Here is a 58,046-nt window from a genome sequence, read left to right as displayed (position 1 = left end):
TACCCTAGAATGTCATGAAGAGTGATCAGATGAATTGCAATTAATTTCAAAGTCCCTCTTTGCCATGACTATGAACCTTATCCCAAAAACAACATTTCCACTGCATTTCACCCCTGCCAAAAAAAGGACCAGCTGACATCGTCAGTAATTCTCTCATTAATACAGGTGAGAGTGTTGACGAGGACAAGGCTGGAGATCACCCTGTCATGCTGATTGAGTTAGAATAACAGACTGGAAGCTTTAAAAGGAGGGTGGTGCTTGAAATCATTGTTCTTCTGTTAACCATGGTTAGCTGCAAGGAAACACGTGCAGTCATTATTGCTTTGTACAAAAATGGCTTCACAGGTAAGGATATTATTGCTAGTAAGATAGCACCTAAATCAACCATTTAATGGTTAATGAAGAACTTCAAGGAGAGAGGTTCAATAGTTGTGAAGAAGGCTTCAGAGCACCCAAGAACGTCCAGCAAGCTCCAAGACCGTCTCCTAAAGTTGATTCAGCTGTGGGATCGGGGCACCACCAGTGAAGCTCTTGCTCAGGAAGGGCAGCAGGCAGGTGTGAGTGTATCTGCACGCACAGTGAGGCGAAGACTATTTGAGGATGGCCTGGTGTCAAGAAGACCAGCAAAAACCACTTTTCTCTCCAGAAAAAACATCAGAGACACACTGATATTCTGCAAAAGGTACAGGGATTAGACTGCTCAGGACTGGGGTAAAGTCATTTTCTCTGATGAATCCACTGTGTGGACAAACAAAAACCCACAATTTCTGACAAACTCCAAGCATTGATTAGGCAAGAATGGGCATCCATCTGTCAGTATGTGGCCCAGAAGCTGATTGACAGCATGCCAGGGCGAATTGCAGAGGTCTTCAAAAAGAAGGATCAACACTGCAAATATTGACACTTTGCATAAACTTAATATAATTGTCAATAAAAGCCTTTGACACTTATGAAATGCTTGTAATTTTACTTCAGTATACTATAGCCACATCTGACAAAAAGATATAAAAACACTGAGGCAGCAAACTTTGTGAAAACCAAAACTTGTGTCATTCTCAAAACATTTGGCCATGACTGTATTGTAAAATATTACAAGATTGGTTCTTATATGTTCCAGACTTTCAGTAGTCTGTTCACTACAGCAGTGTTTCTCACCCTAGTCCTCAAGTACCCCCAACAGTGCAGGTTTTCCATGTCCCAAGTGAAATAATTAGGACCACTTGTGGATTTTTTAAAATGTGTCAGTCCGTAATGAATACACCTGTGCTCCAGCACAGCAAAGTGATATGGAAAACATACTGTTAGGGGTACTTGAGGACTAGGGTTGGGAAACACTGCACTACAAGACTCACACCTAGTTGTTCTATAGACACAGATCCTGTGTGAGAGAATACAAAGATACAACAATTCACTGTTAGAATTGTTAATAAACTTCTATATGAGAATTAAAATCATTAAAAGATATGTTTTCTGCTCCATACATGGGGGAAGCCATAATCAACTGTAATATACAGGTTACTGCACTGTACATGCAATATGTAAGTGAATCAGTTGCTTTGTTTATAATTTGCAAGTTGAGCAGTTAACATTTATATTATTATCTTTATATTATAAACAACACTGCAAAATTGACAAACAAAAGCAGATTGGACTCTCCAGGTACAAAATGAACCAATAACTAGCTAAGAAAGTATTTACCTATATTTTGGTATCTGGCATTATAAAGAGTGAATAAAGCCTCTATTTCACATTGAATTATATCAAAGGTTGTGTATTATTGAGCTGAATAATATACATGAAAGAAATTTACTATTTATACAGGACTAAGTATGTCCATCCTGCTCTTTAACTCCTCTGCAGCAGGATGCCATGTTGGAAGGGAGGAGCTTCTCTAAAGGAGATCATAGTGACTGACAGCTTTGCAGTCTTCCTTTTATTGTGGGTTGGTTACTTCATGTATTGGGGGCGGAGCCACTGGTGGCCAGGGCCACTGATGTCCGAGCAACTCAGTCTAAGCTTTCTGACTTGATCCCATCAGGACACTGACTTAAAGTTAAGGGAGCCTCATGTGTCTGTAATGGAGTCGGGAGGTAATACGGTTTTAGCAGAGCTGGAATGTCAGCTTAACACTGACTAATATATCGTGGAATGTGGTACTTTACAAACAAATGAGATAATGATAATATTTTCATGGTTCATATATGAAAACGTCAATTTTGATGTTTAGTGGTCCTTTAAATTGTGATTGCTTTTAATTTATGGTGGTGGGACCTGTCCCTGGAAGTTACGATGGTCCTATTTGGACATTTAAGACTGCTCAATGACTAATGCAGGCAGTATGTCGCACTTTCATTTTCTCCTGCTCTCTAGATTTGTTGTATTTTCACCCTAGGTCTGTTACATTCAGGCCCAGACTTCCATTCTTTGCTCCCCCTTGCTCCAATTTTCTGTGCTACCCCATATCCCTCCCACCAGCAGCAGATCCAGTCACCGTAGCTCTGCCATTGCTTTCCCTCTAGATAAGATAAATACATGGACATAATGCATACCCTGATTTAGGGAAATGCTTATAATATGTAAATCATAAGTTATTAATGCACAATTTATAAATAATATAAAGAGTAAGGTAAAACGTGAGCAGAGTGCTGCCCTGGGCCTACGCGTCCTTCCCTGGTCACATAATTTATACACCATAAATTAGCACTATACATCTATGTTATAAACACATGTGAAGGACCTGATCACACAAAAATAGAGGATGTTCCAGATGGGGGATACCACATAAACGTCTGAGGGGGTCATATCAAGCTGTTGGGCCATCCGTTTCCCAACTGCTGTAAAGGTTCAAAGCTTTTCTTTTACACACCCCCTTATAATGGTAACTATTTGCCAAGTACCCCCAATGGGTTCTATTCCCATAGCAGTGCTTGTACTTGCATTCAATGTATTTCCATGTCAGTGGGAAATGACTCTTAAAAGCTGATAAACAAGATGACAATGATTTGCAGTGATTTGGGTAAACAATGTTACAAACCATATACCAAGTGGAATGGTATGGGATCTTTTACTTATATATTTTTGTATTTTTTGATATGTAGTTTCATATTGGATAATTTTATGTGATTTTAAGTTTGTTGCCTTCTGTCTTGCAACTGAGAGTTTTGTAACTTGTGCACTAGTTTTGGCGTTGAGCGCCTGATCTACTGTACGTCAAATTTGTGGACAGATGTACTTTGTAGAGACCCGACCAAACGGTCCTATACGATGGGGCCCAGAGCGTCACATGCTTATCATCCAATCGCATTTTGTGTCCATTTAGAATTGGTGTTATGAACAACTTAAAAGTACTTAACACCACACAAAAGACTATACTGGGCATACTCCAAAAAAGCAGAGATTTGCACCATACTTTGGTGCAAATCCAGATTGATAAATCCAGTTGCTGCGAACATACCTCAGGTCCTGAAAGTTTACAGAATGGCCTGGCCTTTAGTACATTGAAGGTACAGACTTTGGCTCTTGGCGTGTTCCTGGACACAGGACTGGCGTCGGATGATCCGGTAGGAAGATTTTTTTCAAAAAACTAAAATAATCCGTCCTTGCATCAAATCTTTTGTTGCACTGTGGGACTTTAATCTTGTTTTGGAGGCTGTAGTATCAGAACTCTTTGAAACCTAACGTGAAGTTTCACTTAAATGGCTCACACATTCACGTTACTATTCTTAGTGGCAATCACATGGCTTAACGGTGGAAGGAACCATTTTTGAACATGTACACCAGTATAGTAGGCTACGAACGAATCCTGCCATCTTTCCTAAGGTAGTTTCCACGCTTCATACTAATCGAGAAATTATATTTCCTGACCCTTTGTCCAAAGTCATCTAATGAAAGTGAGAAAAGATTGCATACTCTAGACCTGGGGGTAAATGTATGAACCTCCGGATTCTTCAACTCCGGCAAGTTCAGCGTCTTCAGCGCTTAAATTTAAAGCGGCGTTGCCTTGTAAAGGGAAACTTCCCTTTACAAGGCAGCGCCGCTTTAAATTTAAGCGCTGAAGACGCTAAACTCGCCGAAGTTGAAGAATCCAGAGGTTCATACGTTTCCCCCCTGGTCTGACAAATTTCTGTGCATCTCTCAAGAAGAAAGAAAGATCATCTCTGTACCTCCTAAAGGTCCATGTCAAGGGCAGACTCCATCCAAAGACACTCTTACAAGATGGACTTTTATGATTCATTCCACATGCTTCTAAGAGGAACGGACATGAGGTGGAAAAAATACTGAGGGCACATTCCACAGGGGCTTTGGAAGCCTCCAGGGCTCAGGCTTCAGCAGATAACTTTTTCCTGTCTCTACTCAGCTGACCCAGGGTTAACCCATTAATTAGGGCTGCCATGGAGAACTTTAAGGAAATTAAATAATCGTCCAGTATAATTTGTCTTATTTCTCCTGTGCCTGACTTTTTATAAGGGCTGACCTTGTCTCAGTATGGTCTCCTAATCCCTTGTAATTTGGACCTCATGTTTAAGTGTATGTCTAATGCTTTTCATCATAATTGCACTTATTGTACAGTGCTGCAGGATATGGATAAAATAATTTAAAATCTAACTTAAAAGTATTAGCTGTGTATACTAAACTAATACAATAAAAACACTAGAGTACAAATAAGGAATAGAAGATCAGGACCACCGTTCGTTGACAACCAGTAATGTCGAACATCTCAATGGTAGCATAATCTGCTAAATCTTTTTATCTGCAAGACTAAAAAAAAAAAAATCAAACACCGAGTTGTGTGATCCACATAGCCATAACGACAATAAAGTTATAAAAAAGACTTTTAATACAACAATATTTTTTCAAACAATATAAAAGTAATAAAATACAAGTGGTTTATTATGAACAATGTCATAGAAAGTAATCTATTCTTTACATATCTACAACAAATCTAAATATATATTCTATCCAATCTATTTTTCATTGTATAGATGGTGGGTTCAAGATGTTCCAAAGACTGACAAATTATACATACATATACGGTATATGTATTTTATAGGTGGACTGATCTGAAAATCCCAATGAAAGGGAATCCTTTTAGTATCAATCTGAAGCAAACACCATTTCTAATTCTGACATTTACACATCATGGTGAAGGAAACAATGATATCTGCAAAATAAGTCAAATACCTAACAACAATTTGTTAGATATACTCTCGTAGAGTGTATCTAACAAACAAAGTATTTGTGTGTGTGTGTGTGTTTTAATTTGTAATTTATTTATTTTTTTAAAAAAAAAAACTAGTGGATTGCCAGGTTACAGCACACTTGTGTACACTACAACATTTTATTAAAGCCCCTAGTGTAATATTGTAATCACTCCCCGGAACCTTTTGACAGAGAATACCAAGTATTGGTAATGCAGCGCAGTAAATATAGCTGCCGCATCTTACATAGTTATATGTTCCTCTCTAAGTACAGTTTGTACATTTTACCATAGTGACATAATGGGTATAAGTGTGTGCTGTACAAATTTAACCAAAACGGAAATATTTCTGACTTGTGCCAAATTTTTATTATTGACTCGACTACCATTGTGTACAGTGACCACAAGTGATATGTAGGCTACAGACCTGGAATTATATATCACTACCCAAAGCCGTCCACAAACAGAAAATATACGCAGGTTTGTACATTACATTTCACCTATAAGAAGCCATGTAAAGGCTTGTGCACATGGGTGTTTTTCCCTCATTAATCTTTTTTCCTTTTTTTTGTATTTATTGATGTATAAAAAAAACTTTAGCCTATGCGATTTCTGCTTAAAATACACAATTTTTTGTCATTTTATTCCATTGCATGACTTTGCAAGACTATATAATATTTTTTTCCAATTTTCACTATGCTTTTCTTGCAGCAATGAAAAGTATCTGTGCACTTACTCAGGTTAACTCAATCTCTGGGAAGATAGACATGACCTTAATATCATGGCAGGTGCAGTGACTTGTTTCTTGGCCTTGTTTAGATCACAACAAGAGACCTACTCAAAGGAAATGGGGCATGGTAGAGATCAGAGGATGTACCTGATGTTAACACTAATCGCAATGAAATACAGTTTGACAAATGATGCAGGCATGTTGTGTCCTTGCTGTGTGGACAGCATAGGTGGCATGAAAGAGATTATACGGTCTCTCTGTTGCACCATTCACCTCCTCTCGTATTTGGAATCAACAAGATAAGGTGCCCGCCTGATCAAATCCTAAAATGTGGTCCATCAGGATCCATAGTTTGGGAAACACTAATGAGAACATAGACTAATAAATACAAGTCATCAGCGAACACAAACTTAACGCGTTAACCTCCCCACAAAAGCTGCGTCCCATACCTGGAGTCCCACAGACAGATCCAGTCATTTAATAGGTGAACTGAATTGATCACTAAGGGCAAAATGACTGCATGCACACAGACTAATGCTGCCATCTGCTAACAGGATTCACCCCTGAGCACAATCAAGGCCTAACTGAAGCTGCTGTGATTGAACCAACCTATAATTTTGTACCTCAGCCATGTGGCAATTTTGAGCCATTTTGCTCTAAAGCAAGCCTGACAAACCTGTGGCTCTACAGGTGTTGTGAAACTACAAGTCCCAGGATGCCCTGCCAGCTATCAGCTGGCTATCTACTGGCAAAGGATGCTGGGGCTTCACAACTCCTGGAGAGCCACAAGTTGGCCAGGCCTGATCTAAAGGGACCAAATTGGTCACAAAATTGCAGTACGTTTAAGCCACGCTAGGCTATTGATCTACAGGGTTTATGTGCCATACTTTGACTATACTTTGCATAGTATTCTGAATAGCCCTTCATTTCTATTCAATTATCTCTTTCTCTACTCTACTGGCATGCAAAATCATTAATTAACCACTCAAAAATAGTTGTTCAATACTTGCTCAATATACCATTTAAAAATGACCATGACCTGTTGATCTTTTCTTTCATAATTTAATTCAAAATATATATATATTTTAAAAAAAAACAAACAAAAAGACACTGACCTAAACTGACAGCGATAATGCATTTATATCATGCAATTAAATGGATACAGTATCTGGAAAAGTGCTACACGATGATTATATTATATGATATGATGTTGCAACATAGACCGCTCCCACGTCAGCACCATAGTTACATAGTGGTGGCACAGTATGCACAGTGCATGCAGAGAGTGGTGGCACAGTATGCACAGTGCATGCAGAGTGGTGGCACAGTATGCACGGTGCATGCAGAGTGGTTGCACAGTATGCACGGTGCATGCAGAGTGGTGGCACAGTATGCACGGTGCATGCAGAGTGGTGGCACAGTATGCAAGGTGTATACCGTGTACAATTTCATCATCCTGCTGATGTTTGCGCTAAATTTTGATCCCTTAAGGCAAACAATTATTATTGTGGTGGAAGACACTTAAGTGTTTGGAATATCTAGTGATGTTGATGTTCCAAGAAGATAATTAATGAAACATTCCTTGATGAGTATTACAAAACCCACAGTACTCAAGTTTTCTGATTGCTGTATTGATATTCCAGAATCCTCTGAAAGGAATGATGGAGGAGAAAATGTAAGATATTTATATGTGAGTGCAATGTAAAATGATGTCCACATGTCTTGTGTGTTATAGTTGAGAAACATCTCGCACTCCATTCCAGTTGTGTGTATTAGAGGCTTATCCAAAGAGTGCTAAACTTTTCTAGATCCACATCCGATGGAAGTGGGAAAACTGTTATCTGATATTTATCATTCCAAATGTATCTGTCTTGTTGGATCAATTACAGCATAGAGCACACTGTTAAATAGAAATCCTTTTTACTCCTTATGTAACTGGTGAAAAAGAAAAAAAAAAAAAAAAGGTTAGAACACATTTAGGAAAATATTCATATATCTGATTTTCAGTGATTCGCTGCAGCACTTTGCTACTTTCCTCTCAAGCTGTATGTTCAGTATCTATAGAGCCTATAGTAATATAAAGCAGTACATAACTGTATAAGAGGTGACAGATCTGTATGTGGCTTCAGGCCTTTACCGATTTTTGGCTGGTAATAACGGCACCCCTCAGCAACCACTACTAGCTATAGTCCTAATGCATTTTTCCCCCTAAAAGAACATGAAATAATATATAAATATATCAATACTTCTACGTCTTTCTCCCACTACACAGAAACCTCAAATGCAGGAAAATGTAATCTAATGATTAAGTATCCCTTCAAAAAGATTTGGCTATTTCATGTAAAAATTGCGCATCTCCCAGATATCATCATGACCATTTATTTATATAGCACCACTGATTCGACAGAGAACTCATTCACCTCAGTCCCTGCCCCATTGGAGCTTACAACACACACACACACACTTTTTTTTTTGGAGTGTGGGAGGAAACCAAAGCACCCGGAGGAAACCCACGCAAACACAGGGAGAACATACAAACTCCACACAGATAAGGCCATGGTCGGGAATTGAACTCATGACCCCAGTGCACGCTGTGAGGCTGAAGTGCTAACCACCTAGCCACCATGCTGCCCCAATATGAGAAGATCCCTATATTTTAGTAGCCAGATATCAACAATAAAAAACTACATTTGAAACGGTGTAGTCAATTGAAAGGACTATCAGAGAGACTTTTATACACCCAGGGATAGATTTACTAAGCTGCGGGTTTGAAAAAGTGGGGATGTTGCCTATAGCAACCAATCAGATTCTAGCTGTCATTTTGTAGAAGGTACTAAATAAATGAAAGCTAGAATCTGATTGGTTGCTATAGCCAACATCCCCACTTTTTCAAACCCGCAGCTTAGTATATCTAGCCCCCAATGTGTCAACAGAGAGACATGGAATTTGAAAAAAGTCTTTTGGAGAAGAGGTCATATATCCTTATCAGTTTTTATATGAACTATTGTTGAGAAATGTTCTCGTTCTAGTGACTCATTTATTTGGACTACTAGCGTCTCACCTATGTTTCAAATGTAGTTTTTGTTTGTGTTTTAGTTTTACTCTGTTGTGGTTACATAGGGGCAGCTTGAGGTCCAGATTTGCGCTGTTGTTTATCTTCTCTTCATTCTATTATTTTTATTAGATATCAACAATAATCTATAAAAGGAAATGGCCAATTTTTGGGGTTCTCTTTTTTTTAATCCAAAAGCATTTATAAAACTTGAGATGTTAGCGGTTTCTGTAACTGCAGACACGGACTCGACACATGGAACTGCACCACGGAATCCCCCAACGTATTGTGACCTACAGGACTGAAACCCCTGATTCATATAAAACTTGAGGGTCACTTTTTCGAATCAATCCCCCTTCTATTCTTGCTGTGGATTTTCAGCTAATGACAAGCAGTAGCCTGGTATAGTCCAGCAACTATATGGGCAGTTAGAGTTCCACACCCTATCAATAATCTATAGTGTATAATCCAAATACTTCGGAAGACTGCAGTTCATATGGGATCGGATGAAGTTATCATTCACAGGGTTGAAGAATTCCACAAAATGAGATGAAGGCTCTATAATCTGCAGTGTAGTTTCTCTCAATCCACTCAGGGCAGTGCATAATCCACAGATGAGCATATTATAATCCACAACCACTCTTGCCAATCCTCAAATGCTGTGCTGAGAGATGGACAATCCCCTCTAATACAGACAACAGCCCTTTGGCCTGCCTACTTTATATAAGGAGATCTGATTATCTCTGATGTGTATGTTCCCACCCCCATTTACTGAACATTCCAGGTCAGATTTCATTAGAAGAAAGGCATTGTATTTAGCCCAGCTAATTTATTCAGTAAAGCTGGGTACACACTACAGGGTTTTTGTCCAATAATCAGCTCAACCAGCCGACATACGACCGCTCGTTTAAAAGTCGGGTCAGTGTGTGCAGTGACACGATGGTCGAAAGTCTGCCCAAATGGACGATTGTCGCCTCATTTGGTTGGTCGTACCGTTAAATATTTTCGTTCCAATCTCGTTTCCGTTGTGTAGTGTGTATAAACTTCCGACCGTTGTTGCTTCAGTGTGTATGAAATTGCAATCATTGCTCACGACAACATGGCTGTAAAAAGTCGCTAAAGGGACGTCCGCTCTTCCCTTTATCGTCTAAAACAAGGCTAGTGTGTATGCAGTCCATGGACCGAGCGATCAGAACATCTTGCATGTAAAATCGATCGGTATAAAAAGTTGGTGGAAAATTCTGTAGTGTGTACCCAGCTTAATACAGACAAAGACCACAAGCCAATCCTTGGAAGAAAACTTTCTTGACAATCCCATTAAATGCAGAGACCCAGTAAAATACCAAAAAAATAATGTTCACACAAAGTTCTTTTTAGCAATCATCACATGTACTTTTAGATACATATGTTAGAGGGTATATCTAACAAATGAAAGAACACAGTCAAGTGTTTCAAGTCAGAACAATGTATGAACAGGATTTCATATTCTGGTGCATTTCACCACAATCTTCCTGCTTCAGCTTGAGAGGAACCTCGAATCACTACTCTGTGCTGTTGGGGGACCTAGTTCAGTCTATAGCTTCTGTGTACAATTAATTATATGCATATGTTTTACTCAACAATAATAAAGTTGTATATTTTTATTTTATTAATCAATGATTTTACATGTGGAATAATGCATTTCATATAGACAACATTCAGCATAGCTATGGTAAAATTCTAAGGCTATTATTTTATCCATTTGTTTTTTAAACATTAAAGGTTCTATTAAGATATTCATATTTACCTTCTTGTGTGGCGGTCTATAGTTTTGTTGGACCCTCCAATGGTTATTGGATACCGAATGCTGTAATAAACACGTTGACGACCACAATGACGAATACAAGTCCTGTAGCTGCATTGTTAAGGTCGTCCAGTTTGGCGTGTTTTGCAGGATTATTGAGATCATACTTCACTGCAATAAACACAGACCACTGTTACATTCTGTAGTGTGTTATAAACATGAGCATTATATTTATGTCACTATTCACAGTGATAAACAAAATGTGCTTAGGGCAGTGGTTCCCAAACTTTTGCAGTTCGCGGCACCCTTAGAGTCTCCAAATTTTTTCAAGGCACCCCTCCAAAATAATTACTGAGCAGTTCTGTTTTAGAAGTAGTTGGGTCAAAAAATTGTAATAAGTATTTAGGTCAGGACAGAAATACTTATTTAGTTGTATGCAAAAATGCCCCTCTGCAACCAGACACTCTGCCCCCTCTGCATCCAGACATCTGCCCCCTCTGCATCCAGACACACTGCCCTCTCTCACACTGCCACCTCTGCCCTCTGTCCCCTCCTCTGTCAAGCTGTCCCTCCTCTGCTCTGTCACACTGTCCCCCTCCTCTGCCCTCTCTCATGCTGTCCCCCCCTCTGCCCTCTCTCACGCTGTCCCCCTCCTCTGCCCTCTGTCACGCTGTCCCCCCTCCTCTGCCCTCTGTCACGCTGTCCCCCCTCCTCTGCTCTGTCACACTGTCCTCCTCCTTTGCCCTCTCTCACGCTGTTCCCCCTCCTCTGCCCCTCTGTCCCCCTCCTCTGCCCCGCTGTCCCCTCCTCTGCCCTCTCTCACGCTGTCCCCCTCCTCTGCTCTCTGTCACACTGTCCCCCCTGCTCTGCCCCGCTGTCCCCGTCCCAGAGTGTCACGTTAATAGGGTTTCTGGGATCCGTCTCGGGACCCCTGGAACTAGCTGTGGCAGGACTGTAGTGGAAACTGGGAGGCCGAATGAATGCCTTGCTCAAAGAGCCTGCTCTAATCCTGTATACTGGATGTTAGGAGGAGGAATCTGGACCTGATGGACTGGAACTGGACGAGGGAACAGGGGGGTCCTGAACCCACGACCAGAGACTCACTACCTGCAATAACTCAGACTCAGGCAAATATAGTACCACAACTGGGACGACTCAGAACTCAGGCAGAGGATATACAGGGGTGGCAACCTCCTGAACAGACTAAGCCTGGAACTATTTAAAAACACATATGTATGGCCCAAATATAGGGACTCTCATTGTTTAGAGTAGGACCATCCTATTAGCAAAAGCGCCTTGGCGTGGCAGGATGGCTTAAACATACATTTGCAAATGTGTGCAACAAAGACTTTTGCATTTTTATCTACAGTAGAAATGGCAGATCTGTTGCTGGCTATAGCAGTGTGCTGGGGGAAAAAATGTTGTGTGTATGTTCCTTGCAGGATAACCCCACCCTTTCAGCACCTGTTATGGCCTATAAATTGATTTGAGCAACTTCCACTTTTGTATTTGTCTGAGAGGCATGTTGGTGTCAGTAGCTGAAGGGGAGTGCTGACATTGGATTGCTATTTGGAGGCTTCTGGGGTACCTCTTTGGTAAGTTAGCTCTCAATTTAAAAACACATATGTATGGCCCAAATATAGGGACTCTCATTGTTTAGAGTAGGACCATCCTATTAGCAAAAGCGCCTTGGCGTGGCAGGATGGCTTAAACATACATTTGCAAATGTGTGCAACAAAGACTTTTGCATTTTTATCTACAGTAGAAATGGCAGATCTGTTGCTGGCTATAGCAGTGTGCTGGGGGAAAAAATGTTGTGTGTATGTTCCTTGCAGGATAACCCCACCCTTTCAGCACCTGTTATGGCCTATAAATTGATTTGAGCAACTTCCACTTTTGTATTTGTCTGAGAGGCATGTTGGTGTCAGTAGCTGAGGGGGAGTGCTGACATTGGATTGCTATTTGGAGGCTTCTGGGGTACCTCTTTGGTAAGTTAGCTCTCAATTTAAAAACACATATGTATGGCCCAAATATAGGGACTCTCATTGTTTAGAGTAGGACCATCCTATTAGCAAAAGCGCCTTGGCGTGGCAGGATGGCTTAAACATACATTTGCAAATGTGTGCAACAAAGACTTTTGCATTTTTATCTACAGTAGAAATGGCAGATCTGTTGCTGGCTATAGCAGTGTGCTGGGGGAAAAAATGTTGTGTGTATGTTCCTTGCAGGATAACCCCACCCTTTCAGCACCTGTTATGGCCTATAAATTGATTTGAGCAACTTCCACTTTTGTATAAGCCTGGAACTGGCCCTGGACAACTCAGAACCTGGGGTAGGCCTGGAACTGGAAGTTGGTACCCCGAGACACAGAAATGGCTGCAGAAGGTGGATGACTTAGGACAACAACCTACTACCCAAGATAGCCAGTAGGAGAGACAGGAATAGGCCGATAAGAGGAGGATCCACACAGAAGATAACAGCTGGAATCTGTACACAAGCAGATAGAATGAAGGTGAATCCACACGAGGAATAAATAACGAAAGTATTTAATTCAGCAGGCAGAATGAAGCTGAATTCACTCAGAGGGTAAATGGTGGAGATCTGTATACAGCAGGTGTATGAAGCAGCAAACAACAGCAACTGTGGTGATCTGGAACCAGGAACTAGGAAAGTGTTGCACTGGCAATTTGCTGAGTGTAGGAGGAGACTCTTATAGTCTGGAGAGGAAGCCAATTGGTGGATGAGATCAGGTGTTCAGACTCAGCAGGATGTTAAGGAAATGTCTCACCAAAGATGGCAGCCTCCAGCACTGCAGACAGAAGTCACGCTTGTCCCAGAATAGAATGCTGTATTTCACCAGGAGGGAGATGTACAGTGCTATGGTATTGCCAAGTGGTGTAAACAGGACTAAGACCCCGATTCGTGACACAGAGCAAACAAGTCTGCAATCCCAAGAAAAACTTGTAATCCAGTAGCCCTGATACTCACAGGCACAGTCTCAGCACACTGGCAGAAGCAGAGACTCCAACACCAGTAGCTTTCAGAAGCAATGACACACACACTCTAAGCGCCCTTGCATCCTTTTTTTAAAGGGGTTCCAATTTCCATAACCAAAGTCCATCTGGTAAAGAGTGGTCTTAGGTAAAAAATTCTTCCCTGATTGGCAGGTGTCAGTGAAGGTCTGTACAAAAGAGTAGTCATGTCCCAGGGCCTCAATGAGTTCCCCCTGCTGTTTTCTTGCCACAATGTCTGACTCAGTCCTAAGGGAGAACATGGGATCTTGAAGTAATTAATCCCTTGGTAACGGTGGGTCAGACAGGCTCCAGCCGCTCCCAGTTTCCTGTCCTTCGTGTATTTACAGGAAGTGATTGGCCCAGAAAAAAACATCACACCTGGCCCTGTTTAAGAGCAATAGCTGACCGCTAGATTCTATGCTCCGGGTGACTGCTGGGACATAGCGATCTTGGTTACGTCCATTCCTCGGGAGTCCCAAAGGTCATCTTCCCTGGCAGAACGGGCCTAGGACAGTCCATTCTGTCACAGTCGAGATACTACAATTGTGGATCAAATATACCAAGTCAAGTGTGTACATGAATTGCAGGATCCAATCTATATATCTGATACAAATCCAATCCAACATGGATTACAAAATATTGAGAGTAAACGCCTCTATTTTCTTTTCTTTACAAAATAATAAAAAGTTTTTTAGAGCTCTGCATAGTGAAACAATCATATTCCAATGACGGAGATATTCATTTATTATGTAATTTGGGGGCACTGTTCCATTGAAGGCTGATATTTAATTTGACTTAAGCCAAGCAACAAATGGCTGCTCCCACTCATTAATAAATACAAATAAGGTTTTGTGTGCAATCTAGTGTACACCCATAGTTACTGAACACATACAATTATCGGTGGGTTATTTTCACCACTGCAGCTATCCAATCAGCTTTAACAACACATTTGAACTGAGCAGCGTATTAAAGCAAATTCCTCCAGCCCCGGAGAAGTGACAGTTACCCGTGGAGGCATAGGACAGTCAGAAATATATGAGATAGAATTGCAATGTATAGTTTAGGCTTATGCGATTACTTTTGGATACATCTTGTAGTATTTCCGAGCAATCAAATGTATTATTTTCTATGGAAACGCACCGTCAATGCACATTGATAGGTATTTATACTGTGTGGCTGACCTAAGTACCAAAGCCCACTGTGGATAGAACAAGTCATTCAGCCTTTACTCAATGACATATGTGGCTCGGAGGTTACTGTGAATCAGCATCACTTTCAGCTATACCACTGCTGTCCATGTGGAAAACATATTAGGTACACTGGACAAGCCCTAAGGGTAGACTTAGCAATAGTACTTATTTTGCAATAGTACTTCTCATAACATTTGCTGGTAGTTTTACTTAATTTTCATTATCTCAATTACCAGAGCCTGTAGTAGTAATTAAAAATATGAATTAGTAATTAGTTGTTTTCAACTGCAAAACTTTTTTCCAATGGAGTGTATGTGGCCCTCAATACAACAGACTCGGCCCTCACTGAGTTTTACCCATGGCCTTCAGTGTCATTTCATTCGGATATGCCACAAACTGACCACAAAGCACTTTTTTGCTGTGCGCCATGTCTTGTCATACATGTCATATCAAGTGGAAATGCAGGGATATCAAGCAACAAAGTTAATGTATGGAATAATTGTCTCCTCCTCATAAATAGTACATTCCACTGTGAGACCCTCTCTAACAGGGGTAGGCTGGGCTGGGGGGGGGGCATTTGCCCCCTGGGCCGGTCCCATAGTGGACTACCTTAGGCCGGGTCACTGGGCTACCTCCATTTTTTTTGCTTTAAAATGTTCCTACTAGGCTGCTGAGCCGAGTCTCGACCCCCAAGCTGGAATTCCCCAGCCAGCCCCTGTTCTCCAAGTTCCTAAAGATAATTAACAATGTGATTTCCAGTCACAAACGGTTTTGTAATGTAACAAGCTGCCCGTCATTCCAACTTAGTTCATGTATAATACAGCTGCTGATCATATTACATCTAGAGAAACATTTGTCACTGCAAACTGAACACCACACTAAATTTAGCACAGAAATAATGAGAAAATTAATGGTCACTGTATAATTATTACTCAAGAGATATTTAGCCAGAGGGTCATGTGTTGGTATAGCTTTATGTGTCCGTCAGTTTTAGTAAGAATGGAGTTATAACTGTCAGGAAATAAGCACATTGCATAATGGAGTGGGGATCTCCAACCTACATGGGGGCATTTCAGAGCATGTGTAAATGAATGAATTTGCTGGTTTATTTAACCACATTTTTAGGATGATTATTCCAAGCATCTAGGGCCTGACTCATCAAGGAACGTAAAAGCTGATATGTGCCGTATTGTGCATTAGATTTCTCTGTGCATGCCCAGAAGAGAACTATACACCAGAGAACGCAAGTCTATCCAATTAATCTTGGGAGCGCAAAGGACCCTTACTACAGCCTACAGTAACAGGGGCAGAATGGTGAGGGAAATGGGCGTATGCATGTAGTCAATGTACAGTAAAGGTGTGCCAAGCTAGAGCGCTTGCAGCAGCGTCCAATTCAAGCTTTGGGCATCTCAAAGGTACATGATTTTCTGTTGGTATCACTTGCACCAGCTACAGGTCTGATGTAAGTGCCGATTACTAGTGATGACAGTCGCATATGCATGATAGAACATGTGTTTGCAATCAGGAGCAACCGTAAAAATGCATTTTATGTACAGTAAACATTCAAAATGTAAAAGAAAGAAAACCCTTTAATGTTTTGTCATAATGACTACATTGTTAACATGTCACATTAATAGTTTTATTCTTTTTATGCATTCTTTTGGGAATTTACTAAATATTCCACATATGTGTCAGGATCTGCCTACAGCTTTCTGTATTTGCATGCTGCTTTGTATTGGCAGCTCCTGCCTCCAGGACCTTGGACTTGGTACATTATGTCTATCTGACAGTACCTCTATTCACCAGAGGTGCTGCTATTGTGTCTTTCCTTCTCATTACCAGGGGTTAACCTGTTGCACCAATTATCTCCTGCACCTGGTGGTTCCCTATTTATACCTGCCTCTATCTATTTCTGTGATGGTCGTTGTTGTTTTGTTGCTTTTCCTTATAGTTGTGTTTTTTTGCTTCTCTTGTGCTCTGGGACTTTCACATGTTGCTGCTGACATCACTACACTGGATTTCTCTCCACTCAGCCATTCTACCGGCATCCGCTGTATTCCTTTGTTACCAGTATTCAGCTTTACTCAGAAATCCCTGTGCAGTATCAGCAATATTTGGTTCGTACTGTTTTCTGATTACAACCTGCTCAATAAACACCTTATGCTTTCATCACACCCCGGGCTCTATAGCTGTGATCTCCATTGAAGCTGTCTATTAGAGTAGAGAGCACCTTGACCCGTATTCAATAATAGACGTACCTTTACATCCGCTCTTTGTTGAGTACGGATGTCCGATTTATGTGCAGTTTTTCGGGGGTTTTAAAATGCACAATACATTTGTTTTGCGCACCCTACTCTTTCGGTGAAACATAAGAGCACAAATCTGGAGCTATGCTTCTACACTAAAACCCATCATCATCACCCCCCTGCCACCCAGTGTTTATAGAAGGTGGGGATTGAATGTGAATGTCCCGTACACTTGGTGACGTGAATTGCATCAACCCTTGTCTGCCTTCTCTAGCCCACCTCACCTCCACATCTCCTGAAAAGTTCTCAGTTTTGCGAATGATGAAACTGTGAGATACAAACCAATGAAGATGAGTAGCACGCCCACCACAACCTGGAGGATGAGGGATATTGAGATCAGAACGATGAGGGGAATATAAAATGAGAATGCGGGTCCCTGCTCGATGACAGCTTTCAGCTGCGAAGTGTTGGCCAACAGTAGGGCGATATCCAGCATGCTCTCTGCTGCGCTCTTCTTATTGGCATAATGATTTATATTCAAGTTCTTTCTCTTTTCATGTACAATCTGTAATAGAAAGACAGAGATTTAGCATAATGGAGGGTGAGTGTATTTAAACTAATTTTGCAGCAGATCTGAGCAGAGAAGACTTAGCGTATCATGGAATTTAAACAACGTTTGGCTAGTAATTTATATCGGCCTTCATTTCAACTTTTTACTACATGTGTATAAAATGATCCATTGCAATTTAGGGCTGTGTCACAATGGTGATTTTCCAGTTCAGTACTGTCACGTAGTGTAGTATAGAAATCTATTATTTAGTGCTTTAGGCTGTTATACTAGAGATTTTCCTGCTCAGAATGCCCAGGAAACAATGACCGTGGTATTTGGCAGGACAAGAAAACTGCTGAGAAAATTCAGCCAAGTTCTACATAATGAGAACATCTATTATTACAGAAATAGTATTATGGTATATACACTAATTTGTCCACTATGTTACAGTACAGAAGCTAAAGCCTTCTGCAGAACAATAAGAGGTAAAATAATGGTGAAGGACAGTCATGGTTGCCATCAGCTGTCTGTCTTACGATTTCTCCACTGACTGCTTCATCTGTTATATCTCCCCGTTCCACTGTCTCTCCTCACTCCAACCATATCACACCTCTAGTAGCTGCTCCAACAAGCCAATCACCAATGGCTGCTATAATATTGTTGAGTGATAATACTTCTGCCGAGTAGACCTACCCACGTTTCAGCTACAATTGTTATCCCCTTATGCTGCAAGTGTTACCCACACCTATTAGATTGTAAGCTCATCTGGGCAGGGCCAACTTTACCTGCTGTTTCATGTCATTATGTTATTTATTTGTGTTATGATCCCCTCAAAGTAGAGCAAATAAAATGATGTTGGTGCCTTACAAATAAAAGATAACAATAATATCAGGTTATCAATTAATCAACATATGTGTCTAAGATAAGACTGAATTATGAATATAATGTGCGTGTATATATATATATATATATATATATATATATAAAATCATATAATGAATTACAGCAATCATTCTGAGTAAACAAGTAGCACTGTGTTTATGGTATTTCCTTTCTGATATTGATAAGGACAGGCAGTAACCACTTTCTATACCAACAGCTGTTTGCACTTTTTGATTGTGTTTTAGGGCCAAAATAACACTATCCCTTAGCCAAAGGTCTGTAAATTAAATATAATGGAATGATATGATGGTAATAAACGACTATGTGTGAATAAATCATCACCGTTTTTTTATGTAGCGCCACCAATTCCACAGCGCTGTACAAGCAATATTTGTCAATGGCATCAGTCCCTGTCCCATTGGAGCTTACAGTCTAAATTTCCTAACACACACACACAGACAGACTAGGGTTAATTTAATATCAGCCAATCATCCTACTAGTATGTTTTTGGAGTGTGGGAGAAAACTGGAGCACCCGGAGGAAACCCACGCAAACCATACAGATAAGGCCATGGTCGGGAATCAAACTCATGACCCCAGTGCTGTGAGTCAAACGTGCTAATCATATAACCACCGTGCTGCTCTATTGAACGTTGTGTTTGTTGTCTCTCTTTGTTCTATTCTATCTCTGGAAATCCCCAACCATTTCAAGAAACCCCCATCCAAGTATCCCTGTGAAGAGGGGACAGGGAGTGTTGAACAGGAACAGCTGTAGCAGTCTAAAGGGGAATAACTACTATTACAAAATACATATATAGAAACACATGACCTCTGGGTAATTGTTAGTCATTCTCAGTTAAAACTGAAAATTTCATCTGAACATCTTGCAATGCAAGATCACTGTACAAGACTGAACGGAGCTCGTGAAAGTTTAGATACTCCATCTGGTAATATTAGGTGATTTTTTTCAGGGAATTTCCTAAGTTCACCATACAATGTATGACACTGGCCAACTCTGATGCTGTGACTGTAGGATGTACTCAGTGCATCCTCTTGATGGTATCATAATGTAAGATTCCCATGTATGAGAACAGAGCCAACAAAACAAACTCATCACAATTCTCCATTTTCTCCTACAGGAAATATTCCTATGACCCTATTCATATGACACTGAGTCAGCAGTAGAATCACTAAGGAAAACTTCTCAGCGATATTATTTCAGCGGTATCTACACTGGGAGAAAATCCCTTGAAAAATGAAATTTTGATTTTACAACTGAGAAGAAAATTGCCAGTGCGACACTGCCCTTAAAAAGCCTCTAAGAGTAAAGCACAAGGTGATCCAATATGGAAAGTCATCTTACAACACTCACTAATGTTTATGCAATACTGTGTTTAACTTTCTCAAATGTTTAGCTTGCACTCGGCTGCTTCTCCATGTCCGTGATAGGCTGGGAGCGCGGCTCTGGGCTAAAATGTCACGACCCAGCACCACAATGATACTGTGATGAAAGTAATGACAATGCACATAGACTGCTTTACTGCGTTTTTTCTCTTGTCGTTTGTACAGTTTTGTCCATGGTCTTTTAAATTTGAGTCTATGGGGATGGATCTAAAAACACATAGTGCCGAAGAGATGCATTTTAGACATATCTTACTTTAAACATGTTAAATAGAGTATCAACACCCAGATGCTAAATCATACTTGACAACTTTGGAGTTCACCCCCCCCCCCCCCCTCCAGGAGATCTCCAAAGTTGTCAGTGTCTTGGGGGCATGGCCATGCTAATCACATCATTAGGCCCCGCCCCTGCTATACAATACCAATTTCGACCTATTACAGCAGGGGGCGAGGCCAGGATGCTGCGATTCGCCCCTACCCACTTCACCAACTAAGCGGGCAGGATTTGGGAGATAGCTCTGCTCTCCTGGGAGTCCGGTAGAGCTTCCAAAAAATTCAACATTCCGGGAGAGTCGGCAACTATGCGCTAAATCAGAGACATCTCAAAATGCATCCAGGTCTGCACCTGTAGCATATGTGCCAGGTTTTCATCAGTACACTAGACATGTACACACCCACATACGCATACACACAACCATGTCATAAGCACAAGAAAAGTTTCTACATTTGTTTTGACAGCGAAAAACACATTCGCTAAAGGTTTTGATATAATACAGCAAAAATAATAAAAAACAATTACTTATAAAACACACCCACAGGGGGGTATTCAATTGTTAGCCAGAGCCGCTAAAATCCTGCGCTCTAAAAATATTACCGTTAATACGGTAATATCTCGCTGGATTTCAGCTCGCAGCTCAGTGAAATCCAGCGTGTAAATTACCGTATTAACGGTATTTACGCGCAATATTACCATATTAACGGTAATATTTTTTTAGCGCGGGATTTTAGCGGTTCTCGCTAACAGTTGAATACCCCCCACAGAATTCTATAATATATGCACGATCAATTAAGAAAGCATCTATCAGCTTCAGAGATGAATTCACAATCAACCAATCAGAAGCGGCTAGGTAGTGCTGGCGACCGTCATCATCAGCATGTATTTCCCTTCTAGCAGATGCAAAAAGATAAAGCTCTGGACAGGCATATATGTGTCTTTGGGGTTGTCTGACTCAGCCGAATTCACGTTCCTGCCTTTACTGTACTTTGCCCCCATTAGACCGCCCCTTCCATTCCCCATTCCGCCTCTGCAGTTGTGAGGAGGAGCAAGTGTCAGATGCGCATGTGCAAGCTCCTGTTTAATTTACACAATGCAAACATGTCCCCATCAGGCCCACATTATGCGTTTTTTTGTTAATTTTAGCATGGTTGACACGAGGATAGTATGCAAACAAAAGCATTTTAAAAAAAAATTAAAAAAATAAATTAGGAAAAGCATTAAATAAAGCGTGTAAAACACATTTTAAAAAAACAAAACAAACAAACAAAAAAATTTAATAAACTGATCTGAAAATGTGTATTTGAACATGTCTATTGTAACGGTACAAAAAAACTTTAAATACATATACTGTTAGAGCTAACAAGCGTCTGTAAATATATTTGTCAATCTTATTAGTTTTCTTGTGAAGCCAATTGAAGTTTAGTCTTCGTGGTGGCATTATGTTCCACTTTATTAATGGTCTACATGACATTCGCACCAAGCAGAGTTTTTTTTGTGCATTTCTTTAAAAGCGCATTAAATATAGGTCATATAAGAATCAAGGGTGCCGTTCCCATTACTGTGTTCTCAAATGTTAACGCCACTATGCTAAAATTTTACAATTCGACACAACCTCATGCGTTAGCATGGGCTACCAGTATGGTAGATTGTATTGGTGACAGCGCATGAAAAATGTATAAAAAACACGTTAAAAATTCCTCAAAAGCGCATTCGTTTTCATATGTTTTTACCCTTTCTCTCAGCACATACGTGGAACAAGCCATAAAACACTGCTAGTACAAAACCACCCAGTACTGAGAGGAGTTGGCACATGTAAAATGTCTTACCACTGATTGTAGTTGTTCACTAAAGCTTGAAATAGTTGATTCTGATTATAGCTGAAATGATTATGTCATTGTTAGACACACTGTACACAAACCCAGAAAGCAAATGTTTTCCTATTTTGCTTTATAAAGCTAAATATTCAAAACTCATGAAAATCAGGCGTAACTGACCTCTAGAGGTACAATGGCTTGACGTATTAAACAGGAAACTATTTTCCCCACAGTGAACCTATGAAAACTATTTTAATAAATTACTATTTGTTCGGATGTAATACTTTTAACGTTTTGAAAAATAAAATAAATCCTAAAATTTCACAAGATTTATAGTGTTTCGACGAGAGCGCAGATTTTGACTAGTTCCTATTTCTCAGTATGGTCATCTTTCAGTTCTGCTCCTTTTCCCCGAGCTGGTCATAATGTTGTAAATACATCTTTTGTTTCAAGAAATTCTGGGGAGCACAAAGTGGCATTGAGCTACTCTGAGGAACTTCTGTTCACACGAATTCCGCCTCACTGTCTGACTAACCCTCTATGTCACAGGCAGTCACATGACTTTCACTTCACAATTGTCTGATATGTGTTATATGTGGGAGTGGCTTCCTATAACTATACAGTATATAAATATAGTTTATGTCGTGTTTAAAATGTTCACTGAAAAATATTATCCCGAACAGGAAACTTTATTTCTCTGCACATATCACAGTTGTCTACTCTCCCGGAATGTCCGGGAGACTCACAAATTCCTGGGAGTCCAACTCCCAGGAGAGCAGGCCAACCTCCCAGTTACTGTCCACTTCTTTAGTTAAGTGTCGGGGTTGGGCTAAGGACGTGATTTCCGCGTCATTGTGGCCCCGCCCACCTGCTGTAATAGGCTTAGAAATGTGATGTCAAACTAGGGGCGGGTCCACAGTGATACAGATCGCCGAGCCCCGCCCGTCTCCCACATCACAACAAGTATGATTTATATTTATAAACAAGATTGGAAATGGCCATGTTGCTTGCGCTGAAAAATGAAATTTGTCTAGTAAAAATTTGGAATATAGTAAAATAGTTTCCTGATCTTACAAATCAATATGTTTAGAACAAAGCATAATACATTTGATTTCCACCTTTTCTGGGCCAAAATACCAACCTTCCTATTTAACGGCCTGGCTGGCAACATATTGGCAACGTGTCAATCCAAGTCAGTCATATAGGTAACTCTGTTTTAGTCAAACTTAATATATCTACTAGAAAATACAAAACATATAGGGAGGTTCTAGAGGTAACTGTGTAGAAAAAGATGTTTGTCCCTAGCAACCAATCAAAGTTTGTAATCTAACACAGTTGTAAAAATGAACGCAAACGTGATTGGTTACTATGAGCAACACCTCTTTTTCAAACAGTTACCTGTGTGACAGTTTTCATAAATGTCCCCCATATTATTATAAAATAATACTTAGGATGGTTTAGGTAGGTACAAAAGGGCAAAAACACAATGCAAATGCTGTTTTGTGATATCACGCACCTTCTTTTGCACAAATGCACCCATTTTATGGGTAAGTGCATGGAAATGCAGGCTGAGGCGGTAACATCTGCGGGAGTGCAAAAGTCTGTACCGTCTGATAGGGGGAGCTGGCGTTCCTTACCGAGTGCAGATTAGGCGCATGAGTGTCTCTACTTTTGCACCCACACGCAAACAAGAGATTTTGTTTTGCAGGATAAGATTATATAAATAAGGTAGAGGTGGAGAAGATGCATTTAGGAGGCCATTCCCTGCTCTGCGGGTGGACACACAGCATTTTTCTCTCTGCAAAAAGCCTTGATTGTTCTACGGGGCAGAGATTGGGACTTATTGTATACAACGGGATGCAGTTTGCGCATTACAGTTGCACTTTTACGGAAAAGTTAATTCCTAGTGCACTTCGACCAATCTAATAAACACATTTAAACACACCAGTGACACCTGCAATAAAGGCTCTATGTTTTCTTGATGTCATGATTAATTTAAGACATAACTGAGGCTAAGCCGAGCATCTTATTTTATGAGTGTAACAAAATAACAATAACTTTATATTACTGCCTGAAGTGTCACTAATTACTGTCAGACTCACACTATTCTGGTGCAGAAAACCACTCATGTAAAGGTTAGTCTACAAAAGCATCTCTAATTTCATTTTCAATTTCCATATAAGCTATAAGATTTCCAATGGCAAAAACTAGTACACACGGAAACACTACATAACTATGGAAATCCAACATATGGTATTTATTTTGTAGAACTTGCCCCCACCATTACTCAGATACAACTGGGGGCAGGGGCGGGCTGGACCGAGGAGCAGCGGGTACCCGGGCCGCTCAGTCTAGTGGCTGTTCGGGCCGGTGGCCTCCCCCCGTCCCCCGCCGTGGATGCAGTAATTTTTTTTATGTCTCCGCCGGCCGATTCCGATCCGGCAGCGTCAGTGCACAGGATGCGGCCGCCTATGTGCCCCCCGGGCTGATACCTCCCAGCCCGCGCCTGACTGGGGGCAGGAGTATGTTGGTGCACCTGACTATATAGTCCCAACAACCACCAGAAGTAATGACAAGACAGCTGCTTCCCTTTCGTTGATGGAATGAGTGTGAAAGCTCCTGATATTACATATTTATTTTGTGCACTGAGCTAGACAACAAGTATGCATACAATGCTAAATCTAACTAGATGATGTTTCTGTCAAAATCTGCATTTTATTAGTGTGGCGGTTGTCTCTCAGTAATTTGCTATGGCAGTGATCTTGTGACATTGTAGTTGAGGATTGTGTTACACAGTTTCTTACACCAATTCTGTAACTAGATACAGACGCAGCATCAGATTACAGCATATGTAGAAGTAGTACTGTAACACAATCCTCAACTACACTGTGACAACAATATCGTCCAATTGTAAAGCGCTGCGGAATTTGCTGGCGCTATATAGATAAATGTTGATGATGATGGTCACAGTAAATTACTGAGGAGGGGTTTGATCACAACATTCAAAAATGGTGGTCTCACTGGGGAGGGGGGTCAGATAAAAAATAAAATAAAAATAAATACCTGTCATAAGAGAATCTCAGTGTCAGAAACTTGACATATATTTTATTTTTTGTTGCACTTCTGATGATATCAAGCTCTGTGATTCAGACTGTAGATGTGCAATGTTCTATACAGGTTATTCTGTGTAAACTCTGTGTGGTACAGTACAATGGAGTCTGACAGCTTTCGTTGGTCAGTTAATGACCAAATACGGCCTGGTTGACATAAGACATTCTCAATACTATAAGATAATTAGCGATATCATAAAAGTCTATTGTTCTTGCAATGTAATATGGTACTTACAGAGACACTTGTACAGAAGGCCTGACATTTCTGTTGATAACATGACCATAAATCCCACCCCACAAGTTCGCTGCCTAGATGTAATCCTTGACTCACAACTAGCTTTTGTTCCCCATATTGACTCTATATCTAAATCATGTTACATACATCTAAAAAACATTTCCAGAATGCGCACATATCTTACACAAGACACTGCAAAAACTTAAATTCATGCACTTATCATCTCCCGCATCGACTATTGTAATTCCCTCCTTAGTGGTCTTCCTAAAATCAGACTCCAGCCCCTACAACTATTTTGCACGCAGCGGCTAGATTGATTTTCCTTGCAAACTGTTCTTCCTCTTCTGAACCACACTGTCAGTCTCTACATTGGTTCCCTGTTTTTAAACAAATCCAATATAAAATTCTTCTACTAACATACAGGGTCGCCAACAAAACTGCCCCAAATACATCTCCTCACTTGTCTCAAAATATCTCCCAACTCGACAACTTCGTTCTGCACAAGATCTATGTCTCTCTTCCACTCTCATCTCATCACATCCTCCCATTCTTGGTTACAGGACTTTTTTCGGGCTATACCCAGTTTGTGGAATTCCCTCCCTCGCACAATAAGACTTTCCTCTAGTCTTCAAACCTTCAAGCGTTCTCTGAAAATCTACATATTCAGACAAGCTTATAATATTCCTCTACCACCCTCTTAATCTTACTAGGTTACCCTATTACCACCCTCTACACAGCTAATGCAAGACAACAACCCTCTGACCAACATAGTTGTGTGACTGAGCATACAGCCCACTCAATACTTTTTATCTTTGTATTCTAGCTGTACAAATATACAATATGATGTAGCACTTACCCTTGTGTATCAAACAACCATTGTCCCATAGATTGTAAGCTTGCGAGCAGGACCCTTTTACCTCTCTGTATGTATGTATTACCCAGTATTGTTTTATTACTGTTTGTTCCCAATTGTAAAGTGCCACGGAATCTGCTCACACTATATAAATAACTGTTGATGGGAAAACATGAATTTGAATGCTCCATGAGACATTTATATGATCCCCCCGTTCTCCTACATACATCCGCAGAGGAAATGTGGGATTTAACAACAAAACATAATGGGCATGTTTTAAAGTAGGAAGGAAGTGCGGCACGTAAAATATGCATTTCCATACTGCGCATGCGCACTAAAACACAGCCGTATTCAGAGTTCAGCGCATCTTACACTTATGGCCCTTGCACTTGGAGAGGTGAGTCAGGGGTGTTTACATGTAAGTTCAGTGCACTATCGGCATGGATATACAAGTCAATCCCGCCCCTTAGAGACATGTATGATTTGATTTAGCTGTATTGTACTTGTGTATATGAATTGATGATGGCCACATCTTTGCATTTGGACGTATCTATGCTGTAACTTACAAGTTTAATTTATCCTAAGATGTGTGCAACTTAATACACACATACAAGGCCAATGTTTCAGCCTTAATTTTACAAATTAATCTGGGCTGTGTTTTTGCATTCAACTTTAAGACCCTAAGGGGGTATTCAATTGTTAGCGTTAACGCTAAAAAACGAGCGCTCAAAAAATATTACCGTTTATACGGTAATATTGCGCTCGAAAAGCGTTAATACGGTAGTTTACTCGCGGAATTTCAGCTCGCCGCTCAGAGGGCGGCGAGCTGAAATTCCGCAAGTAATTACCGTATTAACGCTAAGATTTTTTGAGCGCTCGTTTGAGAGCGTTAACGCTGACAATTGAATACCCCCCTAATTATCAACTTGTTTTAATGTATTCTGAATAGATTTAATAGATAAACATTATAAAAAGTCTATTTATTCCCCAACTTGCGAGTTGATGCACAAAAAGTATCAGTCTTACACAAAGTCACATTTCAAAGTATTTGCACGTTCTATGGAATACTAATGGTAAAGGAAAATGGATACAGAAACTGAAACCTCGCAAAGAAAGCTGTATCATTTGTTTTGTATTTTCTAGGTGTGGTCAGAACGCACTAACCAATTGCTAATGTAATTTCATATCTTAAATACCCAGGAGTGACCAGCCCTTAGTAAACTAGATGTTTCTGTAATATGCATAGCAGAACACAATGGGCAGATATTATTACTGCCAAGAAATTAAAGATTCTTGTTCCCAAGTACCAAGTTACACTTTTGCATTGGACTTCTACAAGAACGATAAAACCTTTATCAGTATCCTGTTAATGAGTTAATATTTAATGGCAGGTAGGGTCAACATAGCCTAAAATCTATATTGAATTATACAATATATAACATTAATATTTATATGTATATACTTGTTTAGAGTTTTCAGTACCTCGTGTTTTGTTTCAAATGATTTATAAAATCGGGGTCAATTGTTTCCTATTTTTTTGGTATTCTCTGAATCTTCCACCTTATCAACATTATAATGGAAAAAAATACTTATTTTGATTCTCCATCTGTAGATTTCTTCTAATTAAATTCTAGCTTAGTAACTAGCATTAATGTGTGACATTAGCATTACCATGTTTCATAATCATGACCCATTACATATACTCCAGGAATAGGGTACTTTATGCAAAATTTTGTTTGGTTCCATTTTTTTAAACTGCACTGGAAAAGTAGCAGAATATGATCGGCTGCTATAGGAAACATCACCTTGAGACAATTTGAGACAGTTTTACATTTGTTTTGCATTCCTTAATGAATCAGGCCCACAATGTGGAATCACAAAGCACACAAAGTACATTTTAAGCCAGTGGAAATATTTTTAAACATCTTCTGAAATTTTAAACTCTCCGTCACAGCAGTATAAACTGATGTGACTTAATAAACAAAGCAAAAGATGAGCCCTCATAAAGATATTTAAACAAAACGGTTCAATGTGTCGAGACAGCCTCATTCTTCATCAGCAATAACTGTGCATTTTCCAGGCACATTAGCAGGTCTGCATAATACATTGCACGGAGTAAAATATTAACATTGTTCCTCCTTCTAATGTTACTATTAACAGAAGTTAAGGCCCCAGTTATGTGCTGACTTATCAGTATTCTGATTAACGTTGTTGAGACAGGAGGTCACTGCATGCGACTGTGGCCTTGAGGGACAACTCCAATACCAAGAACAGGAACATAGAAATTTAGCAGAATTATACAAGCAACCTCTTAATAACTCTACAATTAACATGAGTTAAAGGGGCTTTTCCACTTTCAGGTCAGCAATTTATTGGCTTGTCTGTTCCCTCCTGAAATATGATAAACCATACTTACCAACTTCTTGAAGACTTGCTCCGGGAGCATGCCGGGGGAGTTGGGCGTGACGTAATGACGCAAACGCGTCATTTGACAGTAGGGGGCGGGGCCAAACACTGCGATTCACGGTGAATCGCTGCGTTTTGGACCTAATTCTGCCCACTTCACTAGGAAGTGGGCAGAATTATGCCAGATGCAGGAGATTGCCACACGCAAAATGCGGGAGTCTCCCGGACATTCCGGGAGAGTTGGCAAGTATGTGATATACTAGATAATCATGAGGCAGGATTGTTTATTCTCAATGCAGTGGGACCTGACACAAAGCTGCTTTGGTGAGGGGCAATGTGAAATAGCTGATGGGCCTCATGAGTGACCCTCAAGCCTTCAAATGGGCCACGCAGAAGAAGTAGGGAGAGCACAGTGCACTCCTTCCTCCTTTGGGTATGCTGCGTAACCTCCCTGAACTGTGCAACAAGATCACGTGATGTGGAAGTGGACTATCCTCATTCTGATAAGCAATTTTGAAGCAATTGCAGAGAGCAGGGGTTGCCCCTTTCACTGTCTCCACTCCTTTATCTTTTACAAAAGGAGGTCTTGTTTTCTCACGTTGGTGAAAAGGTAGGGACAGTCGTGTCTAATAAGTAAATGCCCCACATCTGCCCAACCCCTCCCATCAGCTAGTGCAACTTTTGCACTCCCGCAAACACGCCATGTTGGCCTGCAAATACATACGCTTCCCTCAAAACATTGGTAGATTTGCACAAAAGTAGGTGTGTGGCATTTGAGCTTAGCTTTTGCACTTTTGTGGTTTGTGAATGACCCTTAATGTCACAGATGGACACAGCCCGAACCGCTGCAGTACCAATAGTACTGGAATACAACTTGCCAAGAACTCCCTCACACATTTCAGTCTTCCAGGGTTATTTACAAACAAAATGCACAAACATAAATGTACAGCAGTCAGACACCGCTTTCCATGGGCGATGTCACTTGGGGGTTTTGGAGTGCCACAGTTTTCTGACCAGGAAACAGTGTGTCAAGTGGAAAATTAAGTTAGCGTTGCACTTTGCACACTTCCTCTCTGGTGCACTCACACCCATCCGGAGTCAGACTTCTATGAACTTTTGTCCTGCAGAATCTACCACACTTCCCATTATTCTCTTCCAAAAAGCTTGCAGATATCTAATATCACATCAGCAGATCAAAACTGAAAATGAAAGGGAATGAGTCCTAGTAAAACTATGTCTATAAGTCCTGCCACTAGGCCAGGTAATGTAAATATGAGTGAATAAATAATAAAGCTTTGTAGAATGGCAGGTTCACAGAGCCAGAAGCCACGGCGTTTAAAGCTCCACTACTACCCACATTATACTTACCCTAGCTGGAGCCCCAGGGGCCTCTGCTGGCTATGTAATACAAAAGGGTGGCAGAGGGGGAGTGAGCGTGAGGATCAATCAGAAGCTTCTGATTGGTCCTCTCACCCAACCCCTCCCCTGCACAAAGCCCCAGTTTTCGGTAGGAGCAGGTTATTAAAATGCTTCAAGTAGGTGGTAGTGCAGCTTTAAAGTGGAAGCTGGCTGGTATAATGTCCCCTATTGGTTTGTTACATCACTAAATCAAAGCTGGAACATATTTTCCAAGCAAGCAAAGAAATCAATATTTAAGATATATAAAGAATATAGGTAAAGTGAAGCAAGCAGTTATATGCTGTGTCAGTGAATGTTCTTCATATTGTTGATACTGGGCTTGCGGTCCATAATTCTTTAATACCCCTCCCATCATGCTGATAACATGACTGTACTGTTATAAAGGTCATTGGGGCAGGGACTGATGTGAGTTCTCTGTACAGCGCTGCAGAATTAGTGGCGCTATATAAATAGCTGATGATGATGATGATGATGAATGCAAGAATTACCTATTCATTTATATGAACATGATAATGTCTTACTAAACGCACACTACCTCTATTATTTATTCTTTGTATTTGTCTAACGTAAACATTAATGGACACATATGTAAAATATTCTTGTTATAGGACTTTAGGTTCTATGATATTGCTGGTTAGACTGCTTGCAGGGCTCAGTATTCAGTGAAGGTGTCATTTTATTATCCTCTCTCCTCAATAATCCCCATATCATCTCCCAGGGCTCGGCTGCCAACTCTGAGAGCTGATAATCTGTTGAGGATTAAGTAGCTCGGGACATGGTTTAGTGGCAAACAATGTGTGAGAAATCGTTGTGGATATGTCCAGGTGTAGAAAGGACCAGGGATATGACTGCATGCTCACAAAGGGGGGGCAGTCGCAACACCCCGAGCTTGCCCATAGCCTGCCCTTAGGGATAACATGAAACTATATTTGGTACATATATGTCCACTATGCTGGCAACAAGCAAAGAAAATGTTTTAAATTACAGTGCTGGGGTCATGAATTCAATTCCTGACCATGGTCTTATCTGTGTGGAGTTTGTTTGTTCTCCCCGTGTTTGTGTGGGTTTCCTCCGGGTGCTCCGGTTTCTTCCCACACCCCAAAAACATACTGGTAGGTTAATTGGTTGCTATCAAAATTGATCCTAGTCTGTGTGTGTGTGTGTGTGTGTGTGTGTGTGTGTGTGTTAGGGAATTTAGACTGTAAGCCCCAATGGGGCAGGGACTGATGTGAGTGAGTTCTCTGTACAGCGCTGCAGAATCAGTGGCGCTATATAAATAAATGGTGATGATGATGATGATGATGATTTAAAGTGGTTGTTAACTTTTGGATAACCTCCTTCCTCAAACTCTAGGGGCTTGAGTCATTAAGGAGAGCAAGGCAAAAAAAAGGATCCTGGACAAAACCATGTTACAATACAAGGGGTGCAAATTAGTTTATTATTTTGTACATAAGGAAATTACTGTCTGTTTTTTCATCAATCACGTCTGCCGTACACTGAAATTTAAAGTTGATGTAGGACATGCCTTATCCCAAATATAAATCTGTCATCAAATTTTAAATTTACCTCCCCCTCCAATGCAACATGGTTTTGCCTTACTTACTTTTGCTTAACTTTCCTTAATGAATCAGACCCCATATCTCCAGAAGGATATAAATACATTAGAAACTGTGCAAAGAAGTGCTACTAAAATGATACATGGCCTACACCACAAAACTTACCCAGAAAGATTAAAAGATCTTTATATGTATAGTTTGGAGCAGAGAAGGAAAGGGGGGACATGATAGAAACTTTCAAATATATCAAGGGTTTGGACAAGGTACAGGAGGGAAACGTTCTTCAAAGAAAGAGAAGTACTAGAACACGAGGACATGCACTGAATCAGGAGGGAAGTAGGTTCAGAGGAAATCTGAGGAAAAACTACTTCACCAGAAAGGGTAGTGGATAAGTGGAATAACCTCCCATCAGAGGTGGTAGAGGCTAATACAGTAGAGCAATTTAAACATTCTTGGGATAGACATAAGAATATCTTTACAAAGAACTAAGGGTAGAAGGTTACCATAGGTTAAAAAATGGGCAGACTAGATGGGCCAAGTGGTTCTTATCTGCCATCAAATGTGCCCCATGGGTGGCTGTCTAATCTTCACAAGGGCCGCACATTCATCATCATCACCATTTATTTATATAGCGCCCCTAATTCCGCAGTGCTGTACAGAGAACTCACTCACATCAGTCCCTGCCCCATTGGAGCTTAAAGTCTAAATTCCCTAACACACAGACACACAGACTAGCGTCAAATTGTTAGCAGCCAATCAGTATGTTTTTGGAGTGTGGGAGGAAACCGGAGCACCCAGAGGAAACCCACACAAACACGGGGAGAACATACAAACTCCTCACAGATAAGACCATGGTTGGGAATTGAACTCATGACCCCAGTGCTGTGAGGCAGAAGTGCTAACCACTACGCCACCGTGCTGCCCCACATTGGCCCTTATTCAGACTGAGACGTACCCCTATTTACGAAGTGTATTTTTCTTTGCACTGCGCAGCTGCGGCTATTCAGGCCTGTACTTTTGGCACTTACACCTCTTTACGCCTGATGATGGGTGATGGGGGAGGGGAGGAGTGTTCTAACGTAGGCAATGTACACTAAGGGCGTGTTTTAACATATGCACTTACTTCACACAACAACATTTAAATGTTATACTTCACTTTATTGCGCTTTTAATTTAAGAAAAGGTTAAGTGATGATGATGAATTTGCTCTTCCCTGTTATTCTATCACCATTCTCCTAAATAAAACAAAGTGGATAATTGGGCAGTATAAAGGCTCTTTCTCTTTCATTCGAGACATATTGCTTTGCAACACAGTGAGCAATGATTGATGTCACGGCAGGAAAGCCACAAAGATAACATCGACAAAACTACAAAGACAAGTACGTAGGTTATTTATTTCAACAATAAAACAGTGAAGGACCACTAAATCTAAAATACAAGTTACCTTATCTAGAAAGAGCATTCACAAATATATACAGCATGTAAAAGTTCCCATAACTTGAACTAAAGGACAAAGACATGATCTAGAGATCCTCCCTATACCACTATACATGTCTTTCCTGATGCTGGCTGAAGATGAGTATTCTCGAAACGCGTTGGTGTATTTCCAGCTGTCCGTCTGACATATATTGTTTTGGAGCAATCTGCTTATTACAGTCTTGCTGTGATTATTTCATTCATAGCTTGTGCATGCTTTCTAAGACTTTTATTAAAAGTTTTTTTTTAAATATACTTGATGGGAAGTGTTTCTCTCTCCTCCCTTTTACCCAACACCTTCCTAATTCATTTCATTATATTTCATTATATTTACATTTATTGTGTACTTGTGGGCAAGCGACTATTCTTTGTTACCAGCCGTTTTCTGCTAACGAAGGCTGGGTTGGGGGAGGCTGCTGGCTTATTGCATCAAATCATTAATAATTAAACCCAGGTTAATTCATTCAGGAGGTCGGTTTAAGTTAAGGAGCAGACAAATTTCTCTTTTATGAAATAGCTAAGGCTGCCGTCATGAGTTCTGATAAGCACCTGGAATTTACATATATGTAAACCAATTTATATTTCAGGTTTAGTGATACCTTAAGATAAAGGTCTGGTCAAATTAGATCACATGTCTAATCGGCCCAAACCACGCCAATGTCAGGTGGTACCACATCCATACTGGCTGAGGACACTTACGATCTTGAATGCCGAAGGTTAGGCCTGGACCATAAAAAAAATCACCATCAATTTACATAGCGCCATCAAACACGTGGAGAACATACAAACTCCACACAGATAAGGCTATGTGTTGTGAGGAAGAAGTACTAACCACTGTGCCACCTATAAATATATGCAATTATACGTTTTTTTTAAATCTATTTGAAACAGTTTGGGTAAAGTATAAATTTTACACAAGTTGGATTACTATCTGAATATGCTCTATAAAAGCAAACAACGACTCCTCTGTCTGCCATTGGCAACGAGCTATGTGTTGCACGGTACATATTAACTTGAAATGATAAATGTTATGTTCTGACAATTACATGGTGACAAATGACTGAACTGAATATCGACCTGACCTCATGAGAATGTAGAGTATTCATTCACTAGGAACCAGTGAAGCCAAAACCAGGAACCAATGAAATCACTGAGTTCCATCACTGAATGGATAAATAACCTCACTGAATGGAAAACTTCATATATACTGGATCAGCCCACAAAATAGTTTCCACCACTGTGTAGTGTAGGTGACAGGTGCACTTGTTTAATAGAATAAGTATTCAAATAAAGACTGAAAGAAAAAAGTTTATAAAAGTATATATTTGTGAGAGACGTCCCACCACAACAGGAACTGCAGATTTGCAATAATTCTGTGCAATGACCAAAAACAGGAACAATTAAAATCACACTGAAAAATAATGAAACCACTTGATGCAGAATGATTATTTCTCAATCTTTGGGTGATACTTGTGGAGCTTGTTTCAGCTTCATGTAAAGAGGCACTATTCATATGGATAAGGATTGCAACCAATTGTTTACATTTCAATGGGCATTTTCTTGTTTGTAAACATAATGAATACCACGTAAAATTTTTCTCCTCTCATGTTCAGAAAAATGTGCTTATTTTCTCTTTCAAGCCCTGACCAGGGGCTAGATTTACTAAGCTGCGGGTTTGAAAAAGTGGGGATGTTGCCTATAGCAACCAATCAGATTCTAGCTGTCATTTTGTAGAATGCACTAATTAAATGAAAGCTAGAATCTGATTGGTTGCTAGAATCTATTAGTTGCGGGCGGCAGTTGGAGAAGGCTGCACGTTAGATCAGCTCTGTGTCTTTCCTCCCACACAATTATCTGTCCACAATTATAAAACATCTAAAAACTTGTGAAGACAGTGGGAAATTATTGTGGGGGTACAAAGGAGTGTCATCATCACTCCAAAGACAAGGCCATACCATCTATCCCTGGCTTATCTACATCAACTGATCTACTGTGTACCGACCAGGCTTGTCAATTAACCCTTCTCCTGCTGAGTCCCTGGCTTATCTGTATCAACTGATCTACTGTGTACCGACCCGGCTTGTCAATTAACCCTTCTCCTGCTGAATCCCTGGCTTATCTGCACCAACTGATCTATTGTGTACCGACCCGGCTTGTCAGTTAACCCTTCTCCTGCTGAATCCCTGGCTTATCTACATCAACTGATCTACTGTGTACCGACCCGGCTTGTCAATTAACCCTTCTCCTGCTGAGTCCCTGGCTTATCTGTATCAACTGATCTACTGTGTACCGACCCGGCTTGTCAATTAACCCTTCTCCTGCTGAATCCCTGGCTTATCTGCACCAACTGATCTACTGTATACCGACCCGGCTTGTCAGTTAACCCTTCTCCTGCTGAATCCCTGGCTTATCTGCATCAACTGATCTACTGTATACCGACCCGGCTTTTCAGTTAACCCTTCTCCTGCTGAATCCCTGGCTTATCTGCAGCAACTGATCTACTGTGTACCGACCCGGCTTGTCAATTAACCCTTCTCCTGCTGAATCCCTGGCTTAACTGCATCAACTGCATATAAAACATTATTTTATATGCCATTATTTTGTTTTTCCTGATTGTACATTTACAAGTTTCTACTTTATACCTGTTATTATTCTACTATTTATATGCCTTTATCTTGTTTTTCCTGATTTTATATTTACCAGCAACTAGTTTTACCTGTTATTATTCTTGCCTATTTCTATTGTCCTTATTACCTCTCCTTCTATTATTCTTTGCCTTCCACGCCCTAATTGGTTATTGTCCTCCATCTTGCTATTGTCTCCCTGCTTATTCTTACCTGTTATCCGCTGTCCTAATTATCTTACTGTTCTGCTATCATTCTTACCTGTCTTCATTGTCCTTATTATCTCACTGTACTGTTGTTCCATGCCCTCCACGCCCTAATTCGTTATTATCTTCCACCTTTTCATTGTCTTCCTGCCTTTGTTCTTACCTGTTTTTCACTGTCCCCACTATCTCACTGTTCTGTTACTCTCTCCCTACTATGCCTCCCCGCTCTCACTCCATACCCATACTCTCCCCCCGCCCTACCTCTCCCGTTCCTCCCCGCCATCCCCCGCGCGCTGCTCATCTTGCTAACCTCATCCCCATTTCCCCCCTCTCCTCTCCCCCTTTCTTCTGTGCCCTCTGGAATGCCAGATCCGTCCGCAACAAGCTGACTGCTATCCACGACCTCTTTCTATCCAACTCCTTTAACCTTCTTGCCGTTACTGAAACCTGGCTCTCCGATTCTGATACTACTTCCCCCGCTGCCCTCTCCTATGGTGGCCTCTCCTTCACCCACTCCGCCAGGCCTGGTGCCCGCCCTGGCGGTGGAGTTGGCCTCCTCCTCTCCTCCACCTGTACTGTTCGTGTCATTCCCCCTGAACCCTCCCTCTCCTTCTCCTCTTTTGAAGCTCACTCCATCCGCCTCTTCTACCCCATCCATCTCCGCGTCACTGTCATCTACCGCCCCCCTGGCCCCACCTCCCTCTTCCTTGACAACTTTGCTAGCTGGCTTCCTCACTACCTCTCCTCCGATCTCCCCTCGATCATTCTCGGTGACTTTAATATCCCCATCGACAACCCCACCTACCCTGCTTCCAGCAAACTGCTCACCCTCTCTTCCTCCCTTGGTCTCACCCAATGGACCTCCTCCTCTACCCACTGCCTTGGTCACTCCCTTGAGCTTGTCTTCTCCTACCTATGTAATCTCTCCGACTTCTCCATCTCTCCCTTTCCTCTATCCGACCACCATCTCCTCTCCTTCTCTCTCTCCTCTTCTCCTGCTCCCCTCCCCCTGCCCAAACCTACTCTATCCAAACGCAACCTCAATGCTCTTGACCCTGCCTCTCTGTCCTCCTCTCTCGATACCCTCCTTTCTCCCCTTTCCTCCCAGGCCTGCCCCAACCAGGCGGTCTCCCTCTACAATCACACCCTCACCGCCGCTCTGGACGCGGTCGCCCCTGCCCACTCCGTCCACCCCCGCTGCTCCAAACCCCAACCCTGGCACTCCAAATTTACCCGCTTCCTCCAAAAATGCTCCCGTTCCGCCGAACGTCACTGGAGAAAATCCCGCTCCCTGGCTGACTTCCTCCACTTTAAATTCATCCTTTCATCCTACAGTTCTGCCCTCTCACTCGCTAAACAATCTTTCTTTAAATCCCTCATCTCTTCCCAGTCCTCTAACCCCCGCCGCCTCTTTGCCACCTTCAGCACTCTCCTGGCCCCCTCCCCTCTCCCCACCCCCTCCTCCCTGACTGCCTCTGATTTCGCCTCCTTCTTCTCCTCTAAAATCGAGGCCATCCGACTTGAAATCTCCTCCTCCTCTCTCTCTTCCACCCCTCCCACTCTTCTGTCCTCCCCCCCAACCACCTTCCCCTCCACTCCTTCCGTCCCACCACCGGCGAGCAAGTCCACTCTCTCATTTTATCCTCCCCCCCACTACCTGCCCCCTGGATCCCATCCCCTCCCACCTTCTTCGCTCCCTTTCCCCCACCACCTGCTCCCACCTCGCTCACCTCTTTAATATCTCCCTCTCCACTGGCATCTTCCCCTCCTCCTTCAAACATGCTCTCGTATCCCCCATTCTTAAGAAACCTAATCTCGACCCCACTTCTCTCTCGAACTATCGCCCCATATCTCTTCTCCCTTTTGCCTCCAAAATTCTCGAGAGGCTCGTCTGCAGCCGTCTCACCTCCTACCTTTCTGAATACTCCCTCCTTGATCCTCTCCAGTCTGGTTTCCGCCCCCTCCACTCCACTGAAACTGCCCTGGCTAAAGTCACCAATGACCTCCTCTCTGTAAAAGCCAGGGGCCACTTCTCCCTTCTCATCCTCCTTGACCTCTCTGCAGCCTTTGACACCGTTGACCACCCCCCTCCTCCTCCACACCCTCCAGTCTTTCGGCCTCTCCGGCCCAGTCCTGTCCTGGTTCACCTCTTACCTTACTCACCGTTCCTTCTCTGTCACCACCTCTGGGTCTCTCTCCCCCCCATCCACCCTTCCAGTCGGGGTCCCTCAGGGCTCTGTTCTGGGACCCTTACTCTTCTCTCTATACACCTGCTCCCTGGGTGAACTCATCAGCTCCTTCGGCTTCAGCTACCACCTTTACGCTGACGACACTCAACTATACCTCTCCTCTCCGGATCTCTCTCCCTCTCTCCTCTCTAGGGTGTCCGCCTGCCTCTCTGCCATCTCCTCCTGGATGTCCTCTCGATTCCTCAAACTTAACCTTGCCAAAACTGAGCTCATAGTTTTTCCTCCCTCTCATACCCCATCCCCTTCTGACCTCTCCATCACTGTCGACAACACCTCTATCTCCCCTGTCCCCCAACTTCGCTGCCTTGGTGTCATCCTCGACTCCTCTCTCTCCTTTGGCCCCCACATCCTCTCTCTTGCTAAATCCTGCCGCTTCCAGCTGCGCAACATCGCTCGCATCCGGCCCTTTCTCTCCCAAGATGCCACCAAATGCCTTATCCACTCTCTGATCATCTCCCGCCTGGACTACTGCAACCTCCTCCTCACTGGCCTCCCCCACTCTCATCTCGATCCCCTTCGATCCGTCCTTAACGCTGCAGCTAGGCTTATTTTCCTCTCTCGCCGATCCTCTTTTGTCTCCCCCCTCTACCTAGCCCTTCACTGGCTCCCATTCCCCTTCAGAATCCTCTTTAAGCTCCTCACACTCACCTACAAGGCCCTCGCCAACTCCACTGCGCCCTACATCTCCACCCTCCTCTCTATTCATGCTCCATCCCGCCCTCTCCGTTCTGCCTCTGACCGTCGCCTCTCTTCCCCCCTTATAACCTCCTCCCACGCGCGTATCCAAGACTTCACCCGCGCTGCCCCCCTCCACTGGAACAAGCTCCCTCCCTCCATCAGAACTTCCCCTAATCTGTCCAGCTTCAAACGGGCCCTAAAAACCCACCTTTTTCTTAAAGCCTTTCTGTCTCCAACTTAACTTCCTACCTTATCTTCTGCCTCTGTCCCCCTACTCTCCCTCTCTCCCCTGCGTCTCTCTGTCTGTCCACCCCTCCCCTTAGATTGTACGCTCCTCTGAGCAGGGCCATCTCTCCTCCTGTTTCCACCACTTCTAACTCTGCTCTCCAGCTACTTAGCCCTCCTCCTCGAGGGTCCTCCACCCCACGTCCACTCTCGCTCCCTCCTCCCCCCTGGGGGTCTCCCTGTCTTCCGCGCCCTCCTTCTTGGGCCCCGTCATTTGCGGATCCTCACTCCCCCTTCCCCGCCCTCTCTAGCTGTGCATTGAGCGTACTGAGTTGCTGTGTTTACTGTACTGTGCTGTCTCCCATTGTATTGTGATTTTGTTTGTCTCTGTACGGCGCTGCGGATGCCTTGTGGCGCCTTATAAATAAATATTAATAATAATAATAATTAATATAGGCAACATCCCCACTTTTTCAAACCCGCAGCTTAGTAAATCTAGCCCAGGTCTCTTTAGAACGCTGACTCTCTATAGAACTGCCAATAGACACAGGTCAATGTGAGAGGATCGTTGCCAACTCATCCGGAATATCCGATTTTTTTATTATTTTTTTTCAAAACGGTATACTATAGTATACATTGTAGGTTAGATTTAGGATGAGGGACAGTAGCTGCCGATAACTTATTTTAATGCAGCAACACATCACCTCTCCAACTGCAGTGAATGAAGAGGTTGAGTAAAAATAAATAAAAAAAAGTTCTCTACAGTTGGAGGGAGGTGTGTATATAAAGTATCTGACAGCTGGACTGTGCAATATAGCTGGCAAATGGGCAATGAAGCAAACTGGCCTGTTATTTGGAGCTGGAGGGGAGGTCCAAGGAACAAGTGCGCAATCTGTGCCATCATGGACCCACTACACATCAACGAGATTCACATCATCGCTCAGTGGGGGAGAGGCCTTACTGACTCAATACAAGGTGAATAGCGTCATCATCCAATAGGGCCGCACAGTACCCTTAATCTCAGTATAAGTGCTGGCGCCACAGGTTGAGCTCAGATTGGCGTAAAGAAAAGAATAAGAGCTGGGGCCAATGGGACATAAAGTAGACAACAGAATTGTCAGGGCATAAACAAGTATAAGCTGGGGCCACAGGTGAAGGCTCGGAGTCCCGCCTTTTGCCCATCAATGACTTAGACTATGCTTGTTTTAACAGCTGAAATCCAAAGAACAGTAAGACATGGTGCAGCTCACTCTCCTCTACAACATATCCAGAATATTTGTAAAGCTAATGTATCTTTAATTCAGCTTTACACAGATAATGAGGCATTACTGCTGTTATTAACAGAGAAACCCCATTCTCATCCAGCTGGTAAAGCAATGAGTCAACCAAACATGTCTGCACTCCGCGGTAGGTATTTTTACGTATATTTAAAGTTTTTGTTATCCATTACAGGACGAAAAGAAAAGAAAAATGTAAATGTAGCATAACGGGGATATGTTACCTGAAAGGCAATACCCTCTATTTAACAATATGTGGCAAGCATCTGTGCACAATCAAGGGAATTGTTGCAGGAAAATTTGAAGATGAAAAAAAACCTTTGGCTTTCACCTGTTGTGGAACTAGAAGTCCAAGAATACCTTGTAACCTACAGTCAGAGGTTGCCTAGCTCTGTCTCAGCGTGCTATAGCATTGTAAATATACATGTTATAGTATACCTGTCACCAGTCGTTGTGTGGACTGAACTATATATTCAACCTACCAATTAACTAGGAATTAGCAACATACTAACGGATTAGGCAAAACTGGCTGCTTCCACTACGTGTAGGCGACAGGTACATAACAAAGTACTGTTTTATTAGTAAACACCTGTACTCCAATACCGCTACCACCCCAGGGGCAAACGCAGGATTTGTAGAGGGGGGTTTCCACACCATGCCGCCAGTGGGCATTACAAGCATGCATATAATTTTAGACAGTACTTGGCTGCTCTCCAACTCTTCCTATCCCAATAATATACATGGGCAATGCTGCGTGCACTACTGTTAGGTGCACGCAGCTCTCCCTTTTCAAGCAGAGCCGTGTAAAGCGGGGACGGGGTCCAGCCACCTCAATTATAAGTGCCCCAGGCTTGGAGGGGGTTTCCAGGCACTAGGGACCCCCCCCCTCGGTTTGCCTATGCACCCAGGAGTTACTCTTCCACCAGCAAGTTTGTTATGTGTGAAAAACAATGACTAATCAGTGCACATTACATATGTCATAATAGGGGTAATAGTGAACATATCAAGATAGGAGTTGCAGTTCAGCATATAACTTGTCTGACATATTCAGCAACAAATTGTCCCTGGAAATGATATAACAATGTGGTCTGCTATGTGTAAGTCCACTGCCAGAAATGTTAAACGAAGGGGTTATGTTAGGTCAGGATGGCGTGAAGTAGAGGAAAGAACTTCGCATGTAGACAACTTTTAAACAAAAGCAAAGCTGGTGATGCTAAGCGGGATAACCCCTTACACAGCATACAGTGGCTTCAGGGCTATAAGCACTAGCAGGAGCGGGTAGAACTGTGCAAACATGTAAAGCAGACAGGTTGGCATAAGACAGGATTATGCAGCTAAAAGGATTTCTTTGTTGAAATTTAACCGGGAGTGCTCCTGTAAGGGTTAAAGCAGACATACATACAGACACAACATGAGATAATCCACAAACACAGCAATAACAGTATGCAAAGGATTCACTTTCTCAACAGCCAACTATGATCGCTTGGCACCTTCTGTTAACATTTCATTATTTCTCTGGCTGGCTGCAAGTGTCTATAGTAATACACGGTTTAAACAGATCAAAGGGGACGCCCGCTATGTTAAACTGTACTGTACTACTTAATAGTACAATATGCAGTGTGCAGTGAGCAATGTGTGACTGATTATCTGAGCAGAGTTCAGAGGCAGTTGGGGAGGAAAGTGCCCTAAATCAACAACTGAGCTCAAGTGTCACAGTCCAAGAAACTCAAAAACAATGGTGTGAAAGTATTTAATACATACTTGCCAACTCTCCCGCATTTCGCGAGAGTCTCCTGGACTCCCGGGAGAGTGTGGCAATCTCCCTGATCTGCCCAGGCAGAATTCGGTTCAAACGCCGCGATTCAACGGGAATCGCTGCGTTTGGCCAAAATGACACGATTTTCGGAGCCCTGCCCCCTGCACGCCCACCTCCCCCAGGTAGCTCCCGGAAGCCAATTATTAAATGTTGGCAAGTATGATTTAATATTGCCTGGCATAGGCCAAAAATCACAGGCTTGATGTTGATAAAAACGCTCCATTTCCAGTGTGACCACCAAAGCAGGAATTAAGTTGGCCAGATCTGTCCGTTAAATGCTAAGGCGAAGTGACCGGAGTACACTACTTTCTGCCAGTGCAGTTGGACAACTGAATAAACAGCCCGACAAGCGGTCATATGCCAAATGGAATTATGTATACGCTTCACGATTGATCCAGTTTATGGATATTGCTGGCAAAAGTGCAAGATGTGTGGTCAGCTTAAAGGGACAGTCTGCTCTAAAAAAAATATATTTAGCGTGTTGGGGATATTTATGTAAAAAATAAAATAAAAAATTCTAAGCTGCAAAGGCTTTGGGGATCATGGTACCGGTGCAGGCACACAGGCCTGCAGCTCCAAAGCAGGGGGTACACACCAGGGAACTGTAATATCAGAAACATTGCTCATATTCTCTATGCAGCACAATACCATAAATATATTCAAACTAACATTGGAGAGGCTCAAGAACAAATAGGTGAATGTCCTACAATGGTCCAGTCAAAGCCCTGGGGGTATATTTACTAAACTGCGTGTTCAAAAACGTGGAGATGTGGCCTGTAACCACCAATCAGATTCTAGCTGTCATTTTGTAGCATGTAATAAATGATAACTAGGGGCCTGATTCATGAAGGATCTTAACTTAAGAAACTTCTTATTTAAGTCTCCTGGACTAAACCATGTTACAATACAAGGGGTGCAAATTAGGATTCTGTTTTGCACATAAGTTAAATACTGACTGTTTTTTCATGTAGCACACAAATATCAACTTTAAATTTCAGTGTACAAATAAGCTATCAAGTATTTGTGTGCTACATGAAGAAACGTCAGTATTTAACTTATGTGCAAAACAGAATACTAATTTGCACCCCTTGCATTGTAACTTGGTTTTGTCCAGGAGACTTAAATAAAAGTTTCTTAAGTTAAGATCCTTAATGAATCAGGCCCTAGAATCTGATTAGTTGCTATAGGCAATATCTCCACTTTTTCAAACCTGCAGTTTAGAAAATATACCACCTGATCTTAATTTCGGCTGAGAATCTGTGGCACTATTTGAAAATTGGGCTGCACGAGTGTCATACAACGAACCTGAACACTCTGGAGCAAATCTGCCTTGAAGAATGGGCCAAAATCACTCCAGCAAAAATGCACAGCTGGTACATATCCCAAAAAAATTCACATTAGTTATGACATTGTTTTATGGGACACAATCATTGTGAGTTTCAGTGCTTGGAAATAAAATATAACAGAGAACATTTCAATGCAGAATTTGTTATTTAGTAAAATTAGAGAATCGGTCAAGGAGCTGAATACTTTTACAAGGCAATATATTGGTATATCAGGAATACAAAAATGTATTCCTGCCTAACTACCAGATAGTCCAAGCACTGAACTACCATGGTGTGTGACGCATTTGTTCAGAGAAGGTTAGTATATGTGATGGCTAAAAATAATCATATGCCTACAGCTTTCTCATACACTGTAGTATGACATCCTCATCCTCTGACATTGAATGCTGCCTAGTAGCATTATATACTATATAACATAGTATATAGTGTAGGCATTGAGAGAGACACCATTAGAAATTCTGCACAAAAGACTAGAAATCTCCAAGCCACCCCATGTCAAGGATTAAGAAGACTGAAAAAGCGATTATTACCCAAAATATATACATCACCATTTATTTATTTATATAGCGCCACTGATTCTGCAGTATTGTACAGAGAACTCATTCACATCAGTCCATACCCCATTGGGGCTTACAGTCTAAACTCCCTAACACACACAAGGGAAAATGTGTTGGAATTTGGAGCTTACAGTCTAAATTCCCTAACATAGACACACAGAGAGTGAGACTAGGGACAATTTTTGATAGCAGCCAATTAACCTACTTGTATGTTTTTGGAGTGTGGGAGGAAACCCACACAAACACGGGGAGAACATATAAACTCCTCACAGAGAAGGCAATGGTCAGGAATTGAACGCATGACCCCAGCGCTGTGAGGCAGAAATGCTAACCACTAGGCCACCATGCTGCCCATATACATGGTTAGTATGCTACACTGAATATCTTTAAAATGTAATTCATCATAAACTCACTGGAACCCAAGGTGGAATCATTACTATAAGTGCTAAAGTACTGCGTGCATAACCATACACATACACATATATTATGGATTGTATATAAAGCTGAGTATATCTGTGCACATTATTTTTCATCACAGGTAGCAAGGGATTAATACAAGCACATATGTTTTGTCCACCCAGGATGAAAGGCCGGCACTGAAACATACTTGTGTACAAACCTCGACTGATAACACTGTGAGAAAACTCACACAGTCCAGCCAGCACTACCCATCGTTCCTGTAAAGTGGAGATTAAACTAATCAACTGAGATGACCTGGAATTTCCCTGGGATTTGCTTCATAGTCTGCAAATGGTCGACATGATGCAACACTAAAGCAATAAACATAACAGATTTCCATATGTCCTTAAAATATATTCTGATATTTTGTTTTCACCACCCATCATATTACAAAAAATATTGTTTTATTTATTTCATGTCTACTACTTTTTTAAACTTTTTTTTGTAGTGATCGAACTGTACATTATATGCATATTTCTCTAACATACCTAAACTAAAAGGTTGACGAAGTCATAGCAACAGAAGTTACAATTTGTACAAGATCAGATTATGCATATACTGAGCTAGACAGTTTAGATACTGCTTTTCAGGTGTACAAACAAAGGGAGTGGGTACAGTGAAGTTCAATAACTACTGGCTGTTCAGAACTACAGGGTTAGAGACAGTCATATGAGACCCAGGTTGTAATAACTTGCAGTTCTGAGATAACATTATATGTAACTACAGTGCAATAAGCTCAATAATGACTCACAGTTCAGGGGTATAGGCAATTGTATTAGACAAGAGTGTAATAAGGGTCAGAAAAGAATGACAGTTCAGGAGTACAGATATATGAGAAAAAAATCAATAATGGCTGGCAGTATATGTTTGCAGATAAGTTGTTGAGACCAGAGTACAATAATTACTAGTAGCCTTGGGCTAGTTACACACTAGAGGAAAAGTAAACAATTTACCAAGAACAGGATAAATAATAAAAATCCATAAAAATCCAGATCAGCATGCTGATTCACATGTACACACTATATACGATTATCTTCAGATCTCTGCTCCTTATCTGTCAAGTCCATTGTCTGCAAGGTAGTCCAGGAAAGGCAAAAGTGACAGCTCAGGTCTTAATTCATCCAGACATCCAGCCCCTCTCAATTGTATTAGGCAGTACACTGTGCTGAGTGCCAGAGGTGGAACTAGCGAACTGCGGGCACCGGTGATGGGAAGAGTGGAGGAGGGAGCCGGGAACCACAGCTCGCTAGTTCCCAGTGCAGCGGGCCCCATTATCTCCATGGGCCCCGGAGCACCGCACCTGCTGCACCAATGGTAGTTCCGCCCCTGCTGAGAGCTGCAAGACTGTATCAACAGCTGGTTGGGGTTAGTGTGCCATCACCGTGGAGATTAGGTCAGAATGGGTGCTTTGCTGGAGCTGTCTGCTGCAAGTGATCTTTAAGGAAGAGGAGCAAGGAGAGTGCCCATGCTCATACTGGCTGTAAATACAGTATGACAGCTTTATCTCTGGCAGCTGAGGCATAACCCCACTGTACTAATCTCACATTGTGATTCCCATGCACTCTGCTTATGATACCTATGTAAGGGAAGTTCTGATTAGCTATATCTGTGTATAGGAATCACTATCCTCAGGTGGATAATTAAACATTGATCTCCCCAATCTCCTCATGGTCACAATCAACCACCGCTCATTAGTATAAAAAGGGAACACTGGGCCCCTTTGCCGTCCGCCTAGTGCCCCCTCTGTGAGGCCCCCAAACCCCTTTACCTCCACCTCACGCAGGGTGTCTCTCTCTGCCGGCCGCCCGTTCAGCTCCATATCATCAGGGCGGGTCCCCATGGTGCCCAGCGCGGCATGCAGCGGGTTCTGTACGGTTCGGGCTCCCGGCACCGGCCGCTGTGTGACTGCAGGATATCAGTCCTGGAAGTGAGTGCAGGGGAAGGGGGTGGTGATCTCCTCCCCCGGGTGGCAGACACTGGAAGTGAAAGTGCATCCTCTGTTATTCCAGCAGCCAGGCTGTCATCACACACAATCCACATGTGGTTTCACAATGACATGTATTCTGCATCCTAGCATCCCACATTAATCCATAAACCCTAATGTCATACCAATGTGATGTGTGGTTAACAAAATCTTCATATTAAAATAAATCCCATCTTATCATCTCATATATTAAATTGTGCCATGTGGTTTCTCTTCTAAAGGTTACCCACAAATGTTTGATCATATGTTAACTGTGCACTATTTGTATAACATTTGTATATTTGCACATAACAGTGGAAAATAAATCAATAATAGAAAACACACAAAAAAATACATAGGGACAAATACAGAAAACAGGCAAAGGTGGGAGAGGCGGAGTCAACATTTGTATATTACTTTTAATACAAAACATAGCTGCAGTGAGAACACATTTCACTTAACTTAAGAAACCTCTTAATGTGGATCTCAGTCGATTCGGAAGTGATGCAGAGCCTATGTGTAATTTGCTGTATTGCTATGAGTACACACCTAGTGGCAGAACATTAATATATAGGGACTGACTGATTACTGTATAGTTAAAGTATCTGAGAGCTGACAACTTTTACACATAAAGTGTAGGGACATTGCTGGGAAGATGTTTTTATGTACAGAATAGCTCTCTTGATACACATGGCACCACAAAATAAAATGCACTTACATTTTGCATAAGCTGTAACAGTACATAATTGATAAGAGCAAATTTGGAAACAGCATTATCAACCAAACTAATGATTGTGAGGCAGTGGAACTCTTTTAATGTGCACTTGTTACACAATGTTAAACACATATTTTGCACCCTTGTGCCTAAACAGGCCTGGCCAACATGTAGCTCTCTGTTTATGAAGCCCTAAACCATGCAGAATTGGCATTTTTCCTGCATGGTTTAGGCATTTTTAAGTAAAATAGGAATTTAAGAAAAGTCTAACGCAGCAGATATCAGAGATTTCTCCTGCATTAGGCAAAGTATCACACAATCCAGCAGTCCGCATAATACTGAATGGGGACTGCGGTGTGGAAATTTTTCATCAAGCTTCGAAAAACGTAGCTTTCAGAGCTTGACCCTCATGGCTAATGCAATCTGAAGATGGCATTAGCCATTCAATCATATGGGGAGAGCATCGCAGGAGAAGGATCTTCGGATCCCTCTCCAGCAGCATTGCTGCTCTCCCTGTTTATCGCATATGTCATCTGCGCATAGAATCCGGAGTCTTCATTAGAAGAAAGTCATCACCGGGACAGCCTCCAATCTCATAGCTCCAAATGGTCCAGATTTTGGAGGGACATTCCGATTTGCGGACCGCAAAAATGGATGGAGGTTAAATAAAAAATGAGTGGAGTTTACAGCAATTTGGCCATTTGTGGGCAAAGTTTGCCAGAATGTGGGCGGGGCTTATTTGGCTTATTTTGCCTGGATCCCCTCCTCGTCATCTTTAGTCTTCTTCTTTCAGCAATTGCGCATGGGCAGTTCACATGTGCACAAACATCTCCCTCGATCTCTGCAACTATAGTTTGCAGAGAGCGAGCGGTGATCGACAGGGAGGGATCATGTGATCCCTCCACACATGCGCTGTCCAGCTCTGCTCTTCGGAGCAGAGCTGACAGCACTGAGATTTCTCATTAATGATAATGTACGCCAGCTCCAGCTGACGTACATTATCAAGACAAGACAAGTTCCCGAAAAAATAAATTTTTCGGAACTTGTTAGATTGCAAGAGGGAGCAGTCACCATACTATTGAATGGTGACTGCTCCTCAAAACGAAGCAGAATGCAAAGCAGCAGATATCCACGATATCTGCTGCGATGCATCTTTAATAAATATGCGGGGGACACATCGGGGCATGGATTCTATGTTAAGTGCACGTTAGTGCACCATCACAATTTGTTAAATATACCCCTAAATGTTGGGAGGTATGCTCGGATGCGATGGCACAACATGACTTGTTTATTACATTGCCCCGTAAAATCAGGAAAAATGGCTGCACATAGCAACTTATGGGGTTCAGGCTGAGAGAAGGGTGACCTGAAAGATTACCTTGTACTATGTGGCATTGCTGCTTTAAGTAAGATGTTTCTGCTTTTTTCTTAAAATACTGCTCATGTTAGGCCTCGGTTGTAGCTTAGATTAATCACGAGAGTGATGGTGCATCAGGACGGTCTATATTACATGCAACGCCTTTATGTGCGTACAGCTTTGTTTTACATTGGGCAAAGTGCCTAGAAATTGCAAGTTGTGTTCCATTAAAGCATAGTACTAGATCAATTCTTCATTAGACTGAGAGCTGTTGCAAAAATAAAGTCATTTTGAGGAATAGAAACTGCCATAAGCCTCTCCACACTGAAAGCAATGCCCCTAAATGTGAGCCTTCATTTCATTTTAGTAACATAGCTCTGCAAATTGGGATCTTGTTTTTGCACCACTCCGCAAAACAAGGTACTTTGTGAGGAGTGTCCTAACTCTGCCCAGGCTGGTGCCAACTCCTGCGCATCCGTAAATGTTCTACAAATCTGTGTGCTGTGGTGAAAATCTAGGTGCATGGGCACAAATTGAGGCACACAGCACCTCCAAAGAGGATTCTGAGTTAAACTCCAAAAACATACTGGTAGGTTAATTGGCTGCTAACAAATTGACCCTAGTGTGTGTGTGTGTGTTAGGGAATTTAGACTGTAAGCCCCAATGGGGCAGGGACTGATGTGAGTGAGCTCTCTGTACAGCGCTGCGGAATCAGTGGCGCCATATAAATAAATGGTGATGATAATGAGGATGATGAAGCTTCATCTATTTTGCTCTTTAGAAATGAGGACAGTGTAATTTGTAAGAATTGCAATTCCCCCCCCCCCCCCCCCCCCAAAAAAAAAAAACCAAGAAACAGGAACCTTGTCACAGACAAAACTTCCCAGAGACAAAACTTACAAGTCCTGATACTGTTCTTGGAAATGTTGATAGAGATGATCAACAAGATTTGTTATAGGTGGAAGTTAATGGGTCAATGTTTTTTTTGTTTAATTATACATTTTAATGTCCCCTCTTTTTAAATGTCATATAAAGGAAATGTAACCTAAGTGAATGAATTTCATTAGCATGCTTAATCTAGTTGGATGTATGTATTTATATAATCAGAATTGCTTATTTTCCTTGCTACCCTCAGTTTACATCTGTTTCCCCTGCAAGGAGCATAGCGGACTCGGTCGTAACCCAGGGCAACAACACTAAACAATACTGGCTATCGATATATCATTACTGATATGTAGAGGAGGAAGACAAAGTTAAAGCAGTGTACATAGTAAGTTTTATGATGCATGTACAAGCAAATACATTACATTTATCAGATGGTGTCAATTTCTTTAATTAGTAGTTCAGCACAGATGTCCCTGAACATCTTCTTTGACCACAACTATAGTCTTCCAACATGTGATAAAAAACACATACAAAGAGTAGAGCGTGTCCTGCTTGCAAAAGTTTTCACACAAGACCCTAAGATATTGTATTATGCATACTTGCCAACTCCCAGAAGGGAGGAGAAATACAGATATGGAGGTGGTGGGGCATTGTGAATCAACGTCGCAATCGCGTAAAGAAGGCGTGGGGCCAAAATGACATCATAGAGGCCCCCATCCCACCCACTTCACTAGGAAGCGGGAGAATGGCCTTCTTTCCCGGGAGTCCGGAAGACCTACCCGGATTTCGGGAGTCTCCAGGACATTTTGGGAGAGTGGGCAAGTATGGTATTATTGTGTATATTTATTATCCACTGTCTGAGTTTGTAAGTCCGAATTTGAAAGATTTTTAATTTCTGGCAATGTCTCTATGAAGGTCTCTACAATTTAATGTTATCCAACTGTATAGTACATTTTAAGACCACCCATCTTAAAAAAATAAAAATAAAAGTGCAACTAACAGGAAATAATGTGTGGTCTGTTAAAATGGTAAATAGTTAACATGGGCAGTGAAAGCAAATACTTAGCATGTGCGGTATGATGAAAAATTCAGTGCATAGCAGACTATATTGTCCAGTATATCATGTTTCCCCACGTCAAGCATAATTATAAAATAGCATAATTGTATACAGCACATCGCCCATCATAGAGTATACAGTACTACTTCTCTTGCTTTGTATGCAATTCTGTTTCTGTTATTATTATTATTTTTATACCTAGGCAATTGCTCAGTACCACTTCTCAGGTTCTGTATGTTAAATGTACTTCTCTGTGACTTCTTATTTTCTCTACATGAACAACTGCACAGTACCACTTCTCTTGTTTTGAATACTTAATATAGTTGTCTGCATCTGTATCCTGTGTAAATTTCATCATCATCATCATCAGCAGCTATTTATATAGCGCCACTAAAGGGTACTAAGACCCCACACACTGTTGTGGTCTCTTGCCTCTGCATTGTTACCATTTTACCCTCCTTCCCCTTGAAATATTAGAAAGGGTCCAATTTGCGGCAGCAAGGATACATCTACATAGAAGGAATTGTCTCTTGGTATTTACATGTTGGCAACTATGGAGTTAAGGTCTCCAGCCCTAGCTGAAGTGACCTTATCGTTTCTGGTGGCCCTCTATCTAGTTTCTAGAAAGAGAAGAGGAAATGCTGTAAGCAGTAGATATAGACCATCAGTACTGCTCTCTGCAGTGTTCTAGAAATAAACTTACATTTCCTGTGTTATATGCCTGGTCACCCACTGCAAAACAGATTACCCTTTGCCTGCTTCACACAGTTACAGGCTTAAGCTAGTGTGCCAGTGTATATGGCATACAGTGTACAGTGTAAGACAACCACACTTTCACATATTGTTACGAGCCGCGGTGGTACTCACAGCCGCCTCGGCTCGCTTCCAGCGCCCTCTAGCGTCCCAGCTGTCACCTTGACGACCGGGACGTCATTTCCGGGTTCAGCCCGGCCGTTGACAAGGCAACGGTCTGACGCTAACTACTGTAGCGCCGCGTCCCGGAAATAGAGGACAGCCAGGCGCGTGCGCAAAACTATTACTGGCCTGCAGGCTAATTAATCTATTTAGTGTATTAGGCAGGGGCTGTGTGTAATTTCAGAGCTAGGCTCTGATTGGCTGCCAGTATTATTTAGGGCAGTGAGGTATGAAGCCTCACTGCCGGTTATAGCTTTGCTGTCCCAGTCTTGCTGACCTGCTCCTGTTTCCTTGTTCCTGTCTTGTGAATACTTTGTTGGATCTCCCGTGTATGACCCCCTGCTTGGATTTTGACTCTGCCTGTTTTCTCGTGACCCTGACCCTTCTGGCCTGTACCTCGGACTCTGCTACCTTGCCCGTGACCCCGACCTCTGCCGTGTTAACTGACTACCCTGCTTGCCTGTGACCCTTGACCTTGGCTATCGTTTTGACTACCCGCTGCTTTCTACCAGTCTCCTGGCCCGCCGCTGTGGTCCTGCATTACCAACCCACACTACATCTGGAGCTAAGTCCTGGGGGCATCTGAGTACCGGTGAGCGCATCTAACTCTAAGGGAAAGGCGGCTGCTATAGGTCATCTAGTTCTGTGGGTTGGTGATCAGGCCAGCAGCCTAACACATATGGGGTTATTTCTTAAATATTTAAGTTTTACCCAATCTTCATGGGTCTGTGTTCTCTATCAAAAACCTATTATGTTTGGAGAAAAATGTTAACATCTGTGGGGATTTCTTTATATTTATAGGGTGAAGTGGATACAAGCCCTTTCGCTCTTTTGATAAATTAGATACATTAATTTTTTTTTATTTTTTAAAAAGAGGTTGTCTACAATACATGCTACGGTGAGTCATGAAACAAAGAAACCCAGATCTCGCGTCCATCTTCACTGCGCATTAACGCAGTGATGTTTGATCCTGATTTGACTGTTGGTATGATGCTGCTGTTAATCTACTTCTGTAGGGATGTTGTTACATAGAAAAATTATGTTTTCATTACATCTACAACCAGTTTACCCACTTTTTCTTTGAAGTCTTTTTTACAGAAGATATACAAAGGAGCAGATTCAATTACTAGCGAGGTTAACTCTGTGGGTTGTTCGAGGATAAAAGCTTTGCATATTTTTGCTCACAGTGGTGCGGGCAAAAATGAATGAAAATTTCAGTACCGTATTTGCACGCAGTGGAACATTGCTTGTAATTTAATCTGCCCCAAAGTGTCTTCACCTTTCTCAGTTAGGCTTACACATACTCGCCTACTCTCTGGAATGTCCGAGAGAATCTCAATTTTCGGGTAGTTCCTCTAGACCCCTGGGAAACCAGGCCTTTCTCCCGTATCCTGCCCACTTCCTAGTTAAGTGGGCGGGACAGGCACGGGCGGACCTAGACTATTCTTCATTCTGATTGGCTGGTCCCGATTGGCCCTGCCCCCTTTGATCGCCATCTCGGCAATGTAAAAGCTATGCTTGTGCTGCTAGGAGGGTGATTGCTCCGAGCGCCTCCCCTGGATCCACCACTTTGGACAGGAACCTGCTTGCATCTTAGGGAGAGCTGCTTGCATCTAACTGTAGTGCATGCAGCTTATCCTTAGCGAGCAGTACAGTATGAAGCAGGAGATACATCAAAACTAATATGGCAGTCGGAACAAAGTCCTGACTAAGTGGGACAATCTGGACTGCACCACCAGAATCAGGGCAAGTGGCAGACTGCGCCATTCACTCCTACAGGGGCTGGTTGGCCTGGGGGGAACGGGGGTATCTGTCCACTGGGCCAATCCAATAGTGCACTACTTTGGGCTGGATCACTCAGCCATCTGCATTTTTTTTCCTTTAAATTGTTCCTAATAGGCTGCTGAATTGAGTCTTGCCCCCTGGTTAAAATTTTCCAGCCGTCGCCTACTCTCCTTCCTGTTCTTGCAGTTTTCACTACCTGCGGCTGCTGGTCTGTTAAGCTCAGTTTCTGCTTGTCCAGATCCTGGAATTTTTGGGCCATGTTTGGAAAAAAGGAATAGGTACATAAAATATGCAAAGTCAAGCAATGAGTGAACAATTTACATTTCTCTACCCCCAACCAGCCTAGATGTTAAATCATTAGCACCTATTTAATAATTAGGTTACCCTACCTGAAACCAGTCCTGACATTAAATTAATAGCATTAACATTTAATAAATATAACTATTTACTCCTATTTCCTCCCTATCAGCCCAAACATTAAGTTAAGAGCATTCAGAATTAATAGATAGACCCCCCCACCCTCCCTACCCACATGCCCTTAAATGTTCAGGGGGAGGTGGAAACATTTAATAAATACACCCATTTCCCCCAAAACAGTCCAAATATTAAATAATCAGTATTCCCATTTAATAAATAAACCTATTTTCCCCCAAATTGCCCCAATATTAAATAATTGGTATTCATAAATAATAAATTAATAAATAGCTCCCTTTCTCCCTAAATTCAGCCCCACATTAAGTTAATAATCCCCAAACCATCCTAGTATTAAATTAAATTGCCCCACCAATAAATTATTATTTTCCACCCACTATTAAATAATTATTTAATAATTATCACCCATTCTCCAGTAAATTAATACCAGCCTCCACCCCATTACAGTAATACAGTAATACATTCTACCATCAAGCTCTGTAGATTTCAGAGGCAGACTCTTCTGTCTGCCTCTCTTATATACTTCACACATGGGACTGCTCTGTCATATGCTGCCGTCACAGGAAAGATTGACACGGACATATAGTGTAGACTAGAGAAGCACATTGGATCTGTAGTTTCACGGCAGATGGGGAGATACCAGCCGGTAAATGAGTCCTGGACAGAGGGAGGGTTTCCAAGCAACTGGACCCCCCACCCGCCAAGTCCGCGCTTGGGGTGAGAGGAAAGGAAAGGGTAAGAAAAGCTATTTACTGCAGAGGGTGTGAATATTATCTAGTCGCTTGGTCTGGTTACCATGTGGGTCATTAGCCTCAGCTAGCTGGTCGGTATGGTCAATAATATAACAGAGGGCCACCCCTCAAATACTCGGGTGGTTAACACAGGTTTACCATGAAGTAGACACTGGTGTTGTGGTTAGTGCAGAGTATAAGTTCAGTGCAAAGTGTAAAAGACATGTTGGGCACCAGACCATCTCATGATGAAACAAAATACAAAATAATTATTCAAACGCCTTCTCTTCCAGCACATAAGCATAACGGTTGCATTAGCATGTAGACACAGTCTCCTTCACCCTGCCCCTGCAAATAACTAATTTTATTAAAGGGCTCTCTCTCCTGTTCACCCTGGGGACTCTTTCCTTCTTGACCTCCCTTCACTATGGGGGTACTTCTTAAGGAGCTCAATATGGGGCTTACAGTGTCCTATTGCCACACACTCAGTTATCCTAGAAAACCTTATATCTAGGCAGCTTCTTCCACGGGCTCTTCCTACTTACTGCTCCTCACTTCTGCACCTGTAAAACAGGGTGTTGTTGCAGTTGTCACAACGCAGCATTGGGCACGAACCCACTTTTTGGTTGCTGCCACTTCCACTAAGGGTAGAGACATTAATTAACATTAATTTCCAGTCAATTTTTGCCAAGTGACAACAACACTGCTACCCCTCCTGTTTCTGTTTGAGCAATGGTACTGAGCAATGGTACTGGAGACTGGAGAGTGCCAAGAACACTGATACCCCTGTTTCTATGTGAGCAATGGCACTGAGCAATGTCACTAGATAATGGAGAGTGACAAGAACACTGCTACCCCAGTTTCTGTGTGGGCAATGGCACTGAGCGATGACACTGGAAAATGGAGTGACAAGAACACTGCTACCCCTGTTTCTGTATGAGCAATGGCACTGAGCAATGTCACTGGAGAATGGAGAGTGACAAGAACACTGCTACCCCAGTTTCTGTGTGAGCAATGGCACTGAGCAATGTCACTGGAGAATGGAGAGTGACAAGAACACTGCTACCCCTCCTGTTTCTGTATGAGCAATGGGTCTGAGCAATGTTACTGGAGACTGGAGATTGACAAGAACACTGCTATCCCTGTTTCTGTGTGAGCAATGGCACTGAACAATATCACTGGAGAATGGAGAATGACAAGAACACTGCGATCCCTGTTTCCGTGTGAGCAATAGCGCTAGATCTGCTGGGGAGGGAAGTACTTATGGAATCCAAAACCTGCGAGATCCGAGGATGCAACAATGAAGTTTTGCCTTGATTCAGATCCAAAGAAGCGGGAAAGTACCAAGCCGACTCGGCTCAATACTCGGATTGGCGATGTTCAGGTGGGTTCGGTTTTTGGAAAACGGAGCCTGATCACCTCTAGTAGGCACCCTATCAGTCTCCCAAGAGTAGAGAATCCATGTACATCTTGATGTGCACTGGGCAGACCATCTAGACCAGTGTTTCTTAAACCTGGTCCTCGGGGCCCCTAACAGTGCATGTTTTCCACATCTACTTGCTTTAGCACAGGTGTATTCATTACTGACTGACACAGATCCACAGGTGGTATAATTATTTCCGTTGCGACCTGAAAACATGCACTGTTAGGGGTCCTGAGAACTGGGTTTGAGAAACACTGCTCTAGACAAAATCAAGGCTTTTGCAGTGTTCATCGAGTGCACTTCATAAATGAATCCCACAGTGTGTGTGGGTACCAACTGGCTAGTTAACAAAGATTGCATTAGGTCCGAAGACTCCTTGGGACCAACTAGGGAAGCATAAATATAATAACAGAATAAAACAAGTAACAGACAGATGCTGGTGGCTGATAAGAAAAATATTCTTCTCTAAAACACTGCAGTGTAACATGAGAGGATGTGGGCTGCATGTGGCTACAGACTCTGACATAATGCAACCTGACCTAATTTAAAAAAAATATAAAATTCTGAAACACTGAGATAACTCCACATTTGCACCAAGTTCTCCTTGTGTGAGATTAAAGCACACATTGAGACATGATCGGTCAACACGACTGCAGGTCAACTAAATTAGTAGTAATTTAGTCACACATGGATCAACAAATTTCACAGATTTTTTTTAAACACATTGGGCCTGATTTATTAAGGAAAGTGAGGCAAAAAAATTAGTAAGTCTTCTCCTGGACAAAACCATGTTACAATGCAAGAGGTGCAAATTAGTTTATTATTTTGCACGTAAGGAAAATACTGGCTGTTTTTTCATGTAGGACACAAATACTTGATAGCTTCATTTTTACACTGACATTTGAAGTTGATCTAGGACATGCCCTATCCCAATTATAAATCTATCCCCACATTTTAAATTTCTCTCCCCCTCCAATGCAACATGGTTTTGCCCAGGTGAAAAGTTACTAAATTTTTTTGCTTTACTTTCCTTAATGAATCAGGTAAATTGTGTTTCATTTCAGATCAGTGTTTGGGCACACAACCTATCTTTCCGAAAACAATTATGCCTTTAAGCTGAGTCGCTCGGATCACAAGTCAGTACATACATGTAATTGCGTGTGAATGCATAAAGCATGGTAATACACTATTAAACATATCATTATACTGCTGGAGTCATCACCTTCATCATCTGCATGTCCTAACAGGTCAGCATCATTCATAGTAACGCAAATGAACCCTTATTGCAGCCCCTCTCTTCCCCCGTTCCACCTCTTTAGATGTAAGGAAATGTAAGTGTCAGATGCTACTAACTCTGCATATGGACGTATACGTACGATATTGTGTGTGGGCATGCACAGTGCCACCTGGTGTATTATACACCATAAAACGGGCGTACGGTCAACTTAGTATCAGTTTAAGAAGTAGCTATCTGAGTGATAAACCGGTTGCCCAAACATCAACCTGAAATAAATTTAGGGTGTGGGAAGTAGGGAGGTGTCAGCTGATGTTTACCCCCTGGGAGAAATCTTCACTTAGTGCCCACTGCCATTCTAAAAGTTATCAGGGGACAGCTGTACTAGTAAAGGGGACCAAGCTGGGCCCCTCAATTCCCCATCACAGCCAGGTATCGTAGCATTAGAAAAGGACACTACCCTACCCTTAATGCTCTGCACATGGAGCTTTGATAGCGGAGGTGCCCCCCTCCCACTGCCAACTGTGGGCACCATAGCACCTTCACCCCCTAATACTACAGTAGTTACGCCTTTCCGGGTAAAGCAATGGCCCCAAACACAGTGGCTATCATAAAGAATCACATCCAATCCCATTGGATTGAGTAAGACATGTTCACACACAATACAATGGTAATTTATTTTGGCATAATCAAAATTTCACTCTGAGCTGCAACGTTAAAGCATTTCTGTTAAGCTGTTTATCACATCTTATATATCAAAGCACTTCTATAATTGCATGTAATTGCTTGAGAAGTTTGTACAAATAATCATTTTAAAGAGTTCTACTCCCTCACAGTTGAGACATTTCATCAATAAGTCAAGATGTTGATTCTTTGACTAACGAGGAAGTACTGCAACCACTTAGCATATGTTGGTAATTTG

General features: G+C 42.0%; 1 protein-coding gene across 1 annotated transcript; it reads right to left on the bottom strand.

Annotated features, from left to right (window-relative positions):
- Positions 1-6,973: 6,973 nt before the first annotated feature.
- On the bottom strand, positions 6,974-46,595 carry NINJ1 (ninjurin 1). The gene is made up of 4 exons (XM_075183205.1): positions 46,396-46,595; positions 17,555-17,777; positions 10,766-10,933; positions 6,974-7,862 (listed from the first exon to the last, which is right to left on the bottom strand). Exons 1-3 carry the CDS (start codon positions 46,465-46,467, stop codon positions 10,809-10,811), a joined length of 420 nt encoding a protein of 139 aa, XP_075039306.1. The 5' UTR covers positions 46,468-46,595; the 3' UTR covers positions 6,974-7,862; positions 10,766-10,808.
- Positions 46,596-58,046: the final 11,451 nt, after the last annotated feature.

Source organism: Mixophyes fleayi, chromosome 8 (genome assembly GCF_038048845.1).
Source record: "Mixophyes fleayi isolate aMixFle1 chromosome 8, aMixFle1.hap1, whole genome shotgun sequence".
Classification (NCBI taxonomy): domain Eukaryota; kingdom Metazoa; phylum Chordata; class Amphibia; order Anura; family Limnodynastidae; genus Mixophyes; species Mixophyes fleayi.
The sequence above is the reverse complement of the archived record's forward strand: the minus strand, read 5'-3'. Positions and strand labels throughout refer to the sequence as shown.

What these genes read in the sequence shown, in the direction of transcription:
- NINJ1 (XM_075183205.1), bottom strand. Translation starts at nt 46,467, where the DNA reads ATGGGGACCCGCCCTGATGATATGGAGCTGAACGGGCGGCCGGCAGAG. An exon ending in ACACCCTGCGTGAGGTGGAG is followed by an intron (nt 17,778 to 46,395) that starts GTAAAGGGGTTT and finishes TTTCTATTACAG; the next exon opens with ATTGTACATGAAAAGAGAAA. An exon ending in CGTGCTACTCATCTTCATTG is followed by an intron (nt 10,934 to 17,554) that starts GTTTGTATCTCA and finishes TGTTTATTGCAG; the next exon opens with TGAAGTATGATCTCAATAAT.